The sequence below is a fragment of the Passer domesticus genome, chromosome Z (genome assembly GCF_036417665.1).
Source record: "Passer domesticus isolate bPasDom1 chromosome Z, bPasDom1.hap1, whole genome shotgun sequence".
NCBI lineage: Eukaryota > Metazoa > Chordata > Aves > Passeriformes > Passeridae > Passer > Passer domesticus.
Window position 1 is genome coordinate 63,384,947 of NC_087512.1, and position 66,613 is coordinate 63,451,559.

General features: G+C 38.1%; 1 protein-coding gene across 2 annotated transcripts; it reads left to right on the plus strand.

Moving 5' to 3' along the window:
- Positions 1-21,021: 21,021 nt before the first annotated feature.
- PTAR1 (protein prenyltransferase alpha subunit repeat containing 1) lies at positions 21,022-56,690 on the plus strand. 2 transcript variants are annotated; one of them, XM_064402999.1, is made up of 7 exons: positions 21,022-21,153; positions 24,721-24,890; positions 31,591-31,657; positions 36,548-36,652; positions 40,377-40,590; positions 46,760-47,076; positions 47,629-56,690. In XM_064402999.1, the coding sequence occupies exons 1-7, from the start codon at positions 21,068-21,070 to the stop codon at positions 47,975-47,977; spliced, it is 1,308 nt and encodes a 435-aa protein (XP_064259069.1). In that variant the 5' UTR covers positions 21,022-21,067; the 3' UTR covers positions 47,978-56,690. The 2 variants fall into 2 exon arrangements, with proteins under 2 accessions (XP_064259069.1, XP_064259070.1); XM_064403000.1 differs by having other exon boundaries at positions 47,632-56,690.
- Positions 56,691-66,613: the final 9,923 nt, after the last annotated feature.

Here is a 66,613-nt window from a genome sequence, read left to right on the forward strand (position 1 = left end):
AATATATTTGAGATTCAAATTTTATAATGTACTGTAAAACTCCCCAGAACACTAGATTTAATATTCTTATCCTTTCCTTTGCCACAGTAAGTATTGTTGTTCAAATACCAGTTCAGCTGTAGGCAAAGCAGCTGCTAGCTCACTGGAGGCAGACTGTAACCCATTTCTTGTTCCTTTGCACCCCTCTTTTCTCCACAACTGAAAAGTGCACGTAAGAGGCCATAAGTCAAATCCTAGTCTGATCCAATCAGGCATAAAAGTCAGCAAACCCCCATGAAATCAAGGCAGGAAGAATAACATGCAGAAGAAGCCAAATCTTTTAGGCAGGAGCACTAATCTGTCTGAAAAACAGCCTTGCACAGTTTTTCCTTTTCAAACAGTTTGTACAAGCTGTGAGAGTTATTTACCATTCCTGTCCCTGCTTGTCTTCAGGGCAAAGATTTGTTGGTACAAAAAACCTCTGCCCCTCTCTACCTTCACCAGCTGGGATAGTGGACCTCCAGCCATCCCACTCTATCCATCTGATTTCTTGGCAAACCTCCCTTCTCCTTAGGAATGGTATCCCAAAGACCAAGTTCTGATTTGCACTTGACAAGCATATCTTTGTTAAAAAAATTGTAGCATGTTCACAACTAAGGGAAAATTGCATTTGAAACCAATGACTACATGCACAGCTTCAGACATATCTTGGGTTTTGAAAGCTTTCATGCTAACCCCAGAACAATTGTCACCATTTATTATGGTGATTTCTGACATGCCCCTGGGGATGCTTTCATAATCAGAAAGAGAAGAAGAAGAACCACAAAAGTAAAAGTTCTGCCAGAAAAGTAGACTAAAGCAGACAGATGGTTTATATTAATTGAAAGGGCATCCAGATTTGTGATTTTCTTTTTCCTTAACAGCAATATCAACAAACAAATTCAGAAAGCTCATACTATTTCTTTAATTAGCTGTTCAAACGCTTAGTCTCTTTGTATTCCTTAGGTGAGCATCAGCACCATCAGCTTCATCTCCCATACAGACAAGGTAAGTGGAGATAGGTGGAGATCTCACCCTGCTCTGAAGACTTTTTAGTGACAAATTATGCACAAAACCAAAAGCCATACTGGAGACTCTGCCACGCAGTATTAATGAAACATCGTGCTACTGATGTATTTTGGCTGTCCTAGCACAGGGCATGCAGAATGCAGAGATCTCCTGGGACTGCACGTGGTGAAAGCCACACACAGTGCAACGTGTGTTTGTGCAGCCTGTGTGTTGAAACACCCAGACAGATCTGCCCCAGCTTCCCTTGCCCCACCTCAGAGACACCATCACAAGTACATCCTGAGTGATGAACCATAGGAAAAGGTCCTTCAGCAAAGCAATCATTACAGTAAATTGTGTGCTTATTCCCATGTATTCTCCAGTGGCAAAAAAAATTATGTCAAAGAAGCTCATCTATGTATTTTTGTTCCTCCTATACTAGTCCACTCTGTAACTAGGTCCCCAAGAGGCTTTCTTATTCTTGATGCTCAAGTTTCCACTCAAAACCTAAAATTTGTGGCCACTAGACTATTATCTCCAGGCTTGAGAGCCATCTGTCTTTCTTGCTGGGTGGCTTCCACAGTTGTATACTATAATTAGGATCACTTACGTATTTATTTCTGACAAAGAACAGCCGCTTCTCATGGTTTACTCTGCCTCTTCAGACAGTGATTGAGACAATTCTGATTCCTGTGTCCCAAAAAGAAGTGGAATTCTTACAAAATAAATAGGAGAAGATTTAGTAGACAGGATTTTATCCACACAGCAGGTCATGACATTGGCAAAATTTTTCATTGGAAAGTTACTACTAGGTCATGAGAAACCCTCTGAAAATATTAGGGCAGCCTCTGTAAAAATGTTATTAAAAAACTGAAGCTGTCAGCTTAGCAGTAGACATAAAGTACATCAATGAACCAAAGAAGAAAGAGGGAGCAAACCCTATATTTTTCATACATGAAACTTTGTCTATGCAGGGAATGTCAAGCAGGGTCCTACAGCCCAAACCAGTGAAACAAACCAAAAGATGCAGCCTCATCAAACACCTCTTTGCTGGAGTCACAAAGCGCTCTCCGTGAAACAGCCCCACGTGACCAAAAAGTGTCTGAGAGTTTGGAGCTGAAACTGCTCCTGCATCAGCTGAGCATGGGAATGCTGTGGGCCCAAGACCCACCAGAGGGAATTCCTCCTCCTGAGTTTCCTCACCAAAACCTGAATTATCAACATGCACAAAAAGCCAGGTCCATGTTGAACCCTTAGCTGTAAGAACACCTCACCCTTGTAAATAATGGCTCCAGCAAAACAAAGGCAAACAGGCTACACCACTCCTTTTTCGTGGTAGTCATCAGAAGAGAGATTCCAGCCCTAATGCACCAATTGACACAGCTGTTCAGAATATCACGTATCAGTATTTTGAAAGTGTTATTTGTCATTATTGCTAGATGCCAAAGGAATTATTAACCTAGATGCCTGCAGCAAGGTTATGGCGACCCATATCACAGTCTCAGTTCACATTCCTGTAGTCTGGGATTTCAGATGAGTTCTATTAGCAGATAATTCCTATATATTTGGTAAGTGTTTATTTGTTTCTAATTGTACTTGAAGCTCCAGCTAACAGACCATAACTACAACACCTTTAAAAGCTCAGGCATGACCTGGTAAACCATCAGAACAATAAAAAGGCCTTTACAGATGTATCACACTTTACACTGAAAAAAATATGTTTAAGGCTTGCTACTTTGTTCTACTTTCCCCAGCAAATAAAAACCTATTCTTCAGTTGTTTTAAAAAGATTTTACTGAAGTAACAACTATTTTCCTTCAACACCTCTTGAATTAGGGCAAAAGATATGAGGAAACCAAACAGGAGGGGTGTAAATCTTTCACTATAGATGTGATATAATCTGCACTTTTCATACTGTGTAAAAGCAATGTGGCTTAATAATATTAGCATATCCTTTTGAGAGAAAAGCTTTTGTTTTTAAACTTTCTAGAGTAAAAAGTAACAGAAGGATGGGGATTTGTTATCCCCAAGATTCCCAGATCGCAAAAACTCAGTTTATGTAGAAAATGTGTTTTGCTGCCTACTCACCTCCTACACCGGCATGGATTCTTTGTTTTATGTGCCATTGGCATAAATATTTTAGTTCTTGATGAAATGTGAAACAGGAGGAGTCCAGTGAAACAAAACAGAATGGGGAGAATGGACACGGAGATGTCTTTGAGACCTTCCTTCTGCCTACATCCTTTCTTGGAAGAGCTGTTCCTCCAGCATAACCAGGACTCAGGGATGGACAGACATAAAAACTTCTCTGCTAGTTGCAAGAGTAAGGAACAGAGAAACAAGAACTGTTCTAGCCTGAAGCATGTTTTGTGTCATCTTACCTCGGTTTAGACTGGCTAAAATGCAATTACTACTTCCTAGTTTTGTAGAAATGGTTCTAACAGCTCATGTTAATTAGCACAAGAGAGCAAAATAAATGTTAAGAGAGATTATCAGCACTTTTTTCTACAGTGGATTTTCTTTAGTGAAAACTACAAACTTCAGCTAGGAGTGGATAATGCTGTCAGACATATGGTGGGATTTTTGGAGCTGTCCTGTGCAGAGCCAGGAGCTGGACTTTGATGTTCCTGGTGGGTCCATTCCAACTCAGGATCTTTTATGATTCTATGAGTATTTGCTTGGAACATTTTTTCCACTCTTCTAACTCAAGGAAAAAAAAAAATACACAACATATAGGCCTAAAATGAACAATTTGTCCAAGATTCTTAAATCAAATGGAGAACTTGTCCATATGAGACTAGCTTGGATAAAATAGTAATTTCCTAACAGTGTTGTCATTATGTATATAGAGGAAGAGACAAAGCTAAATTTTACTTAAAGAAAGCTTACAATTTTAGCAGTCCACTTTCTTTTTGCACTTACTTGGTCTCATTTAAAAATTCTGTTCTCAAACACCTCTTCAATAACTACACTGACTTTTTCTTAGCTGAAACACAAAAATTCTTTGAGTTCATTGTGGAATCACTGAAAATTTACAGTCAAATGTAGGTTTTCTCTTGTGTTTTTCCTTTTAAGTCTCTACACGTTTGGGACATGGGAAGAAGAAGGGAAGCAAAAAGAGTGAGAGGTCAGTATAAGTACTACAAATTCTAAATTATGACAATAGTAAACTGATTTTTTACTTTAAAACATCCAAACAATACTTTGAATATTTTTTTTAAATTTCTCCATTACTAAAATGAAAATCAAGGCACAATTATTATTCTCTCACAGCAACAGGTAAAGTCAACACCAGGATTCTGTTCTGAGATGCATTGGAAAGCAATGCCTAGGAGAAAGAGTGAGCATAATTAGAACAATGTGTATCTAGCACAAAATACCTCAAAGTCTGAGACGACCACACTAGCACCATGCATGTAAGAGACAACTCCTGCAAACACTGTTTTATTAGGTACAGCAGACCTCCCAGATGAATATCACAGTATGAAATACAGCAATACAGCTTTTTGATTGGTTGTTTAGGTTTTTTAGGCTGTGGGAAGCTTAACACAGTTATCACAGATGCTTGTGTTTTTATATACCCAAGGTAGAACAGAACAGCATGTATTGCAGCACACTAAAAAAGCCTTAAATGTGAGTAGTACTGCCACAAGCAACTGTAACAATTGTACTGTCTGTTCCTTGGGAATATGTATATACACTTTTCAGCAAGTAATGCTCTGGTGCTCTATGCATAATATAAGAATGTCCTGCTGTGCCCTTGGTTTTGCCCACCAGACTCACATGGCATCTGCTGCCTGACACAGAGGAGCTCTAGCAATCCTCATCCCACATATTTTGCACCATTTTTTGATGTCAGTGACAGACTTTGAGTTCTGGACAGGTAGATCAGAGTAGAAGGTGTGGATCTGAACAATGCACACGTGGGTCTCATTTTTCACTCGTTAAGTACCCTGTTACCAGCTTCGCCTTCTCCTCACCAGGAGGTTGCTCTATCCCAACACATACGATTTTAGGAAGCTACTTCAGCTGTCAGTTGCCTTTTCATTTTAGTCACAGAATCATTTAGGTTGGAAAAAACTTTTTAAATCAACCTATTATTATAATTTTGTTCTTTGTCAAGTTACAGAGGACAGGAGTGGTCAGTACACAGCTAAAGTCTAGAAAAGTATGCTGTATGATAACAACAAATACATTTATTTTCATGGCAGTGATAAACTACCCTTATAGCAGCCTTGTTGATCAGAAAAGGATTAAGAAACTAAATATTTTACTGTGTTTACTAGATGAAAAATAATAAATATTTCAGGAAATTCAATGAAAATCAATCTCTTTAAGTATTCATTACTATAATTCATCAGCTTTAATCATTGCTTAATTTTTATACCTATTACATACTAATTTATAATACCAGCTTGTACCATGAGTGATTTAACTGTCATTAACAGAACAGTAACTTAAAGAGCAATAAACCAATATTCTGACAAGAATATTCAGATGTGATTGAGCTCTACATGAAATTAAACCTATGATGTAACAATGATTGGAAATTTTCAACTACAGTATATTTAGGAACTTTATTAGGGAGTCTAAGAAAATTATATCCTAATCCTGTGCAATATTTTCTCAAAAGTAGCATTCTATCTTTATGACTCAACTTGATTTTCAACAAAGACATAAAAAAAGATGAACCTGTAAACAAAATTCACACATCTGCTAAAACCAAATACACCAACACGGAGAAGACTGAATTTTATATTATTTTACAGTCTTTCCAAAACCTCTGCTGACTTCTGTTTCTTTTTGTTCAAACTTTTCCACTGAAATCTGTCTAGTTGATGAATATGGTTAGTAACTTAATTTCACCATTAAAATCCATAGTTACATACAGAAGGAACGCCTGCCCCAGAAGATGTATAGTCATAAATGGGTCTAATCAGATACTGAAAACAGATCCCAAGTGCTGTCCTAAATTATTTTAGCCAGGAATTTGTTACTTCTTTTTTAGACTTTATGTGCCTGAAAACTTTCTTTTGACACCCTAACCTATTATGTAATCCTCTACAAGTTAGCTTCCATTCTTCTAAATTCTTTATTTTTAAAACTATTTCAAGAAAGAGCTCACATGCTTAACAGTTTGTGTATTTTTTCTGCTAAATTACCTGGTCTAACTAGTACATTCTGTCTCCTGTCTATCCTTGTGAGGGCAAGAGGAGGGGCAGGCACTGATCTCTTCTCTGTGGTGACAGAGCCCAAGGGAATGCCCTGAGTCAGGCGAGGTTTAGGTTGAACATTAGGAAATGTTTTTTTCACCCAGAGGGTGGCTGGGCACTGGAACAGGCTTTCCAGGGAAGTGGTCACAGCACCAAGCCTGATGAGAGTTTGAAAATCATTTGGACAATATTCTCAGGCACTGGGTGTGACTCTTGGAGTATCCTGTACAGGACCAGGAATCGGACTCAATGATCCTGATGGGCCCCTTTCAACTCAGCATATTCTGTGATTCAATGATCTATTAGAGAGACATTGATTTTAAGGGAAAAAATAAAACCATAACTAAAACTCTTCAGATATCTTAGCTTTTTGTCCCAACTCATGTTGAAATCAAATGGCTAAGTAAGAGTTAGGCAGGTAGTAACTTTCAGGTGTACCTGATCAGCTATGCTCATTTCTCCTGATGCTCTGTGTCGCTGCTGAGCAAAGAGTATGTAAGACCTGGCTCTTATTAATCTTTTTGTAAGAGAATAATTTACAGGAAAGAAAACATCACCTGTACTCCTGGTGTGTTTGATTTGTCACTGTTAATAGCAGTTTTGTTACTAGGATGCTCCCACAGAATTAGATGCCTATCCTGTATTTGACATACACAATAGGCTTGATGCAGACTCACCCTTACACTCGCACTTTCTCTTTTCCTATACTGTTTGCCAAACAGACTTTAACCAGTTTAAACATAACAAAATTATCAGAGAAGTAGGATATAGCCCTGAAAATATAGTCTTTACCACAATATGAGCCTAATACAAATGTAACGAAACAAGAACCATTTATGAAAGCAGGAAAGGCTTATTACATAAGTCTCCAAAACAGCCTCTGCAAAACCTAAAATCTGAGTACAGATGCAGCTTTGCTTCTAGGTCCAACACAATTTTTGTTTTCTCTTGTTTTCTCCCCTTCCTGGATACACCTCCAAATGGATCCAGGAAAGGAAAACAGAAATATAAAACTCTTACTTGTAGATAAGAGTTTATTTTCTAGGTATGCCTTGGGAAATACATGACAGTTCAAATTCCTTAGTTCCCTAAGATGGTAACTTCTTCTTAATAAAAACCTGGAGGTATACAACAGTTCAGTATTTCTCTGTGTTGGCTTACCTAGACTTATTTTTGTCTACAGCTGGGTATTATAGAGCTATAGTTGCAAAGTATTTCTAAATTTTTTGTTGAGACTCCATGAATTTGTCAACAGAAGCTATTTACACAGCTTAACTTGACTGCTCGATGATCTATGAAAATGAATGGATAATTCAAATACTATCAGTTTTCCTTGTTCACTAAAACTGCAAAAGGAGCATGCAAGTAAATAAGGAAGCAGTAAAAGGCGTTCCATCTATTATTGTGTGCATTGTAAGGTTTTTCTCCCCAGTAACAAATTATTTTAATTACTGGGCTAGATCTAAAACACAGAAAATACCATGTGAAAGTCATATGCCATACACAGATTTACTAAATATGACTACCACTCTGACTAATTCAACTATAAGAAATCCCAAACAAATGAATAATTTTTAATTAAAGTAATACTTTTTAATACTTTTTTATTTTAAATATAAGATGTTTAAAATTAAATGTTACACTGGGTTTTTCTACGTTCATACACAATGGAAGCAAATATTTAATATATGGAATATTTGATGGTAACTGGACAGACAATTGGGGGAAGAACAATTTAAAATGTTCTACTTAAATGTTGCACTGTTCTTGTGGAAACTTAAGCCATGTTTGGAAAAGCTCCAGTGACTTGACACAGCCACATTTAGAGCTCTCAAGGTTTCATATGAATGCATAACTACATGATGGCTTCATATACAGAGAACTGCAATGAAAACAAAAAGAAGAAAAGAACATTTGGAGTTCTTTCATGTCTCCAGACATATATTAAAAAAATAGGTTCTACCTTATTATTAATGGCAGAATAAGCTATTTTCTTTGAGGTTTCAATTACAGGGAAAGAGACCAAATAATGAATAGCACAATAATTTTTTAATACTAAAATGCTCAATAAAACCTGCAATTTATAACTCAGAATGGTCAGTGCTTGGGCCAGTGTCCCAAAATAAAACCTACAAATAGTAACTCAGAGTGGACAGTTTCAGGGATGGGGGCTATACTTATTCTAATTCCATATAATTGAGCTTAACCATCTGTTTATTAAAACCACTAAAAACACCGAGAAAATACCTTCCCAAAAAGTCATGAGAACATTCCATTTGCTGGGGACCAGATGAGAATTATCTTACTGTTTACCACCTTGACTCAACACTCTCAATTTGATTCTGAGATGAGACAGTGGAAAAAAAGGGAAAAATTATCTGGCTTTGGTAACACATCTGGTTTCATGATGTTATACTGACTACAGCTGTAAAGAAAAAACCCAACAAACCAAACACTGGAAAAATTAAAGAAGAAAAATCAAGACTACATGATTTCAGAAAAATGCATTTTGAAAATTCTTTCCTAATAAGTCAAGAATTGTGCCTGCCTGTAGCTGGAGAAACATTACAAGATATGTTCTTGCTGGCCTTTACAGCTGGATGCGGTAATGCATACACCAGACTCAGGTATCCATTTAGGCAATGATCCATTTAAGTAACAGAGACAGATTTTGTATTTTCTACAGTTTTCTGAAGTTTTCTAATGACCACGACATTCAAGTTTGACCACCTTCAAATTAACAAGAACATGAAGTTTTGTCAACAGTCAAATAAGAACAACTGCTATGTATGCAGATTCTCATTTAATAAGAAACACTTTATCTCTGTTGGCTTCAGTGAAATTACTTATAAAGCATTTGAACACACACTGTCAATATGTCAGAATAGTTTAAAGACATAGCTTTCAATACTCATATCAGATATGTATCCCTCAAATTTAACTTGGTAATCTAAATGTAATATAAATGTCAAACAAATCTGAAATGGATTTGGTGTTTAACTGTGGTATGAACTTATTCAACTCCTCAGTTCAGCTCCCTACCCTTGAAATTCTGAAAAGAGATTTACAAGAAAGGCTGAAAATTGATAAATGTGGACAGCTATAATGCTTATATGGGTCAGAGAAATGGGTGTAGTTACAGGAAGAGTGACTCTGGAATATTACTGAGGACAAGCTTTTACTCTTAATTAGAGTAAAACTCTTTGTTTTAGGTGGCACTAACACATATTGTCCACCACCTCTTTTACTAGAGTGAACTGCTTTATTCAACAGTATGCAACAGCCTGCATGTTTTCAACTCTGTCAGCCTTTTTTAAAGTCCTGTATTTTAAATTACAAAATAGGAGGACAAACAAGAAAAATAAATCACACCTTTATATGTAAAATGCAGCACTAAGTCATTAGTCACTGCATGTACTAAGTCATCTCTGTCAAGTGTTGCACCAGAGCACCTGATGGCTTACATCCAGTTGTGGAGTTTGGCTATCCTCAGCTATATTTGCAACTAATAATCAAAGGAGGAGAAAACCAAAAAAGGAGTAAAATACATACACAGGCTCTCCCTTTGCTAGCTACACTGTGTCCTCTAGCATCTGAGCTTTCATTTAAGCAGCACTTCTACATTCCACCTATGCTTTTCTAGGATAAATATCTGGGGAAATCAGTTTGGAAGTCAACATCCTTTTACTGCTTTATTTCCAGTCCTGGAAGGCAAACTTGACATACTGACAATCAAGAGCAGAATAAAAAGCAATTCTGAACTACGTTGTGTTGAAGTTACTTACAATATTCCCATTTTCTCTGCTATGAATATATTACACCATACAGATCTGTAATGTTTTTTACCTGAAATAATAAAAAGTAAAGGCATGAATATTTTAAAGTGACCTGGATGACAGCCTGAGAAAACAGCTACAGAGTGTAAAAGACATTCTGTCAGTTTCCTGAACATCAGTCACTATTAGTTTGAGATTCCAGACTTACTGCATTCCATCTGTTATGAAGAAATATTTAAATAGTAAACAATTAATGACAGAAAGCTGATATGAATCAAACACTTTTATAGAAATTTTTTAGAGGTTCACAGTATTTCTGCATTCAGAAGGGAAGGTTGTTGCTGAAGACTTAATAGTACAAATCTGTCACAAAATATTGTTCCTTTTCATTTCCACAGCCAAAAAATGGCATAAAAATCTGCAAAGCAAATTAAGCAGTACCATCTTCAGCATGCATTATCTCATTTACTATTTAAATAATTTGCAACAGGCCCTCCTCTCGACTTCTTTATATACAGAGAAAGCTTTTTATTTGAAACACACAGATTACATTTTAACCATATTTGCATTTTATAGTGTTATACATATTTTCAGGCCATATGCGTTTTTTTCCTACATACTCCCTCCATCAGTGTGGCTTTAAATCAGGGACTAAAGGCCTGTGTTGACCGGGGAAAATCCTAAAAATTAAGTCCTTCAAACATCATATTGAAGGGGCTATTCCAGTTCATCATGATACAAATTATTATTTCAGAGGTCCAGTTCAGAGTTCTGTACACACACAGAGATAAATGCTCATTATGGCACCAGAAATAAGACATTAAATCCTCATTCCATTACTGTGGACTTCTAGAAATCTTAAATATAATTTCCTTATATTAGATAATGATAACAGGCTGAAAAAGGTGAGCTTGATAAGTAATGAATCAAGTCTGCAAGGAAGCAAAGAAAACCTCTCACAATTATCTTCTGGCACAGCGATACCAAATCTGGTGGAATTTTTATGGAAAATGCTGGGTTTTTTTTAATCACCCTTTCTGAAAAGATCTATACATTCTTCACAAAGAATGTCAGAGCAAAAGGCTGATAGAAACCTCATGAGGTTCAACCAGAAGTGCACAGTCCCGTGTGAATGAACATCCCCTGGCACCAGCACATTCTGGAGACTGCCCAGCTAGGAAGCAGCTTCAGAGAAAGCACTTGGGGCCCCCCAGACACCAAACTGACATGGGCCAGCAGTCTGGCCTTGTGGCAAAAATCCCCACCAAGAGCATCCTGGGCTGCATGAGGAGCAGCGCTGCTGGTGGGGGGACAGAAGTGATCCTGCCCCTTTACTCAGCTCTGTGGGTGATGCCACACCCAGCTGCTGGTCCAGTCCTGGGCTCCCCAGTCACTGGAGTCATGGACATACTGGAGAGAGTCCAGCAAGGGCTGCAGAGATCATGAAGCGCTGCTCCTTTGAGGAGAGTCTGAGAGAGCTGGGGCTCTTCAGCCTGGAGCTTCAAGAAGGCTTAGGGGGATCTTACTGAGGTGAAGGGAGTGCACTCCTGAAAGAGTGCACACAGAGGAGGGAGCCAGACTCTTTCCAGACAAGCCCAATGACAGGGCCAGAGGTGATAGGCACACACTGAAACACAGACAATTCCCTACAAAGAGCAGGAAACCCCTTTATCACTGTGAGTGTGACTCAGCATTGACACTGGGTGCTCAGGGAGGTTCTGGAGTCAATTTTCAAAAGTTATCTGAACATGGTCGTGGGCACCTGACTCTGGGTGGCCCTGATTGAGCAGGAGGTTGGACCAGATGGCAAACAGAGGTCTTGTCCAAGTTCAACCAACCTGTGATTCTTTACCACTGAGCAGCCAACTGTCAGTCTGTGAGCTCAAAAATAAAAGTTTCTGTACTCAAGAAAGCAGGGGGAGTTTATTTTATTACTTCCTGCAATGCTAGAAAATAAATATTCCACTGGAAGGTTCCAGTGCAGCAGTACCACAACAGCCCCTAAAATTACATTACCCACCTCTCTGCCATATATTGCTCTTTTATTGCCTTCTCACACTAGAGTGGCTGCTGTGAGCTTACTGTTTCTGGGCCAGCCCTCCACAACCACATGTGGCTTTCTATTACACATTGTGCTTCTCCCTTCTAATGACTCAGTGCAATAATATACACCAAGTTTCATTGTTACTTAAAGTGAAGACCATCAGGTAAAGGGGCAGATTCAGGTCCACTCATTATGGGATTCATCACTGTTAACTAAGTATTCCCTTACAAACATACAGTTCCTAAACACTTCAGGACTTCAAATACCATCTTCATCACTGCTTCATCCATTTGGTGCAGAGAAAGGTTGAGTAATGTTTTTTGGGTTTTTTTAATACAGGACAGGATGTGGGCAATATGCAAACTACTGCATGTTTTTGTGTTGTTTTGGTTTTAGGACTAGGATTCAAACACTATTCTATCTTCAAAATCCACAGGTAGCACTCTAGACAGCATGAGTGTGTTTCAGCCACAGCATTTCCTTGGCACAGCCGCAGAGAGGGAATCCATCCATCCATCCATCCATCCATCCATCCATCCATCCATCCATCCATCCATCCATCCATCCATCCATCCATCCATCCATCCATCCATCCATCCATCCATCCATCCATCCATCCATCCATCCATCCATCCATCCATCCATCCATCCATCCATCCATCCATCCATCCTCCCACCCCGGGATCCCGGCCGTCCCAGCTGGGTTCTGTCCCCAAAACGCCAGGATAAGGTGTCACCGCGCCCCCTGCTGTCGCCGGCCGGGCTCCGGGACCTGCCTTCCTATCCAATCATTTTCCAGCAGCCACAGCCAAACTCAGGAAGTTAAAAAAAAAATGTGTAAAGTGCAAGCAATTTTCATAATAAAAGCCTTTGCATTTTTAATATTTTTTTTTTCCTTCAGACTACATTAAAATATCGTTTAGTACCTTCTCTGTCACATGGAAGCCTGGAGCGACTGCTGCTCAAAGTAAGCACCGAGGAGTTACTCCAAAACCACAACCTCATAACACGGTTAAACCCCAGTCATAAAAGGTTCGAAAAATTAAGTTCTAGTATAAATCAGTTTTCCACAACTGCAGTAATAACTGCTGTTCTAGCAGAACAGAGCTACCTGTTTAATTTTTTTGATTTTTTTTTGGTTTTTTTTTGTTGTTGTTTGGGTTTTTTTGCATTTAGAAATGGCATTGTATTGCTGTCCTTGATTTAACACAAAAGGAATGAGGCACATTAGAAATCCATGCATTATCTATCTCTGTTCTGGACTTGAGAAACTTCTAATCTCTCCTTTCTGCAATGAGTGCTAAGTGCTTTTTCTAAGAGTCATATAATTAAATCTGAAATGGGGCTTTGCCCTGCATGAGAAGTGAAGTCAAAAGAACTGTGACATTGTCCCAATTAATGATGAAACAAAAGGGCTCCCCCACTACACTTTACCACCACTCACATATTCCTGCCACATTTTCCTAACATTCAGGAACAGGAAGGTGTTTCATAAGGAGTTTAGCCATGGAGAACCACAGTATTAATTGAATAAAGAGACAGTAAGTATGTCAGATCAGTAAGTCTAAGTAAAAATAAAATAATTCCATAATTTTTTGGTTTGAACACTTGTCTTCTGTAAAGAATGACAGTGTTGCTAAGGACTGCTTTTAAGTATTGTTCCATATTTACAGCACTGTTTTTTAATGTATGGAAAGCTTTTCATGTTCAGCAGCAGTGCCTGTGTTTTATATTCATTACATATGTTCAGTACAACACAGAATCTGTCACTTTGGAAGCCTCTTGCACCAACTTCAGGTTCACTAATATCCTTCATATTTACTACATTACTAATCTGTGTTACAGCTTTAACACTCAGATAAACATAAGCAAACCCAAACACAGTAAGTTACATGACATCAAAATAAAATATGGGTTAGGACAAGTGGGTGAACTTTGCATCCATGTGAGTATTAATGGAACTGGGTTTGTGAAGACAAGCAGGGAGAAGGGTTAGGAAGTCCTACACACACCTGATGTTAAAGTCTAGTCTCTTCCTGATTCTATTCTAAAAATGCTCTTGAATCTTAGTTTTTCAGAGAAAACACTTCAGAAATTGTAGAAGACTGACAATTTTAAGTGATTGTACTTCAAATATATAAATGTTTCTAAAAATAATATCATTACATAACACACCTTTGTAGTCAACTGAATAAAAATGACAGCTAGTTTATCTAAAGTTTTCTAGCACAAATGTCAAATGCATAGATGATAATGAATCAAAGTATGTTTTGCTTTAGACTTAGGCTGCTGAACTGGTTTAGTTTCATAAATAAAAAGGTGTCCATTAGAACTGTACCATCTTTCACATAATACCTTAATTCACTGACCTTAGCAGATCCACCAAGTAACTTGGAAGAAAAAGCCCAGAGATAGTCTTGAGGTGGCGTTGTCTTGGAAACTGCAGCCCAGCTGACTACAGTTCCTTGGACAAAGATTTCTGTATGAATGGTTTTGTTAAACAAAACTGAATTGTATTTCTCTCCAGAAGAAGCAGAGAAGTATGGCCAACCTGGAATTATACAGACCTGTTTCTCATTTTGCCTTCATGACATTCTGATGAGCTATCAGATCTGACCCAGAAAAGCCATACCTACTAGATTTGAAAAACCTTATTTTCTGTACACAAAAAAAAACAAGCCAAAAAACCCCCCAAAAAACAACAAAAAAATTATTCACAGAGTGACTGTATCTTTAGTTCTGTTATACAAAGAGGCAAAGCTACCTACTTTCACTGAAGTGAATTTGCCCTCTCAATGGAAAATGCACATTTAAATGTTATGTTTGCTAAATAACCTAAACCTAAAGGACATGAAGATGCAGGTGTCATTAGTTAAAGCTACAAACAGACCACAGATATGTGCAGTTAAATTTCTGAGCTATAATAAATGAGTTGGCACAGTTGCTTCTTCTGTACTTCCTTGTATCAAATACATTGAAAAGAATCTCATTTATATCCTAGTCTTTTGAAATCAGCATCTTTTGAAATCAGCCAAGGCATGGCAAAGAGAAAGGTTAAAAAAAGTACAAGTCATATTTTTGGAAAGCCAGAGTGAGACATCCTCCAGTTTCAGGATAAAGGCTAAAAAACAGTATTATTTTTAATACTATTTTCCAACCCTCGCTGCTACCACCTTTAATTCATATAATGTTTGCAATTGTATCTCATTACACTTGAGAGATGGCAAGTAAGATCTATGCCTCCTCTTCAAGGCAAAAAACCCTTCCTTCTGACACAAAGTATTTTGTGCATTAAAGAATAAAAAAGGTCAAATTTGTTTCCTGATCACTACACTAATACAAGAATAAATAGCAACAAAACTAGCTGAGATGTATGCAGCTGTAGCACATTTCCAGAATTATCATAACTCTTCTTTACCTACTTTAATGGGCACATAGTAGAGTTCCTTCCCAGCAGCCCTTTAAACCTTCTCCAGATCAACAACTGCCCTCTTCTATTAACCACCTCCAAGATATTTTATCTTAATAAGATATATTCAGAATGTCAGTCATCAACAACTCCACAAAAAATATCGCTGAAAGATGAAAACTGTATGAGCAGCTGCAGATACTGAAACCACAAACATATTCCAGGATTCCCTTTATTTTGCTTCCCAGACTTTAAAAGAAAGATGAGACTTCAACCTATGGCTTTACATGTATTTTGCCATCACCTTAACAAAAAATGTGATTTCATAATTTACAGAATGGGGGAACAAACAAGCATCTGATTCTCTTTAGCAATCCATGTTATTATGTGCATAGTATGTGTAGCACCTTAAGCTACAGATACCAGGACTGAGTGTTGTAGGATCGGAAGGCTTCAGAGTTGCTATTCTCAATAGTCTTCTGCTGATTATAAATGTTTTTTCATTATCTATATTGACTAAATCAATTGAGGCCCACATGCACTACCCTTAAACAAAATTGTTCTCTTTTATCAAGTCAATATATTTTTAAAAGTTTCAATCTCAGCCCTGGAAGAGGGAGGAAGGGAGGGAGGGAGGGAGGGAGGGAGGGAGGGAGGACTTAAAAACTCTGTTACTCTTTATATTGCAGGACTGCTGTGAAGAAGAATTAGAATATGTAAATAAACATCAAAAGGAAATTAAGTGGTCACAAAATTTCATTCTCTACCATTCCTACTGTAAATAAAAAGCAATCCTTTCATAGATAAAATCAGTTCTCTTATATATGAGGAACAACTCTTGAGACTGAACTTTGTCCTTCAATGGAAAATGAGAAAGCATTCTCAAAAGTAGTCTGAGGTGGCAATTAGCAGTAAGGACAAACATTGAAGATATTCTAAACTCAACACAAAATATGCTCATTTACAAAAGCAATCATCCCACACTCAGCAACAATAGGAAGGAAAATGAAATAGTCAAATTTATTACTACTCTGAATCTCTCGATGACTGTAAGTAAAATTGTGAAACTACATTTATATAGGGCAAGACTTTCAACATGGGTTTGCTGATATGGAAATTGTAAAGAAATCTCAACACTATCCTAGCTAACATTGGACGGGCAATGTGCATCTAACATTAAAACCAGTTGTTTTTCCTTTCAGAGTGATTTTAATAAAATTAAAATAAATTACTTCTTTAACGGGAAAAAAAAGAGGAAAAATTAGGTGTCAGACTTAAAATAATTCGTTATGCATAATCTGCTGATTTGAGAGCATATGACCAACAATTGCTGCTTAAAACCCATCTCACTCTTCAGACTGTGTAGGTGTACTCAAACCACTTGATATTATACATATAAAAGTAGTGCTGGAACTTCTCCCAGTCACATGCAGCTCTTATGGAAAATGAATATAGAGTTTGTTTCTAAGAAAAATTTTAACATTAGTTAACAACATGTTCGGAACATATTCACAATATTATTTTTTTTTCCTTAAAAAAGTAGAATTTTTATTAATTTAACATATTTTCAATTCAAGAGAATGAGGAATTCAGTGTCTATGAGATTATTTCTTCTTGGCACCTCAACTGCATTTTCTTTCTAAATAAGGAGTGAAGAATTTGGAGAAACACAGACAAACAAGTGACGTCCATTATACCCAAAGCGTAAAGCATGTGAAGTGTTTATCAGAAATGTTTTATTTTTAAAAAAATCAGCATATTTTAGAGAGAGGTTTGCTTCCATATCTTTTATTTTTCATCCATTGGAGGACCATGTTTGCACTGTCTGTCAATGTTGCTGTTTCCACAAGCCCACTGATGCTTACTGACCACAAAATGAACAAAGCCGCACAACACTCCCTACACTGGTAACCAACCTTTATCCTAAAACATAATTTATTGCAGTAAAACAATTACAGTAGGATAATAAATTTTGATGCAATAACAATATACAATGAATTTTTCACATGAACCTTGGAGCTTCCTTGGAGCAAAGCCAGAAGTACCTGACCGTGTTAGAACACTGCTGTAAGAGAGCTGCAGGACAAGCGCCCTGAGGAGCCAGCTCTCCCTACCTTGGTGAGGCCACACATCAAGTCCTGGCCCCAGTTCTGGGCCCCTCACTTCAGGAAGGACATTGAGGGGCTGGAGTGTGTTCAGAGAAGGGCAGTGGAGCTGGGGAAGGCTGTGGAGCATGATTTCTATGAGGAGCAGCTGAGGGAGCTGGGGGTGTTTAGGCTGGAGAAGAGGAGGCTGAAGGGGACGCCTTAGTGCTCTCTACAACTGCCTGAAAGGAGGGTGTAGCCAGGTGTTGGTCTCTTCTCCCAGGCAAAAGGATGAGAAGAAATGGCCTTAAAGCTGCACCCCAGGGAGGGTCAGCCTGGATACCAGGAAGAATTTCTTCACTGGAGTAATGCTGAAATGTTGGAATGGGCTGCCCAGGGAGGTGATGGAGTCACCATTCCTGGAGGAGTTCAAGAAATTACTCCTCCAGGAGATTGCACTTAATGCTATGGTTTATTTGACATGGTGGTGTTTGGTCAGAGGTTGGACGCAGTGACTTTGAACATCTTTTCTAACCACAAAGATTCCATAACTCTGAGTCAATGTTGTGCGTTTAACCAAATACAGCATTAAACAACGACTGAACAGCAGTCACACCACCTACTACTTATTGCATGACAAATAATTGGTTTGTCTACATAGTGTCAGACCTTTCTAGATCATCCCTCATTGTAGACATCAAATGCTGGGTAAGGCAATCTGTCACTCTTGAGAGGTAACCCTGAGAAGCATCCCTGCCTGAGAGACCTCAGTGGGCTCTGGTGACTGCAGACCCTTGTAGTGAGAAGTGACAGCCCTGCAGTCAGACACTCCTTTGGTGTGTGTGCAGGTGTGGAAGTGTAGCAATGCTTCCTTCCACCCACTTCCAGACCACACAAGGTGCTGTGCTTCTGGCTCAGACCATTAATTCCCAAAAAGATGTGACTTCCCACAAGCTGGCAGGGTTTGCACATAGGGGATGATTTCAGCCAGGCCTGTTTGTCAGCATGGCCTGAATCAAAGCACTGTTAGCTCAGTCACCATGGGTGCACCTGTCTCAAACAGCAACAGCTTTCTGCTTGCTAACCCGAGAAGCAAACACGTGCACAACTAAGTATAAAACTATACGCATCCACCACATCCTCTGATGTGAAAGAGCTATCACTGAAAAATCTGAAGACTCATGCTTTTCATTATATGAAAAAATGTGCTGCAACCTCCTGCATTTGTACCACGGCTGTCAAAATTTCAAGCAACCTTTGTAATAAATAGAAAAGCAAGGACAGTGATGACGCACTTTCACTCGTGTTGGCATGCAACATGATATTAGGCCATGGGAAATCACTAAGAGTGATGTGCCCCTTTCCCCAAGCACTTGTTTCCACCCCCATAAAGGAGAGACAGCTAGTACCAGCTGTGAGACATTTTCACAAAAAAATTAATACTGAAATCAATTGAACTCAGTTGGACTTGTCCATAAATCTCAAACAAATCAACATGTTTGGGGGGCACAGAAACAAGCCAAGATTACATGTTTTGCGAAGGTGGCCGTGAACAAATTAACAACTACATTTCAGACCTGGTGAACTGGATGTAAATTGCAATATTCTAACCTTTTAGGCATTTATTAAGGCAATTTTAACGCACTAGGAGTTTGTTATGTCACTTTAGATAGTTAGAAGGACATATTATTCTGTACCTATGAGAGAAGTCCTCATGCAAATAGTTTCCAATACTTTTGAGACTGCCCTAGATGACATAGAAATTGATTACTCAGGAAAATTTATTTTCTGTGTGTAACAGAGAGATAATTCCTGACTACTTAACTACGGTGTATTTTCTACAGTTTATGCTCCATGTGAAATGTAATGAAAGAGTATTTTCTGAAATAAAATTATTATAATTTCCCCAAAATTACAGCAAGTCAGCATTCTTGGCTGACAATTCAATAATCACTCCCAAAAGCTACTATAAAGCATCATGTGCAGTATTAACACCAATGCCCATTACAAGCTTTGACAATGTATATAATTGCTAAAATGTACAATTAAAATAAATTTTATTATGACATTTAAATAAGAATACAAATTTAATATTCAGTTCTCTTCAAAAGGTATGCATGAAGTCAGTGTATTGTCAGTTGATTACACAGCCCTAAATAACTACTTTTGCAACTTTTAAGTACATTGGTAGTTTTCTATCAATTTTTAGTACTTTAAGACTTTACTTACTTTAAGACTTTACTTTTTACTTTAACGTTGCATTGTTATAGTTGATTTTCACTTGTACCGAACACTAAAACCAAAAAACACCAAAAGCCCAACCCATCACAAGCACAAAAATTAGACTTTTAATCCACAGAGTATTTTTGTCATATTTGATGAAATGAAACATCAGAAACAAGGAAACATTAAATGAAACAACATTTGAAAGTTGTTTCATTCAGATCTAATTCACCAAAACCTGTTAACAGAATTACAACAACAAAAGACCCAACCCAAACCAACTTCATAGCTAGAACTATTTCAGTCACTGTATTCCCAGATTGAACTTCAATTTGCTGCTTTTCACAAATGCGATTCAAACTCATACACAAACAAATTGCACAGGATAAAGTGAGAAAGCAGTTAGTCAGAAAATATATACCGTCCATTACATAACATTAACTTAGTCTTGTCCAGTAAGGCAAATAGGCATAAATTAAAAATTCAGGGTTATGCTGAACTCAGAAACCTAAGCTATTTTGAAAAAACAGCTTGCATTTTTCAGCTAAAAATATCTCCCAATATTCGCCAAGTATTTCAACACCTTTCCTCATATTTGTGTTTTTGCTTATTTCATATGCAGAATGTATCAGTTTGCTTCAACAATTTTGACACCACACATCATAAAAACGGTGTCTATACATTCTACAAAGTGAATTAAACCCTGAACAGCACAGACATGTAACACAAAATTCCCTGAAGCCAGCATTATTTAGTCTAAATTCTTCCACTTAATATATGGGCCATTAAGAAGGCCCCATAAAATGTCCCACAGGCCATTTTATTTTATTTTTAGTATTAGTATTTTTAAGAAAAATATATGAAAGGGTATACTAGGCCTCTTGTGGGAGGGGGAAAGGCAATGATGAAGCAGATGATGATGACATTGCAGGTTTTCAAATTAGAGACAAATCAACTACGTACGGTTAATGCTTTGTAAAAACATTAATTTCTAGTGACAAGCAAATACGTAAGTTAGGTCCAGAATTACAATCGCCTCTTCCCATTCCGCCTTGAAGACAAGCGCTCCCATGTCTTCTGGGAGTCAAGAGAAGCTACACACGCAATGCTTATCTTTTAAAGCCACGCGGCCTAGCGCAGCTCCCGACATGACAAACGCACGGAGCGACAAAGCCGCGGCTGCAGTACCGGGCGCCGCTCCCGCCCGTCCCCGCCGGCCGCGCCCCGGCACCGCCCCGCGCCCGCCGCGGCCGCGCTGCCCCGGAAGCGCTCCCGCCGCCGCCTGCGGGAACATGGCCGAGTCGCCGGAGGAGGTGGCGGTGCTGGTGCAGCGGGTCGTGAAGGACATCCGCAACGCCTTCCAGCGGAACCCACACATGTGAGTGCGGCCGCGGCCGGGCGGCGCGCAGGGAGCGCTGCCCGCGCTCCGGCCCGGGCGCGCTCCGCGGCGCCGGCCCGGGCGGGGTGCGGGTCCCGGCGGGGCGGGCCGGGGCTGGGGCCGGGCCCGGGCCCAAGGTCACGCCGTGAGTGGCCGCGGGCACCAGCCGGGTCTCCTCCGAGCAGGAGGGGCGGCTCCGGGCGGCTGCGGTGGCGCCTGTGGGGCAGGGCGCCGTGTCCCTGTCCTCGGTGCTCTCGTGCCGCCCCGGCTTCTCCTGCCTCGCTCCGGGAGCCGGAGCCCTGGAGAGCGGTGCGGCCCCGTGCGCAGCCCGGCGGGCACAAGCGCCGCGCCGGTAAAACGCACCGCGTCCTGGAAACCAGCGAAGGCTCCGCGGTCTGGAAGCGATAGATACATTTTCAAAGAAAAGTTCTAATGACCTCTCTCTGAACTCGATGTTTGGCAGCGTTAAACTCCTCGCGCAGTCGGGATGGGGCTGAACCTGCCCGCGAGTGGGCCTGGAACAGAGCTCTGGCGCTGGTGGGAGCAAAGCTTAGGATAGAAGCCTCCTGAATTGCACCTTGGCACAACAGAGCAGTGTGGTGAATGCCACCTTCAAATCCATATCTATTGGTAGAAATGCTTTTCATTGTGCGTGGTTTGAGGAAGACAGAATGACTATGAAATTGCAAACCGCAGTAATTGTTATCTTGTGAGAATCAGATTTATCCAGCAATCTGGGGGGCAGATGGTCTGTTTTATTTTTCAGTGTTGTTGACCAGGCTTGACACCCTGTTTTAAGTGCCTCCCACACTTCTGTTTCCCAGAATGTATTTCCCCAGCCTTTAAGACACAAACTAGGGAAGTATTTTTCAACCTATATGCAAGTTCCATGTTGGTTACAGCATATAAGGTAGCACATAAGTAATAACAACTTTCTAATTTAAGTGAGGTGTATTTGTGTCAGCTAGAAACTGCAGTCTCTGAGGTGGTGGCCTATTAATCTGTTCCAGAAAGTGATAAGCTAAACAATTGCATAGGAAATTTTTATGTCGCCTAATTTATCCCTTTGCTTGACAAGAGAAGATTACAGTGAATACCCTCATGTTTCTCTAAATGTAGTAAGCAGTTTGGGTGGGCGGCCAGGTTTTAAAATGCAGCATATGGATGCTGTTTAAAAAAAGGCTGCGTTTTGCCTTGAAGCTTCATTTTTAGGTTGTGAAGCATAATGCGCTGTAAACGGCCAGTATTTATGAATGAATGTTCTGATTTTTTAATAATTCACACTCTTCTGCCAGAATGCTTTATTGGTAGCGAACTTAGAGATTATGTTTTTGAAGAATTTGCTGCTATTGCAATTTCCTTTCATAGATGAAAAGATGAAAGTGGGTTGCAAGAGTTGTGTGTGCTGAGACTGATGCACTGAGACATGCTTCAAGTAAAAACGCACAAGCTGCTGCCACTTTACCCCTTGAAGTAGAAAAAGTGGCAGTCTTGTCTGCTAGATTTCTGAAGTGGTTGAAACTACTTGAAATGGGACTCTTCAGGCCAGTGTAGGCTGTGGGCCGTTTGCTGTGCTGCCTCTGCCTCAGGAGCACCAGGCTGTAGCTGTACTGGCCAGGTCTTTTTGTGTATCTGCATCTTGTCTTCTGCTGCTGGCCAGCTGCAGTTCCTGACAGGTGGCATCCTAAATTCAACGTGTTACAGACCCATGTATTTTACATGGGAACTGCCTAGCTTCACCATGCATGATGTTCCTGTTCATTTAACATACTTTTGTCCCATACTCACCTCTTTTCCAGCATTTATTGACCCTCTTCAAAGGCTGCTTGTACACCTACTTGTCAGCTTTGTGCAAACTGTAGCTATCTGTCATTTTGGCATGTTCAAGGCAGTAGTGTGAAACTTAGCTCATCCAAGTCAGACTTCTTGCATTTGGTAATAAGTCAAGGTGTGGATGTTTGTTTTGTGGGGGGTTTTTTTCCGTTCTTGCTGTTTACCTTTGGTATACTGTTTGTGAGTTACAGTTGATAAGTTCTTGTGGTAATTCACGGAGTTAATTAGCCAAGCAGTGCCTGACTGCATCTTCATTGCTTTTGGAGACTTTCGTGTCCCTGTATGCAAGGCCTGGCAATGTTTTGCCAAGGGCTGGGTTTAGCATTCATAAAAGAAAGATCCAGGGATACGTATAAACTTCAGGCTATTAAGATACTGTGTTGAAAGAAGCAGACTGGAATGTCATTTTAGGTTTAATCTTGCTTCTTGAAGAGCTTAGCTTGTGTTCAGTAGATAATGATCTTGGTTTGATACCCATTTCTTGCTTTTAGTGGGGTGGGAGAATGCTTTTTTCTTCTCTCTTTTCCCAGCTGACTGGGGAAGCAAAAGGGACCTGAGTGTGTGTTTAGAGACAGAGACATGTGATTTGCAAATGTTTTACCTTGAGTTCACTTTTCCTGTATTTTTTCCAGCTTGTGATGTGTGTTGTGATATATGGAAGATCAAATCTGTTTTCTGAATAAACAAATACATTCTTAAACAAGCACGCTATGTCACTTTTGATTACCACGATAATAGTCCAGTGAGGGCACAGAAGTAAATCAGCATGATCAGAGTACCCAGTAATAAATTTTATTTAAGATAATTGAGTTGAGGTTTCTATCTGTAAATACCATGTATCTGTAAGTCTTGTATAAAGAAGACTTAAGATGGAGAATTTGTTTTCTAAGATCAAAAGAAATTTTTTTTATCCTGTGTGAGGATTTCCCTCTTTAGCAACAATTTTTTCTATTGAAAGGGAGTTGGTGGAGAAATGATGCATAATCAAAATAAAATAATGTTGCTTTATGTCTAAACAAGTGTGAATCCTTGATGAGCTGTGTTTATTTCTAAGAAGCTGCCAAAGCTGCTATTCAGCATGGTAGAAAAACCTGACAAAAAGCAAAATATGGTATGGCCCATTGAAACCGAACAGTTGAGTCTCTTCTGCTTTGTTTGCTGGTACAAATGCTCATGTTTGTCACTGTTGTTTTAAAGGCTTACATTTCTCGTACAGAGTTGTCATCTAATCAGACTGGCCTCTGTGTCTCAAATCTTCCCCCTGTTGATCATGCTGCCTTGCATAGGACAATGAAAAATGGGACGTGTGGAAGTGAGCATATTCTTCTGTGTGATGCTTAGTGTCAGAGCACCTGGTCACGCTGCTGCAGGGCACACCTGGGTAGCTTTTGGTCTGTCAGGTGCCTGTACTACTTAGCATGTTCTGTTTCTCTTAATGAAGCAGCAGTTACATCTCTGTCACGTCTTTATTATAAAATCAGGGGTGCTTGTCTTGATTCAGCTGAGTTAAATTGCTTACATGATAGTCTAAAAGCAGAAAAAATGGGGCCTTCAACATTTAGGATCTTTGTGAAAATCAAAACTATTCAGATTACAGATTTCAGCAAAGATGAGGAAAAAAGATGATGGAGTGTTTGGTTGGGAAGCATTGCCAACCATTGCATTTCTGTATTGAGAAAAATAATTGTCACCTACTGGAAATAAGCTTAATTACATTTCTCTCTGTTTTTTAAGAGATGAAATTGGATTAATACCCTGCCCTGAAGCCAGATATAACCGGAGCCCTATTGTCCTGGTGGAAAACAAGCTTGGTGTGGAGAGCTGGTGTGTGAAGTTTCTTTTGCCATATGTCCACAATAAACTTCTCCTCTACAGACAGAGAAAACAGTGGCTGAACAAGGATGGTAAGTTCTGAGTTGGAGAAGAGTATATATGTGATCTTCAGTGCACATTTTTTATTTATTGGAAAATTATTTAGATTGGAAAAGAGCTTTAAGATCTGAATCCAGCCATAAACCTGACACTGCCAAGTCCAACATTAAACCATGTTCCTAAGTGCTGTGTTTACATGTCTTCCAAAATACCTCTAGGGATGGTGACTCTACCACTTCCTAGACAGCCTGTTTCAATTTTGATAACGCTTTCTGTGATGAAACTTTTCCTCATATCCAACCTAAACCTCTCCTGGTGCAGCCTGAGACCATTTTCTCTCATCCTGTTGTTTGTTACCTGTGAAGAGAGACTGATACTCATGTGGCTACAATCTCCTTTTACATAGTTTTAGAGAACAGTAATGTTCTCCCAAGCCCCTTTTTCTCCAGGCTAATCACCTCCAGCTCCTTCAGCTCCTCTTTACAGGACTTGTGCTCCAGTTGCCCTTCTCTGGGCTCACTCCGGCACCTTGATGTCTCGGTGAGTACACAGAGATGGTCACTGATGTGATCCTGCTGGCCACACTGTTATGATCCAAGCCAGGATTCCCTTGGCCTTCTTGGCCACCTGGGGGACATTGCTGGCTCATGTTCAGCTGGTTCTGGCCAGCAGCCCTGGGTCCTTTTCCACCAAGCATCTTTCCCGCAAGCCTGTGGTGCTGCATGGCATTGTTGTGACCCAGGGGCAGGACCGGTCAGAACCTCATGCAAGTGGCCTTGGCTCATTGATCCAGCTTGTCCAGGTCCCCCTGCAGAGCCTTTCTACCCTCCATAGATCACTCCCACCCGCAGTGGTGTAATCCCCAAACTGACTGAGGGTACACTCAATGCCCTTGCCTGGGTCATTTACCCTTCCTAATGCCAGTTTAACCTGTTGTGGAAAAAATGGTGGTTACTGAGGAGAGCAAGCTTTGGATTGTGCATCTTAACATAAGTAATTTGAAAATAAAATTTCTTTCTCTCTTGCCCAAACTGGAAAGGTTAGAGACAGACAACTTCAGTGAGATATTTGAGGAAGTGATGTTAGTTGGTACAGAAGGAATTTTCTCCTGTTTTCCTGAGTCAAAAGGAAAATGAGGTGACATATATATCTACTGTAAGAAATGAGTGCAGTATGTTTCAGATGCAGAGGTACCAGAAATCATTAGTCCCTACAACTTGGTAATTGTGAAGTTTTATTTCATCTCTTAGTTTTGTTTTGGTTTTTAGTTTAACTTGCATGAAAAATTATTTTATATACGTTCTTTAAAAAAATTAAAAATAAAGAATTATGAACAGGTGTGACATAAGAGGTACTTGATGGCTTATGCAGTGTCCTGATCAGAGTAAGAATGAAAAAGAATAACTAGTTTATTGTTGCAGTACCTTCTAACTAGGAGTTGGAATAAAGAATGTTCTTGTGCTGGGCTTCTCTGTCTTATTTCTGGTGTTTTTTTTTTTTTTTCTTTTAGAGACTTTTTCTAGTATCTTTTATCTGCTATGGTATTTTTCATATCCCTCAGAAAGAGGGATTTCTGTTCTGTTGAAGAGCACTCTGTGACCACTCACAGAGTTCAGATCTTTAGTATCTCATATGCAACTGGGTTTCAGTTGTGGACTGTTATTTTAAGTTTTTTTCTGTTTACTTGTAGCTAACCTGTCCATAAAGCACTGACTGTGTCCATTTTGCTTCAACATGTGTGGGATTGTCTTCCCCTCCTGAAGCATACCAAACAGACACCATTTATTCAGTTGTGTTGATTGCAGCTATAGCAGAGCCAATCTCCCTGGCTGCTTTATGAAATAGAGAGTTAAAGAATTATTTTTAAATAGCAGGATGTTAGCAGACATCTGGTGCATACTCTAGCACCTAGTCATAACTAACATGGTGTACTTCTTGGTGTTACTGCTAGGTAAGTTTTTGGAGTAAGTCTGTGTAGATCAGGAGATGATGTGTGGCCAGTAGCATTTCTCCTTTGATATCTACTTTTCCTCAGTGTTTTATTGCTGTATTCTGTTTCACTTCGTGGGTGAAGCCAGCTGTGCACTGATGTTCATTAAAGTGCAGTGTGTGGCACAGTCAGGTGGTGTTGGTCTGTAAATGTGCACTTGAGCTTGTTTTGCCTTTGGAGATTATACGGAGAAAGAAGATTGAGGTCTTCAGTGGATCTTGGAGTGGGAGCATTCTTAAGGCAGAGAGTATTGCCTGCTTTTGTCTGCCTGATGGTGGGGGTCTAGATTTGCTAAACATGCTTTGATTTCTTATTACAAACGTATGGATGTATAATGTAACCGTGTTGGAAAGAGTAGCATGAAATGGCAGACAAGGCAGATCATGACAAGGAGGAACCCATTCTCCTGGCAACAGTCTTCCAGTGCTAGCTGTACACCTTGAGTCATGTTAAAGTAACAGTGCACTGGCTTGATCCTTAGAATTAATTACCCTTCAGAAAAGTAGCTTAAAAAAGTTGAAGTGTTGCTAGGTATGACTGACCCATTAATAGTATTTTATTTTTGTCTGACAGATTGTTTGTGTCATTGTGTTTCCCATACTTCTCCTAGAGGGTTGATGTCATGTCATTATGTGGGCTTCAAAAATTTTACATTGCCCTTTATTTTTTTTATTTTTACATAATTGATTTTCTTGAATTTTTTTTCTCATTACAGACATATTTAAAAGACTCTTCCTAGGGGATGTGTATTGCTAACATAAGTAACTTCCATTTCTTCTTGGTCTTAGTGGTTTATGGTTGGATCTGTTAAGACCAGGATGGTTTTGATCACTGCCACCAACCAGCTGCTGATTTATTCAGTTCTCTTAGAGACAGGTGATTGTGACCTTCCAAATTTGAAATTTGTAATGCAGATGATTACAAAAGTCAATAAACTGAGCTTTAATACACAGAATATAATTAATGTTGACTGACACATAACTAAATATAAACTTTAACATTTTAAAAGTTGAACCTACTAGCACAGGCAATCTTTGCAACACCAGTGGTTGTCATTGCAGTGCCTTTGGAGGTTGTATGTAGGAGTTTGTGATGTATACCGTTATTTTGCTACAGATCTTCATCAGGGAGACTTCATTTTGGTCTCAAGTGTTATTGTAATGTCTAAATAATGACATTTCCACACAGAGAAAAACTTCTTGTTTCAAGCCAAACTACAAACATCGAGATCTGTGTCATGTTTTTGGGTGTCTGAAGACAGCTCGTAGCCATTACGTGTGTGCTAGCTCCCTGCTCCAGTCACACCAGTGCAGGTGCTTTGCTGTGATGCAGTCACACCTGCCTGTGCCACAGGGATGGTGTCTGCAGGCTTCTGCTTCTCTCACAGGTGAAACCTTACACAACCCTTCCTCTCAAAATGCAGCTCAGAAAACTCTGTCAGTGAATACTGCAGTAGCATGTATTTTAAAGCAGTGCCTGCAATTTGTTTGGCTGTCTTTTGAAAATGAAACTCGATTCTGTTTTGTCTCTTCATTTACAAAAGCCAGTTTCAAATGTGTGAGAAGAGGTCCTACAGCATTTTCATGTCTGCTGAGGTTTTCTGTAACCACTGTAGAACACAGTCAGGACCTTCATGTTAAAACCCAATTTGTAAGGGAGTTTAGTATGTTTTACCATAATTGGGTTTCACATTTGCCTCAAAAGGTTTGAGCAGACACTGAACTGCAGTGGTGGAGAGAATTAAGTCTCTAAGTCTTTCCCAGGTGGGCTTAGAGACTCGTCTCTAAGGTGTCATAAATATGTATATTCTATCAAGAGATGTTATGGTTTTCTCCTAAGTATTCTCAAGGATTTTGCTCCAGATTACTTTTGTAGATGAAAGTGCATGCCTGGAATCAGGTTAGTTGTTTTGTTTTGCATCTAGTAAAGAAATAGATTTGTTTATTTCTTCTTCAGAACTCAATTGGTATGTTCTGTTGAAGCTTGTTGTAATCAGTGATTGCAGAAGTAGTCTCTACTCACCTCTTCTGTTTTGAGTCGCTGTAAGCCATTTAAAATAGAACCGAGGAGAACAACAGGGTGCTGGTTCAAGTGTCTGCTTTCAGATGTGGTGTCTGGTATTTTTTTCTGACAGGATCCTGGAAGAAAGAAGTGCTTTGTGGTCATTCATTGATAGGTTAGTGACGCAGGTGTTTAGTTACAGTTTCTTTTGGATACTTGGAATCCAGAATCACGACTGCTCCCCCTGCTATTATTTGAGTTTAGAAATCTAAATTTTACAATATGTTTTTATTCTTTCTCCACTATCTTTTAAATTTATGCATGCATACTATTTATGCTATGTCAAGATGGTTTTCTGAAATTTTTACAGACTACTCACAGAATATCTAAAAAACTGGATGCAGCCATATTTAAAGGTGTGCTAAAATGATATTGTTTTATTTGTCCTTTTGCAGTTAGGGAGACTTTAATATGCAAAAGGATGTGTTCATTGTGAGCACCTATAATGCAGCAGTTTGCTTGAAATGTATCTAGTAGAAAGTAATTTTAAATTGTAAATAAAAGGTGTTGCGTTTTGTTACTGACAAAGGGTGGATAGTTGGCAGGTACTATCATTGTATGCCAGATCTATCATAAGACTTCCTAATAAATAGTGGCTCAGAGGTTAATAAACCGTGCCATTTTTCTATTGAAAAGTGCCTTAGAGGTTACTAAATTTTATCATTTTGCGTCTCTGGCTCAGAATCCACACTTCATAAATCTTCATCTGTTAATTACATCAAAGAATATTGGCATGGAAGAACTGGGTTCCATTTGGAGATTTTCCTTTTATCTGCATCTTTTCTTTGATAATATTCAGGATGAAGTGAACCTTTGTGATGGGAAAATGGACAAAATGCGAACAAGTTCTGTTTAAGTTGGACTTGATTGATGCTGTTGACAGACCTTTGAGATTACCAGAATGGTCATATTAACTGGAAATCATGACTAAACAAGCTGTGTTGTTCTAAATAGACTTTGAAAGGCCTTTCTGAGAAGTATTAAAAAAACTGAAATAGGCTATAATAAACTTTTGTTTGATGTGCATATAACATGTGCAGTGGTAGTACCTAACAGTTGCTAAAACCATTGTTGAGGTAAAATGGAAAATGTACATAAAACAATCATCGCTCACAATTTTAACTATACCTCCTTATAAAAAACCTGATTTCTGAATGTAAAATTGAAACAGTAGCCACAAAACACTTAGCAGATGTTTAATTTTATGTATGTTTGATTTTGTGTGTGTGAGTAATCCTGGTTATTTGAATTGGGATAGTCAGCTGCATAAAATTAAAATGTATGTTGAAATACTTTGCTGGTTCAGGAATTGGGTAAACAAATAATATTTGTACATTCAGGCAGCAAATCAGGAAGAAGCTTTGTGCGTATGAAAAATATTTATTCCTTGGCAGCAAAGAGAGGTTTATTTTGTGAAAATAGAAAAGTTAAGTTCATTCCTTGAGACACTTTTCAAAACATTACAGCTTAGTGCTAAGTCAGCAGTACACCAAAGAATTCTCTACCATGTCCCCCATCATCTCTTGCATTATATGGTGCCTTAGCATGTTCCTCATAAGGAAGACCATAATGGAAAACACAGAATTTATTTGTTGGACATAAATGATCAATCAGACACACGGTAATATATGAAGGTATTTCACTTTTAGGCCTGTTTCAAAGATACATGAAGCCATGTCCCTTTGCGCTTGGAATTAATTTATTTATCATTACTGTGGAATTTCTTAACAGTTAATTTTGCAGTCATATTGACTGCACTGACCAGAGATCTCTTTCCATGAGATACCATCCTTTTCTTTTTCCTTCAAAGAATGAAGTACCTCTTATTTGCTGGAAATCACCTGAGTACGATCTAATTAGTATGTTAAATTCAGGGTAATTAGGAGGGAATGTAGCCAAATTTAATTTACAGTAAAAGTCACATTCAGTGACTATACAACCTTTTATTTTTTTATTATTATTTATTACATTTATTTTTTAGTATGTCAGTTGTTATGACATACTAAAAAATAAATGTAATGCATAAATCTACAGTATATAGTGCTTAAATGCAGGGATGCAAGCAAATGTTTTGGTTTTTGCTTTGCGTTTTATATTGAATTATTCTTAGAATTTCAGTCTGAGGTGCTTGACAACGTATTCAAAGTGTTTTCTATATGGTTTGGTATGTAGCTCCTTTGTAATCCCCATTCGTAGCTGTGGTGTTTCATTTTTTAGCTACAGGTTTTTTAGTAGTGTGTGTATTTTTTGAAACAGTATGATACATGGCAGCCATCTGCAGCTCAGACTTGTTCTAAAATAGTAGGATATATTTTTACTTCTCTGTAGTATTTAAAACTCTTTGGATTTTCTTTGAAGAAGTCTTTGCTTCTCTTATATAGTATGTGTGGTTAAAATCACTGAATTCTCAAGGATTTTATATTATGATTTTTCCTTGCTCAAAGCATACTTAGTTCATTATTTAAATAATTAAAAGGGAGGATATGGCAGATCTTGCTCCCTCTTAAATTAACAATTAATTAATGCTCTGTCATTTCTGGAATACGAGCAATATTTTACAGAGGTACAGCAGCTCGTAGCAAAGAGACTTTGAGGAAGGAGAGAGAGTAAGGAATTGCAGAGAGATCAGTGCTGTGTGCAAATCATTACTAATCTTAATGTCTCTTACTCCATCATTTCAGAGTTGATAGATATCACGTGTACCCTGCTACTGCTGAATCCAGACTTCACCACTGCTTGGAATGTGAGGTATGTTGCACTCAGAAAATGCTATTCAAAGACGTCGGCCTTGTATGAGTCAGCTGAAAGCTTTGTTTCAGGTGGTTGTTAGTGATGCAGCAAGAACTTGTCAACTAAGAAGTGCTGAAGGAATGTTAAAAATGTCTTCTTTCCTATATGTTGCAGATAGTTTGACTGCCCTTTTCAGCTTTTTGTTGGGTTGGTTTGTTTGGGAGTTTTTGTTTGTTTGGGGTTTTGGTTGGTTTTGTTTGTTTGTTTGTTTTTATTGAGGGCTGATGATTACAATGCTGCATATGAAGGCATGTTAGCATCACATTTTCAGGGTGTATAAGACCCACTGAACCACCATTCCTCTTTCCTCCTGCAGTTAATGAGGGTGGTGCTCAGCTGATGTCTGCTGTGTCTATTCACTATTCTCATTTTTACCTCTCTTTGAGTTCTTTTGAGATTCCAACTCAGTTTGCTGCCACTACCAGTGCAGGCTATCAAAGCTCAGTAGATACACTGCAAGAGAGGAGGAGAAGGTGTTTACCCTCTATTTCAAACACATTTCCCCCCTCCCCTCTACTTGTACCTTTTGGGTTTAGCATAGCTTCGTCACTGGTCAACCTTCAGAACTTGTCCAGGAGTCATAATGGAGGAGGAGCAGGAATTTACCTCCTTGCTCTTCAGGTGGTACAGAAACAGCAATTCCTTACAAATTTGTAATCTTACGGCTGTTTTGTAAAGTTCAGAGTTGGAGGAATATTCTCTTTCTGCTGCCAGGGTAAGACTGGAGACAGTCTATAAAAGCTATAGTTTCAGGAGGGCTGGAGGGCTGACAAAACTAAGATAGTGTCTAGGAGTGCATTAATGGAAGATAGGACTTCTGTAGTTACGGTGCAGTTTTGCAGGTGGTGCATTAACAAAGTGACCTAGAAAGATGATGGCTGCATCTAGCTGTCAGCCCTAAAACAAATTCAGCTTTCTTTTTTTCTTTTTTCACTGCTGATATAGTTCTGAAGTGTTCTGTATCTTTCTATCTCTCAGGTCTGAAAAAGGGGGATGAATGTGATGGCAAAGGGTTTAGTGTCATGAAAATGTATAACTTGAGTAGCTTTGAAGTGTTAAAAAGGAATTAGGATCTTGTATAAGTACTAGAGCTGCTACAGTAATCTCATTTTAGGGTACTTATAATTGATTTTTCGTTTATGTTTTGTGAAATTTTTTTTATTGCACATACATTCATCCTTATCAGTCAGGCTTTTGTGTGCCTGACAGCTGAAAGAGTTAGCTTTTATGTACATGAGAAGAGTAGTTCAAAGTTGTAAGTGGAATTAAACATGCTAAGGAATATGGATGAGGATTGTTTTCTCTTTTATAATGTTTATGATTTACCAAAACATACAAATTACTACAGAAGTGGGCCTTACTCCCCAAATTGTTGACTAGTGATCTACCAGTCAGTCTGTCTTTGAAGCTCTGTTTGGCATCCAGAGAGATCTTGTTACTCAAGCCAGTCAATATCTGTGGAGGTTACCAGCGAGCCCATTCTAGCAAAGGAACTGCTTTGCTAAATCTGACCTTCATTGTTCTAGGCTTCTGCTGGGAGTTTGCTCTTTTGAAGGGGAGGCGCTTTAGTTATATATATGTTGATATGTATTTCAGCTTTTCTTTGAAATTACAGCTCAAGCTAGCCAGATGTGTGGCGTAATATCACAGAGTAGAGGACTGACTGTGTTCTGTACAGATGCTGGTGATAAATGCTTATCCTGAGGTAGTCCACGCTCAGAACTAATTGCATGAGACTTGCACTCTGCTTGTAGAACATGATGGATCTGTTGTGGGATGATTGGTTTTTTGTTGCTCAGACAGTGTTTGTCATGACAGGTTCATCTTGCATTCTCTATACACTAATTCACTGCTTTATTTTGAAGGGGGAAAAAAGCATTATACACTCTTAAGTAGCCTAAAAAAATAAAAAGTGTTCTAGTTGTTTACTGAATAGCAGCCCTGCACACAGTGTGTTTCTTGTAATTTATTGACTTTTTCACTGTAGGCTGGGATAATCCCTTTTCAATATGTTAAATTCTACTGAAAGCTTCAGAGATAGTGGTTGACTTAGTAGCACTGAACTTGAATATACAGGGAGAGAAAAGGAAATCACTTTCTAGGAAAGGATACAGGACTTGGCAGAGCCAAGTCAGAAGACTTGAGTGGTGTTGTGGAAGACAGGTGGGCATTTCAGCTCAGGTGACAATCATAGAAAGTTGTATCTGATTAATAAAGCACAGGAGAACACAGAACTTTAGGCATGTTATCTAGGTCAACTAGGACTAGATGGTCTGCCTTGGCTTTGTAGCTATTCTGAACAGCTGCAATGTACCTACTACATACATCTGTTGTTTATTTATTTATTTAAATTAGAAGTGACTCAAAAGTTACAGAAGAGCAGGGACTATAACCTCAACCCTGAGACCCTGAGCCAGAGGTAGTTATATGGCAGAGAAAGTCTTGCTAAAGAGTAGATGTGTCACTTCCTAGGAACTGAGAGAGAAACCCCTGTTATACTGACTGGCATAAGAGATTTCTCCAGTTGTTAATCCTAAATTCAGTTAGCTTGTGTTTTTAGAAGTTGAAAAGTCTTGCAAGTTAAAATGACCAAAATTTTTATGGAAGTGATTGTAAAGTAATTTTTATAAATGCCTTTGTTCTTCCTGTTATACTTCCTGGCATGTACAATTGATGAAAAGACATTAGGTAACAAGATGCTCTGAAAAGTCACATTTTGCTTTCAGATATAAATGTCTTCAAAGGTGTCAGCATAAGGCAAGTAAAAATGATTCCAGATTATCTTCTATTGGAGCTATAATCCTTAAGGATGAAACATTATCTGTGATCCACATGGCAAGAAAGTAAGCTAGAAATTATATATTCCCAGTTGGATGTTAGCTGAAAGAGCTTAGAAGAGGTTTATGTGGGAGTGCATGGTACTTCAGGTATACTAGTGCTTGCGGTGCTTTGCGAATGGGAGAGTCTCTCATTTGAAAATCATAGCAAATCTAAAAAGAGCTTTTCTGCTACAGCAGTGAAGATGGATCTTGACTGTACTGTTCCTCAACTTTGCAAAAAGAGGAAGTTTAAGAGTGTATAAATGTGAGGCTGTTTACTTAGACTGAATATTTTAATACAGCAACACTTTCTTCACTGAAAGCTTAGGTTTTGGGAGGTAGGTGGCCTGGTAATCTAAATCTTTGTTAAATATGTACATGCATTTGTTTTAAGTATCAGACTTATCTAAGCTGTATTTTCATTGTGTGTGTATGGTAAGTAATTTTTACCAAAATGTCACCTTTTGCACTGCAGTAATGAGGCAGTTGTTCCACCTGCCCTAGCGCTGACCCTGAATGCTTATTTTGTCTGCTTTCCAAATTTGAGTGCATTAGAACAGAATGGTCTGGTCAATCTGCCACTTCTCGTCAGTCTATCTGAACTGCCTGTTAAAAACCATCTAAAAGCATCCAATCTGAAGCATGATGGAACTTGGCCGAGATAAAAAACAGGTGCCCCAGTAGCTATCGGAAGCAAAACTTCATATGTTCCCCACTCTGCTTCAATTTTAAATAATATTTGCTCACTGTTAGTGTTGCAGTCATTAGCTTCTGACTGTGGTTATGAGTTTCAATTACAGCAACACAAAGCCAAAGTACCATATGGAGTCAGTTTCCTACTAAAAATTACCAACTTAGACAGAAAATATGTAGTCACAGAAAGGAAATATGTCAATTTTTTTGTGAGACTCGCACATAACTTTAGGGCAACATTATCTTTTCTGCGTCAGACTGCAGAGGAGTTTTGTCTTATTTGATAGCAGATCTTTCCAGAATTTATTTCCTCGCCTCCCAGTGGGGTCTTTTGGTCAGAGAGTTGATAATCTGCTTACTAGTATCATGCCTATCATTATGATGAATCAGAAATTACTAGAAAAAACAAAACCAAACCCATGCCAAAATTGCTTCTGCTTCTTGCACTCTCAGTTTTTAGCTGTGACTTCTGCAGGTTCTGGGAAATGTGTGTTTTTCTTTCTGCAGATTGTAACTTTGGAATTTACTGTGTCTTCACTTCAGAGCTGCTACCTACTAGATTAGAGAGTAGGGCATGAAGACTAATGTCCTTGGAGTAACTGGTGATGGGGGATGCCTACAAACATGCTCGGGGCAGGCAGTAAGAGTTATAACGCTATAAACAAGAGGGTGAGGGGTAAGGAATTCTGTGCAAAGAAGGTGAAAAGGCCAAGTACAGATTTTCATTTTGCTCTGTCTGTGGGAGGTACTCTAGTAAGGGTTGTGTTGTATGAACATAAAGTTTTGTCAGGGCAAATTTTCAATTTTTTTAACCAAAGATTGTTTTACATTTAAGTAAACTGCGGAATTGCAGCCTTTTTGTTGAGTTTGTAAAACATTCTACACACAGAGAATATTTTCCTTTTTAAAATAAATTTAGGGAACCTTGACACTGTATCTTGAATAGTATTTAAAAACTAAAAGTGAGTGTGGAGGAGTGCTATGTGTAAGAGTATTTCCAGATGTACACAGTGATCTAAGGGCTTAATTTCAAGAAGGGGTGTTTGTTCATATATGTAACCCTACAGGTAGCTGGCTCAGTAATTTTGGGATAGTTTTGAGAACTAATGGGTTGTATGTGTTCAGATTAAGATAAAGTTCTTTGTGCACATATATATGGTACATATGTATGTATAGTAGAATGGATTAATGCACTAAAGGGTTTTTAAACTCTTGTAGTTTGACAGTGAAGTTCTGTTATGGTACAAAGGAAATGCCATGCAATTTGTTATTGGGATTTGTGTTCTGTTTTCAGGTTACTACTTTTATTCACCCAGATTTATTTTATCTTTTGTAGGAAAGAATTAATACTGTCTGGCACTTTAAATCCACTTAAAGATTTGCATCTTGGAAAACTGGCGTTAACCAAGTTTCCAAAGAGTCCAGAAACATGGATTCATAGGTTGGTTTCCTTTGCCTTCTATTGACTCCTGAAACAATTTTCCTAGGGGTTTTTTATTTCCTGTTCTTAGGTTAAGGCGAGTCATAGATGCAGGAGGACAACTGGAAATATATCAGATTCTTTGAACCAGTCATTGCAGAATACTGTGCTTTGGCTTTTGAAGCTACCTGTCTATATTCTGCACTTAGAACTGAAGTCATATGTACCTTTTCTGCTGCATACTTTTTATGTAAACTTTGGAGGGGAGATACATTTCCTTAGTTTCCTTATCATGTCTTGCAGCACCTAAAATCCTCAACCTGAAAATACTGATTCCATCAATTGTAACTATTTGAGCACTGTAGGTTTTTCCTTTCCCTCAAATTTACTACTGTATTTTTTGTCTACGTTTCAGAAAGTTAAGGCCAACCTTTATAAATAAAGCTGGGTTCTTTTCCATTTCCATACTGATCTTTTTTGTTTGATGAATTTATTTTTAATTTCTAACTTAAACTAAATCATTCAGTCACATCTACTGGATATGAAAATAACAGATCACATGTTTGGAAAACTTAACTCCAGAGTTACTCAAGTTCACAAAGCTAATCATCTCAGTCATGACTGACCATAAAATACCTGTAGCAGAGCTAAGTGAAGCATAGGTCCATTGCTCAACTTCAAAACTTAAAAACCCAAAAACTTTGTATGTGTGTAATCTTTTTTCATTATAGAAATAAAAAGCTAGGACAACCTTTTATAGACAGCCCTGAAGAGATTTAAATATATCACCTTAGGAAGCAGTTTGCGATGTTTGTGTTTAACATGTCCAGCATTAGGGCAGCTGAAAAGTTGATACTGCATTAGGGACTTCATACTCTATAAAGAACATAAAACTTACTGACTACGTGAGAATTTTTGGAAGTGGAAGTTGTTGGCAAACTCTTGTTTGTCAGTGCATACATGAACTTAAAAGTCTCAAGTTAAACCTAGTAAGCAATGCCTGGAATGTTACAAGGTGTTTCATTGATAAAGCAACAACAATTAATTTCTGCAGCATCAATTTTTAATTTTGATGTCCAACTTCTTTTTGTCATCCTCATGCTACTGACTTGTGCTGCTTGATGGCTTTGAAGCAAAAGCGTGTAGCTATAATGGGAAAAAATCTTGGACTTTGTCATAGTTTACCTTTTTCTACATGGTAGCTAACACCAGAAAAATAGGATTTTTTTTGTGTGTTAATACTTCTGAACCTGATGCCATCTGTATCATTATGATGATCAATATGTTTTTATCAAATAAGTCAGAATGTTAGGTTCTTTATATTTATTTACATTTTAGAAATAATAAAATATTCTGACTATAATTTCCATGCAAATGTAAATTAGGAGTATTTTGATAGTGTCATAATTTGTTTTTCTTTCTCTTACTTGCCTACATCAGAAAAGTGTATTTGAGGATGATTACACAAATGTTTGGCTTGGATTTGAATATGCTGACCATGATTGATACATGTTAGAAAACAAGATTCTCAAAAATACTTCTCTGCATCAACATAATGATTAATTTTAGGTTTCCTATTCCCCCATAGTATTAAATCTCAGACAAAAGATGCAAAAACCTTTAATGGGGCTATGAATAAAATTCAGTAAAACATAACCAAATTGTTTTTTCTTGTGCATGAGAGATACACTCACTGAAAATGTCAAATACCTGTCATTAATTTTTTTCAGATGACCTCCTGCTTTATATTTTGGAGGTTCAGATGTATCTTGTGCATATACAGTCAGTATATCTATTTATTGTGTATTTGTCACTTATTAATCCTTCTTTTGTTTGTTGTCATTCCAGGAATTTTAAGAGCAATAGTAACATGCAAAAGTGAAAGTGACTCCAGATTAATTGGAGTAAAATCAATGCAGGAAATTTTGCATAAAAAACAAATACTACCATATTCAACCGTTTCCAGAAATATATTTTAAATCTTCTGAAGTTGTGATTGCACTGTCTAGAAAGTAGCTCTAATTTAATTTTATGGGTTTTTTGATGCTGTAGCCACAGAGACCATAAAGTCTGCATTTTGTAACTCTCTCCTGGATCTGTAATTTATCAGATTTCCTTGGCTTAAAAAGCATGCTCGTTTCAAGAAACTGACATAATGACAGATTTACAGATTTGGAATAATTGGTATTTATGGCTTTACTCAGATGCTGATGTTAATGAAATAATACATGTCTTTTGTTAAAGGAGTGACATGCTCATTGATTTTTTTTGCCTAGACTATTTTTGAATTTTCCATTTCTTGCATAGCTGTGGACTGAAATAAAAAATTACAAAAGGTGATGTTTGGATCAAAGATATTTTTAAAAATTAAAAGTTAAGTCTTCAAAATTATCACATTTCATAAAATACTGTTACACAACAGTCAGAACATGGTTTGCTTAGCTATACATCTTTATTTAGAACAAATGGTGTATAGGAAGAAAGTGTTCATACACTGCTTGTAACTTTCTGCTGAGAAACACAGTCAGTTTAAAATTGCCTTCTTATAAATTATCTTTATAACTATATCTTATAAATATCGTATAAATTGTCTTCCAATACTTTGTTCTTTTTTGATAACTGAGTGGAAAAGATAACAATGTAGATAAAATCCATGAGTGAACAAGCATATTGTGGATGTCTTCAAATGAGACATAAAGCAGATCAGTTAACAATTTTTTTTAATACATGGTTAACTTACCTTTTTTATATATGTATATATATGTAGATATATAATTTTACACATGGCTTGCAAAATAGAATTCTCTCTTTCAAAAAAGTTAATTTATTACTTTATTTTGTTTATTGATTTCTTTTAACTTGGAGTTAAAAGATATTTTGACACCTTTGAAAGAAGGAATTAATTGGTTTTGGAACCAGTGTGGGCTAGTACAAAACAGGATAACCTCCATGTTGCACACCACAGGATGTCACTCTCTCCAGAGCATTCCACACTGGACCATAGCAATTCCATTGACATGGGGTGCTCTGTGAAAATTTACACATCCATAATCTGGTTTTTTAGAACCCTTTTATGTTGGGGCTGCAGATGCAGCATTGAGGTTGCCTCTGAAAATACTACTAAAATTTTGTCCAAAGTGAAATAAAAAAGGAGAACATCTAGGCATCTGTGGTTATCTCAGACATGTGAAATTAAATACATGTAATTCATCAGTAGAAACATTTGTTTTGCTCATACCTATAGCCCTGGAAACCATAAGCTTTTTGGGCTTTGTTACTGCTGGTGGTGTACAGAAACCAGTTTGAATTGCAGCATGCAGACATAAAAGATACTAAGCAGAATTAATTTTTTATTAAATCACTTCTTTCTGTCTCACTTTGGCCACTTCGTTTTTAGTGCTATGCAAGTCTTTGAAAAAGGAGCACATTAGAAATTTCATGCACACGCTGCTTGCACTCTTTCACAAATTTGCTGTTTCCTTCTGTTTCATTTTTATGATGCTGTAAGTAGCCATGGTCACTTAGAGTAAGCAGACTGATGCAGCTGTGTTGGGAGTGTGATGGTGTTGTTGTAGTTTATAGCATGGCAAGCATTCAGATGTTTTTTTACCACTCACTCATTACCTAGCTACAGTATAGTTCAGAGAACAGAAATACTGGAAAGGTTTGATTGATGCACATGAAAAACCATCTTTTTCTCTTAAAACTGCTCTCTGACCATTAACACTTTACGTCGTTTAACCAGACGATGGGTGCTGCAACAACTAATTCAGGAAAACTCCTTGCCCAGTCTTGCAACAAAAGGAAACTTGGGAGCAGCACCTGTGGAGAGGATTCATCGACTAGTGCAGGAGGAAATGAATGTCTGCTCTGAAGCTGCTGGGAGATATCCAAGCAACTACAATGCCTGGTCCCATCGCATCTGGGTTTTACAGCATTTGGCAAAGCTCACTGTCAAGGTATAATACAATAGTGAATAAATTCTTAAATTTTCTTCTCAAAAAAACCCAAATACTGGTTTTCAAAGCCGATTGTGTAACATGAATTAAGAGTATCAAGTGAAGTTGTAGCTAAGAATGTTTTAAGAAAAGGGGAAAAATCTTGCAGTGAGTATGTTTTGCATTTTTCTTGTTCATGTAAGCCGGTTATTCTCAGCAGAAATAACATTTTTCTTGCCTGTATACAGAGTTCTGTTTCTCTGTTAGTACTTGGTGCTAATGTATATTTGGGAAGTGTGTAGATGGGACTATATGAGTCGAAGTCAGGAATGGACAACTCTTAAGTAATTCTTCCAGCACTAGTCTTGAAATTCCTAGTAGAGGAGAAAGATAATACATAACAGATGTTGTTTTGATAAAGTAATATCAGTGTTTCGATGCCCTTACTCAGCTTACCTGTGGTTTCAGAATTTTGAAGGACCAAGTAGAGACAACAGGAATTTTGGAGAAAGCATAGTAGTGCTTGTGACTAATTCTTTCAGTTCTAGCAGTATTTTCTGATAGCATTTACACTGGGAGCTGATTAAACTGTTTCAGGGACAGCAGGGACACTTTATGCAGTGTTGAATGTTTTGCATCTATAACATCAAGACCTGCAGCAAATTAAATTAGTTAATGTGACACGGTCTAGGAAGTTTTGTAATACCATGTTTTCTCAGTGATTAGGTGAATTCTTTGTATTGGGTTGATACAGTGACACATTGCTCACTTTTAACAGCAGCTTCTGCATTTTGCCTCATAGGGCTTAAGGGAGGAATTTACTGAACATTGTTGAGTTAATATAGCCATTATTTTTATGTCCGTTGCAGAGACAGGGCAGAATTTGGACTTGTCTGCCTAGCAACGGTATGAAAATATGAAAAGGTAGTTTTCAGAAAACTCAGAATTGCAGGATTCATAGATTGGAGGTTAGAAGTTAGAGTTAGAAGTGTATATTAACAGAAAACAGGAACTTTAATGTCTTCAAGAGCTTATTAAAAAGTGAATGGAGTTAGCACTGTTAAAGAAAATTCAAGTCATTTTATGCCTTAAAACAACTTCTAAACAGATCTGTGTCCATTATACTGATAGCAGTAGTCTGAGGATCAGGATTACACCTTGAGTGCTTTTTGCACTCACTATTCCTTACTGATTTAATTAAAGAAAAATAATTACATTGTAATAGAAATAACTCTTTGTGGAACTGGAATTATTCTGGTGAGTTTATTCATTGTCAGGTTGTGTTCTTTTTGTGACAAATCACAACCGTGCCAGTGAAGGAAGTATTTTAAATTTGTTTGACCATTCCAAAGTCTGTTTATCTTGCCTGCCATCCCACTGATCCCATCCCCATCTGATCTACTTTTTTTAGAATGAAAACTGTGGAAGTGACACTTTTGTCTAGAGTTGTCCATCTGGTTTCTGTTACCTTTGGCAAAATTTCAGTGGTGCTGTTATTCCTCCACAGATGTGTTAAACCTGTTGGGAAGTATCTGTGGTGGCTCTAGGTTTTTTTCAGGACACCACCAATGCATCTCGTCAGAAGCCTAGTAGAAGTTGTTTGGGATACAGGAAAATTAGGAAAAAGTGTGGAACATAAAAGACAGTGAGCAACTTGTGATAAAATTTGTCTAGGTAACTTTAAGAGGCAGAATTTGCAAGAATATTTGCAAGATATGATGCAGACAAAAAAGCAAATAAGAAGGAGAACAAGGAGAAAGCAGGCATTGCAAATTTTCATAAAAATGTGCAGGATCATAGAATCACAGAATGGTTTGGCTTGGGAGGAATCTCCATCTCATTCCAACCACTCTGCAACGTGTAAGGATGCCACTCATTAGATCAGGCTGCTCGGGACCCCATCCAGCCCAGTCTTGAATACTTCAGTGGAGGGGGCAGTGCAGCAGTCCCAAGACAGAGCGCTGAGGGGCTCATCGCCAGTCTCTGTCTGGACATAGAGCTGTTGACCTCTCCTGTCTGGCTGCATCCATCCAGCCAGTTCCTTACCCACTGAATGGACCTTCCGTCAAGTCCATCTGTCTCAAATTTGGAGATAAGGATGTCATGTAGAACCCATATTGAATGCCTTCCACAGATTGATGACATCTATTAGTCTTCTCTGGTTGTCTCGTTGACTACTGCTGTCACTCTGTCATAGAAGGCTGCCAGATTGGTCAGGCATGATTGCTGGCTGCCTTGTGTCACCTCCTTGTCTCATAGGTGCCTTAGTATTTCTTCTGGAAGGATCTGCGCCATGATCTTGCCAGCCACAGAGGTGGGGTTTCCTGGTCTCCAGTTCCCTGGGTCTTCCTTTCTCCCCTTTTTGAAAATAGGGGCAGTGTTTCCCTTTTTCCAGTCAGTGGGGACTTCCCCTAGCTGCCATGACTTCAGATACGGTGGACAGTGGTTTGGCAACATGAGCCGGTTGTCTCAGGACTCTGTAATGTGGATCTTCAGATGCCATAGACTTGTGGCTGTTCAGCTTTCTCTAGTGGTTGTGAACCTGCTTTTTGCTTATGCTGGGAGGGAGTTTGCTTCCCCACACAAGAATGTAGTGGATCAGGAAATAGAGAGAAGTGGGAGGGAGGCCTGACTACCAGTGAAGACAGACAACAAATGCAGTACTTCATCCTTTTCCATATCAGTTGCCACCAATTCTTGTTTATTAGGGAGCATTCACTCTCCTTGGTCTTTTTTTGTGACATGTCTACTTACACAGTCCCTCTTGTTATTCTTTGCACCTCTTGCCAAGGCCTGTCTGGCTTTGCCTTGGCTTTTCTGTTCTTTAGAGGTTTTTTACTGGCACAGTGTCTCATGTAACACCTTCAGCAATTTCTGTGTTTGAATATCTGAAAAGTATGATAAATTTCAACAAGATGCAAGACTAGAACATGCTGAAAAATTGACAGATAAAACAGTCACCGATTCTATAGCCATTTAGTTCTTGCAAGGTTGCCTGAAATTAAGGTGTACGTATATTAATTGGGGCGGTATTTCTGCTGTAATACAAACTTTGCCTGTAGTTTGAAGTGTACAAGGAAGCAGAGGCCCAGAAACATAAATTGTATGTTGTACTGTCATTTAAATATGACTTCTCAAAACAGGTTTATCATTAACAAAGCTGTTGACCTGCTTTGGAGGATTTCAAGAGGTAGGCTGTGTAATAGGATTTTGGTTATTCTTTTCCCTTTGGTTTGATAATCCTAATGCTGCTGCATACTGAATCTCATCTCAAGCTCTGGGAAAAAGATTTAAAATGCTGGAGAAGAAAGTTTTGGCCCAGTAGGAAAATTTACTCAGAGGATATAGATGGTTCTGCTTTCTTGCATTAAACAGTCAAAATCATTATCTTCTTTCAATATAGAAATTTCAGTTTGTTCTAACTGCAGAATTTAAATGGCATTAGCAAGTTTACATAGTCTTTAAATAGTGTTCATTAATATAAATCAAGAATTTGTCAAGAATAGATTGTTTGAAATTAGTCTAATATTTCTGGTATTGGAGTACTTGCCTTGGAAAGCCCAATTTCAGATTTCTCACATGGCTGTAGAGTTAGTGGGGTTAGATCATGGGCTCCAGATACCTACTAAAAGCTGGGTATAATTGATAATTAGTTAGAGAACTGGGGTAAGAGAGTAGTAGGGGTACAGACTTAGAATTCATACACACCATGCTTCAGTGAAATTATGCAGATAGAAAAATAGGGTGTAGTTCAGCAAGGATTGACAAACTTTTTTGTTTTCTTTAGATCGGAATACTCAATTTCATAATTACAGTATGGAGATTGACTGATCAGACCCTACAATAAAACAAGCAAGCTAACAAGAAGTGGGGTAATTGTCATTGTCACACAACACCTCTCTTGTGTGATGCCCAGAAGACAGCATGTTCATGAGACACAAAGTAGTTTTTCTTGTATCCATCCCCAGTAATGCCTTGGCTTTTTCTTAGATGACTGGCTCTACAAAAGTGCTAGTTTCTGTGAGTGGACATTGCTATATTTATCTAGTTATCCTTAAAAGCTTGTTTCCCCAGTTCTTTTCATTTCCCCAGTGTCCCAGACCAAGGAGGAAGTTCAGGTCTGCAGTTTATGGTTGGAAAAGTGCTCTAAAACAAGCAAACACATGGTCAGAAAGGGTGTAAGAGGGAGTGCAGACCCAGAGGTGGAGACGAAGATCACTGAGCACACATGTCATGTTCTGGGGAAGGCTGCCAGTTCCATGGTAGCCAGCTGACCACCAGAGGTAGAAAAGAGGTTGTCAAGAGTGGGGAGGGAGTTATTTTCATATAGTTTCCTCTTTCTTCACAGAACAGTGGCAAAGGTCTTGTACAAGGGCTTGTACTGGTAGAGATAGAAATGGAGAAAGCTGGCTTTGTATGAAAGAGCCTCTCAGAATTCAGACATCAGCTGGCTTTTTCTTTTACTTCCAGTTGTTAGAAGCACCTTCCACTGGTAATCTGAGGTTCCTAGGTAGGAGGCTGTTTTTTGTAGATCTGAAGAAGTTTTCATGGCAATCTTCTGTGTTGCTTTTTTAAAAGAGGTGTTCTGGTTCAGGTAAGGAGTAAGGCTGGGAGTAATTTTGTTCCCTTTGTACAGAGAGTTAAAATGCGTAATTAAGATGTTCCCCTGTAAATTTGTAGCTTATAAATATTTCCAATAAATGAATTGGATTCTTCCAAGGTCTCAGTTGAGCATAAATGTGTGTAGTACCAATCACAGCTGAATAAAGGCTGATCTGCTTTTTCTGAGCCTTATGTTCTTAGTAGACTTATAAATTTTGAAGTTCAGAAGTTTAAAATACTAAGCTCAATTCTATGAAGAAAGGAAAAGCTGATGTTACGGTTTAAAGTGCAGATCTGAACATGGAGTTTTAGTCCCCTTAAGAACCCTGTGTGTGGACTGTTACTTAATACTGCACTTCAGTTTGCTGATCTCCAAAAGGATGGTGATGCATCTTTTGGCAAGATTTAGAAAAACATGATGACTATCTTGGGTAGAAGACACTGTTTGCATTGTATTTGCTCCAATTTCTTTTAGAACAGATGCCCCTAAAAAGCTATATAGCTAGCCTTGTGTGTTCCTGTGGTTTTCTTTGTGGGAGGCTGTGGCTTTTGTGCTGCAGTATCTGAAAGAAGGACTTCTACTTATGAAAGTTGTTTTGCATCAGCTGGTCCTGTTAAGTGGTGTAGGTGGCTTAGGAGAAGAGGGTAAAAGCAAGAGTATAACATAAGATTATTAAGATTACTTCCAAAAGTAGAAGTAAATGAAAATGGTAGTTTTGATCTCTTTGGAAATCTCTTTGGAGTTTAAGCTCCAGTGGAGAAGCAGTGTGAGGAAAGAAGTTAAGGCCTGTGAAAAAAGAACAAACCACTGGCTCTAATAGAGAAAGCAAAGCATAGTAAAAGATTTGTTTGGGAGCCAAACTTGCATTTCTCCCCAGCAATGAATTTTGAAAGTTTAAAAGCACTCAGAATTAAGAGACAATTCACAGGAGCCAGAAGTGTTCAAAACAGAGCTACAGTTGGCAATTTAAGTATTTACCAGAATTGTTGTGAAAGCCTTTCTTGAGGTTCTTCAGTATTAAAATCAAGAAACCTGATTATGGACAAGTACTTTTGTATTTCACCAGCTCTAGGGCTTTAAACATAATGTTATGGTTGACATTCTCTCATGGAAAATCAGGGGCAAATTAAGTTTGGGTTTTTTTCCTTTTAAGCAACTCATCTACCTTCTGACACACACAATCCACTGGGTAGATTTCTAGATTCACTGGTAAAATTCTTAAAGCTAATAGCAGTGTAGTTTGTGCCTCCTCTAAATAGTATTTATTGCTAACCGTTTTGAGATTCTTAAACCACTGCTTATTTCAGAAGTGGTTTGGATTTTTTTCCCACTCAGCTTGTGGGTAGGTTTCTGAAAAACCTGTCTTTTCTCAGTTTGGAAGAAGTATTAATTGGTTTTCTGCAGGGATGTCAAGACACTTTTCAACACATAGTAGAAAGGGCTCAGTGATAGTTCTTTTTTCTGTGTATTCTTAAACTTTACCACAGTGGCTGAAATCCCCAAAGAAGAGATTACCTTAATGCAGAAGCCATAGTGGTAAGTTCCTCCATTATACTGGTTGGTAACTGTCCCTGCATTTTGTTTCAGGTTCTCCTCGATGAACTTTCATCCACTAAATACTGGGTATCCATGCACGTCTCAGACCATAGTGGATTTCATTACCGCCAGTTTTTACTCAGTTCCTTGCTACGTAGAACGGTGACTGACAAAAACATTCTGGTACAAAATCAAGCGGTAAATGAACAAAACCCTAGCGTTCAGAAGGAGGAAGAGAGTGAAGGGACAGAAGCTGCCTGTGCAGAGGAGCAAAGTGCGGATCTCGCCCGCCGTTTAGACGAAGAGATGGAACTCTGCAGTGAACTGATTGATAGTTACCCAGGGCATGAAACATTGTGGTGTCACAGGTAAGAGGACTTGGTCAAAATAATTTCCTTCTGGTTTGTGAATGATTTTTCACATGGTATTTCCAAAGAAATTGTTCTGGTTTTAGGAAGTACCACTCAATAAAAGGTTTTTAAGCTACTATGTATTAAGCATTTGGAAAATGTTCAAGAGCATAATCAGAGCTATTGTGTGGGAAATTTGATTTGGCTTAAATATTTTGTGGTGTAAGCTCCACTTGACCTTGTAATTTGTGCAAGAGACACAAGATGCTGGTAATTAGCCTTCTCACACTTTAAATGTTTAAACACCAAAAAATGAACAAAATGTCAACAGAAGATTGGGTGCAGAAAATGTTTGTTTTACTAGCTGGGTGCAAGTTCCTGAGTAAGTAACAAGAGATTTGCCAAAGTGACATGGAGCCCTTTCTAGTACAGTGTGTGCAGAGACAGCAGATTTTGTATCTATGAGGGAAATCTGGTGGGATGGTAAATGAATTGAAACAGTTCAGCAGCAGCAGAAGGTTATTTTCAATGCATGACTTTTTTTTTTTCTTCTTTTCTTTTCCTTTGAAGAAGGTGTGTATTCTACCTTCAGCAGCACTTAAGCAACAAACTTCCTCTCGTGAGTGGAGTGCTATCATCTGTGGACAGCAGTGATGAAAGTCTGAATAATTCCCACCACAGTCCTGCAAAAAGTCACATGGCACAAGCTATGGATGTTGATGGTTTGAATGAACCCAGCAGCAAACAAGGTTATACCCAAGAAACAAAACGCCTGAAGCGTGCTCCTGTGCAGGACTCTCTTGGTCCAGAAATGGAATTCCGGTTTGTTGATAAAGTATTATCAACTTGTAGGGATGTGGACCAAGCCAGGTTTGCTACGGCCTATAGAAAATGGTTAGTTACTTTTTTAGGTCAGTGAAGGAAACGTCAAAAGCTTTCAGGGTTCTTCTCTTAGTGCAATATTCTCTTTTCAGACACAAATGCATGTCTTGGTTGCAAGTGTTAGCTAACTGTGTTTCTCTCTCTTTTAATCGTCAGTCATAAAGCTAAATTTCAGACATCTGTCACTTTATTAAAGAACTGGCATATGTTTTTAGTAAGCAAATGCAGTTTGTTACTTAATCTCTCAAAGAAATCACTCTTACCAGCTTCCTACCATGACATTTTCATTTTTTTTAACTTCTGCATTAAGGTGGACTCTGAATCATTTGACTTTAAAAAAAAAAAAAAGAGGTAAAAGAAAAAAAATTGAAATGTTTGTGAAACAGAGTGTCTGAGAAAATGGGAGAATCTGTCAGTATCAGCTAAACCTGTTCCCAGTTTGTTCTTGTTTGGCATCATACCTTACGGGATCCAGACTATATTTGATGAGTGCTATTGTTTTTGTATAGCAGTCTTTGGTAGAACACCGGAATACAGTGTTTGTTTCTGAAGGCTTCAGTAACAGTTTTGGAGCTGTGATGCCTTTTACTATTTTAACATGGTTTTTGTTTGCTTATAAATTGTCATGTTAACTTGATAGGAAAGTCTGTAAGGTTGAAGTCTTGATAAGCAGATACAGGAAAATGTGGCAGAAAATAGTTCAAACACATGTTCACCCACAGCCATGGCTGTATTTGTGAATCATTTTCTTAAAACAGACTACATTAATTTCTTACTTGGTGTTTATTTATTTATTTTATCTCAACAATCTAGATTTAATCACATTTGATACACATTTCTGAATGTCTTTTTTACACTACAGATTCTCACCCTGCCAAATCACACATTGATAACTTGAGCTTAATCAACACCCTACAAGTCCAATATTGGATGGAGTAAAAAGTAGCTCTTCCAACTGATGATTGAGACTATACAGTTAAAAAAATGAGTGACAGCAAGGAGGAGTTAACCCTTCCCTTCTGTTTTTTGAAGAGCTTCAGTCTTTGTTGTTTTGGTTTTCTATTTTTACTCTTGAAGAAGAGCCCAACTCCAACCATACATCTCTGTTTACGTGACTGTAAATTTTAAGGGAGTTTGAAATCAATTCTGAATGGTGTATTTTGTCATTTCCTTAGAATTTGCTGTAAAAGGGATTTTTTACACTAGTAGAATTGTGCTGGTACACAGACCCAGGGAAAGTATTCTATAACTGTAGAAGTCCATACAATTGCAACATTGCCTCTCTTAAATGCAGACTATTCTCTGGGGGGATTAGATTTTCAAGTTCGTGTCCTTGCCATAATTGCTTTATTTATCTTCTGCCCCATATGCCTCTTGACCGTAAGTTTCATGATGCTGTTTTTGTTGGGCAGAGAGATAAACAATGAGGGAGGAAGAAGCACAGGTGGCCTGCTCAAAAGATGTCACTTTGAATCAAAAAAGCACTCAAAATGTGAAGTTCCTGCACTTCTATATAGTTTGATGAATGGAGTTTGCTCTTGCATTTCAAAATGAAAACAGACCACCTCCAGTCTTTGAGAGTATGTTCATGATTCATTTCAGGCACAAAAGTAGCAAAAAATGTCATTTCTAAATGTACACTATACTGTTTACAGTACATAAATAAGACTGATCCAGGCTTGAGCATCTCCATGTCAAAGCTTTGTTTCAGAGGGCATCTACACCTACCTCTCCATATGTATGCACGTATTATATGCATACGTTAGCTTTGAGGTGCTGTAGGATGCTGTGGTGGATTGGTTGATGGTTTTAGTTGCAGAAAACAATTGTTGTCTGAAGGAGGTGTGGGATTGGCTTGAGAGCCCGGTTTTGTCATAAGATGTTGCCTCAATGATCACTGACAAATGGGTAGGTTCAAGTGCAAACAGGAGTCTGAACTTAAGAACTTAACTTGAGCAAGAGCTTTTACACATCCCAGGAGACCTGATATTTAGTGAAGGTGGATGATGTGTTAAATTATGTGTAGTAGCCTGGGTCAGCTTGATTAACATTAATGACTCGTATGAACCTGGAAAGTCTGAAATCAAGGGGGTAGTGTATTAAAGATCAGGTTCTTGGTCTTAGATTACTTTGTAATGTATTTGTGTGTTCTGTTTACCTTGGCAAAATGTACATGTTTATGAGAAAAATATTAGTGATAGGAGAAATCTCGGAAGTGGGAGCATGATAAGAAACATTTCTTGAACTGTGGAAGGGAAGACATTAGCTCTTCTTGCACTGGAAAGACTGGCTTTCAGAAGAAAATACTAATATTAGAATCCGACTTGAAACTCATTATATAGTTCTTCCACGCTATAATCTGGAGTCTTAGCATTCTCACAGCTGTACTGTGGAAGTTCTGTTCTTTTGTACTTGACATCATAAACATTTAAGCAGGTGCCCTTATATACATGTGTATAGTTCCTATTCATGTCAGCACAAGTGATGCATTCTTGTAGGATGACAAGATTTGGTCCTGTGTAACTGAATGGAGTTGCATTGAATTTTAGTACTTGAAAATGTTCTGAGAACTCTGATTAGAGATGATGCTGATATTCTTACTGCTTTTGTAAAACAGTGATGGCTGTAGTTTACCCATGAGTGTGGGTTTTTAAAGTCTGCACCCGATGGAAATATTCCCCTGCACTCTATTTTTTAAATCCAGTTGGAATAGTTACATTTAGAAATGTTTGCAGACCTGAAAACCGAAATAGTGAAATTGAAACAAGTCCTATCTTTCTGTTTGAAGGAAATGCAAAAAGCAAGTTGTTAAATTTGAGCTTTAATTTTTTAACAGTAACAATATAAATTATATAAAGGAAAATAATATCTAAATTGCTTCGAACTGTCCTGAAGCCTCATGCATGAAACTATTGAAGAGGTACTTCTAACATACTGCATTAAGCTCAAAACTGATGTGAAGTTCTGGAACTATGATCTTTGCAGCATACCTGTCAACCACTTGGTGTTACTGCAGAGTCCCATTTGGGCACTGCTTGAAAAATAGAAAGTGGCTTTAGGCCATTGGTAGTTAATGAGCATGGCTACTTTGCATAAGGCATTTCAGCTGTTTTGTGTTTCAGAGATCAGAGACTAATAATTTAATCAGTGAGCATTCCTGCAGAGAAAATGTCCAGCAGAAGCTGCAGAATTCAAAGCTCTCTCTCTGAAGTTTCTTCAAATATAAAATCAAACTTTGTACATCTTTAAACATCTTAATGTAAAGTACAGCATCTTTCCTGATTTTGTCTTCTGCTGTAGTATGTGTCATTTGAATTGATTCTTTTTGTTCACTGGATTAGTCTTTATGGAAATTTGTTTGTACTGGAAACAAAGGGTTTCGAGGAACAAATGTAATTTGAAACTACAGAATTTAGAACAGAAGGAACCACATTTTAACGTGGTAAATTCTCAGCTGCTAAATACAGTTACTGTTATTTCACTGGCATTTTTTTTGTCTTGTGTGTAACAGTCACTGGAGAAACATGCAGCATTAAAGACAGCTACAATAACGAACTTGTATGAAGTCATTGGAATGCATTGTTACAGCTGCTCTGATTAATATTCTTAATGTACTCATGTGTGCATATTTGTGTTTTATTGACCGCTTACATATTCTTTATACAAAGTCCATGTGTCATTTAAATAGGGGATAAAGCAACTTGTCAGTTTATGCTATTTGATTAATTACCTTGTATGTAATATGCTTTAAGACAAATAAGCAAAGTGATAATATAGTGAGAAACCTTAGATTTTTGTCTTATAATGAAAATTTCTGGCATTTCTAGTTTTATTCTAGTGCTGCTTAATTAGAATGTGTAGCTAGACTTTATGGATGGGAATGATTTTTTTCCTAAGTAGATAGTTAATGAATTTTTAAAACAGTACTGTATAATATTGATGAACAGAAAGAAAGAGTTTTGGAAGGTTTGTCTGCATAACCAGACTCAAAAAGCATACTTTTTCCAAGAACATATAATACACTGAGCAAAATATGAGTACCAGAGAATAATTTAGGTTGTGAGTCATTAGAGATTTGATGATTAAATTTTTGGACAAGTTGTTGTTTGCTTAGTTTTGTTTTGCCTTCTATAAGGGAAGAGTGCTTTTTGTTTGTTTTGGTTTTTTTTAATCTAGTAGGAGGTGAACCATTGCACTTACAATATGGGGAGAAAAACTCATAACTGCTGAATTGTGTCTCATAGAGCAATTTTGGAAAAAGCAATGAACTGACACTGAAACGTAGATGTCACTTCAAATGCAACTTTGCACTCATTGGGTGATGAGAGATATGTGTAATTAGATCTTACTATTTCATTAGTGTCAGGTACAAAAAATAGGGTGTAACTCACCAACTCTCAAATGCACTTAACATTCAAGTTAGTTTCGAAGGAAGTTCAGTGTCCCTGTCTATGATAATTTTCCTTGTGTAGTCAGAGGTATGTTTCTTTTCAGCCTCTTCTCTATTCTTCCAACCAGCAAAGAAGAATGTAGCAAAGCATTGGTGAGGTGGCCTAATTCCATGTTTGAGTAACTCTTGACTACCTCCCAAAAAGTACTTTGACTGATGACCATTAGTGGAGTTCATCAGGCTCAGTTATTTCAGAACCTCATGCTAGGCCTATGTCCTCTTTCAGATGTGAAAAACAAGAACTTTGTCAATGAATCTATCAAGTTTTCCAGGGACAGTTTGAAGAGAACAGAAAAAATACTGTAGTTAAAGTTGGAAAAACTAGAATTAGCATAAATTTTCATTTGTCTTTTCCTCTGAAGAAGCAACTCTGTTGCTCAAAAATGGAGGAATTATGCTTCCAGGGAATTCCATATATTATGCTTTTGAACTGCAGATCTGACACTTCCTAGTGGCTTTTGCTTAGCTTGTAATGTTACTTCTCAGGGCATAGTCTATTATAGTGAATTAGGGTGCATTTTTACAGTTTATAATTATTGATTAAAAAGAAAAAAGAGCTAAACATGTAACTGGCTTTTAATTACTATTTTTTTGTCTAGCATAGTATTTTATAATCTACCCACATGCCAACACTGTACCCAGTAATATACAGTAGACCTCACCATCTCATCTGCTTCATACTGTTATTCTGTTGAATTGCTGTTGCAGTCTTGCAAGAAGCTCCTGACAGTGTTGGATTTATTCTCTGAGTTTCCTAGTAAATTCAGTAAAGTAGTTATATCTCAAAGTATGTTGTAATGATGGGGAAGCTTTTTACAGCATCTGTGTTGATGCACCATAGGTCTTAGATTCAGTATTTAAAAACCTTTTATTAGGATTCTAAATCTTTTTTGATAGCTGTCAAACTCTTACATGCAACAGAATTATTCTGGAAAACAGAATTCTTAAGTGAAGTCTGGTTTGTTAAATATCTTTATCTGCACCATCTGGAACCTGCTGTACATCCTACTGTATAGACAGAGGTGGGGAGAACCCACAGTGAGGTGCATGTTCTCTTCATGAGATATTTTCTGAATGGCATATAATTATGGTTAAACAAAGACGGATGAGGTACACCTGTCTGTTCATTGTGAATAAAGTTATTAAATTGGTACATCATTAATATGGTAAGATTTGCTGAATGGCTGCATGTAATGAGTAGGTAAAAGGAATGTGTTTTTTTAATCTGCTGTTAAAAAAATTACATAAATGATAAGAGGTACCAGAATTTGTTTTTAGAAAGCAAAATGTACCTACTGTGTTCATTCCCTTTTGTATCAGTTTTTCTTTTTTGAAGTAGCTACATTTAAAACTGAAAGGTGTACTTGGGAACACACTTAACTTCATATAATCTTGTTACTTTCATATAATCAATAGAGGTCTTATTAAATGTTTTGAAGTAGCATTAAGATCCAAGGTAGTGACAGCACTACAGTGTTCAAGTGAGCCAATAAACTCTAATTTTGTAATATCATTGTGTTCATCAAAGTACTATTCTATGTAGGGAAATGTTTATTTTATCAAGATTTGTGCAAAAATATTTAATTCTCATAGCTTTTTAATTAGGGGGATATACAACTAGTTTTGAACATAATATTTTGCAATATTTTTTCTATGAAAATTTCTCAGATGCACAGTTGTGACCATTGTAAATTTTATGTAGATTTTCAAGATGAATTAGATAAATCATAAATTTTGTAGCAGAAAGAGTAAAATTATGACAGGACAGTAAGACACTGAAAAGTAATCTGCTAAATGACCAGTGTTCTACAGGATAGTGAATGTAAAGCATTGTTTGTTTTTCACTGGCCTTACTTTGTCATAGGATGAATTCCTGTCAGATGGGGATTATTGTCTTTTTTTTTTTTTTGGGGTAATCAGTAGAGAATTTATCTGTGAATAAATTATCTATATTTATTCTCCCACAGTAAGTGTGCATGTATGTGTGAATGGATGGATGGCGGAACTGTATTTATGTCCTGTGAACACTGCAAAAATCATCCACCTTTGGCTACCTGCTGACAGACCCCTCCATGGATGATCAGTCCCGAGTCTGAGTCTGAGTTCAGCAGGGTCAGTGCCAGGTTGTCTGGTGAAAGCAGTGAGATCTATTGCTTCCCCTCTCTGTCTTAATCTGCCTGATTATTGTTATACTTGGGCAAATGCCTGCACACACCAACCAAATCATTAGTGGTGGTGTTATTCCAAGTGCTTGTAGAGAGTATTTGAGATTGTGAAAGAGTTTGTCAGGTCTTGCAAGTGGGGAAAATTTGGGGGTGCTCAGTCAATACCCAGGGGATACTTTTCATGAGTTCTCAAGAAAGGAAATGCACATGTATGTTTTGCATGAGTGCTTTAGCATCATAGGAGACTTAAGAAAAGTATAACTAATGACTTAAATTGGTGTTTAAAAACAAACAAGTAGTCTTTTTGGTACTTTGTTTTCAGTATTTTTCTCACGTTATTTTGTTAAAATAAATCACATAAAATATTCTCAGAATTACTCTTAATTTTGAGTGTCTTCTGATTTTGAATTATTTGATTTGAGACCTTTCCTTAAATGAAGCAATTTTACTGGGAAATGCTAGCACCTTTCCTATTTCCTCTTAGACAATGTGATTCATTCCAAGTGTCCTGAAATGAGCACCTGAAATTACAGGGCATTACTGAAAGTATTGTTTATTATCCTAAATGCAAAGCTTAAAAAAGCTTCTCTCATATACTTAGTTTTCTTTTTTTTTTTCTTTCATTTTTTCTTACTAGCTGCTAGACAGAAAGAGTAAGTATGAGCAGTCTTGGTTTACTTAATTTGGGTGTTCATTATTTCAGAAAGAAGTAAGTAATAAACCCACCAGAGTCCTTGTATAGAAGTAATTTACAGGATCTGGTTATTTGTTTGTGATCTGAATGCTTTATTTTTACATCTATTGAAATCAGTTTTGAAATTCCTACCAACTTCATTGACTTCAGATCAGGCCATGCTGTGGAGAAAGTACCAGCCTCTACCTGATAGCCATGCCGTATTTAGTGTGATGAATTATAAGGGACTTGTTTGTCTGTCACAAATGGTTGTATTTATGGCTTCAATTAAAAAACCAGTTTGTGTAGTATATACTCATTAGCACTGTGGAAAAGGAACCATTATGGTTATGGAATGTTAGTGGTTTAACAGGGCAGCTAGAGAAATACTAGGGGTACTACAGGGTATCAGTAGCTAAGGAAGCTTCCTTTTCCCCTCTGTTTTTTTCTTCCCCTCTGTTCTCTCCTTTCCTTCTCTCTCCCAGTTTCCTCCACCTCCTGCCCCAGCTCAAAACTCCCCATTCTCCCCCCTGCCTCCACGATTTTTCATCTTTGCTAGTGGCAAAAAGTTTCATACAATGTGCCTGTGTGCAAACCAGGATAACATTTTAGTTTTGGAAGTATTGCGTAATAGCAGATAGATATCAGTGCTTGAGGTTTGTGCAAGATATTTAGGGATGACTGGTGAGCTTTTAAGTGCTGGGTGATAACTGATGCAATATTGAACAGGAATGTCTTAATGAACAGTGGATGGCCTGAGTGTTGCTGTTCTCCAGGCGTGCTCTCTGCATTTATGGTCAACAATAAATTGCACATTTGTCATCCTTCCATCTCCACAAATGCTTATCACTAGTTAATAGCTAATCTGCTTTGTAAAATGCATCTACATAATGTTGATTTGAGATGTTCTACAATTATTTGTTGTTATCTAGAATTAGATAACTTCCACCATGACTTTAGTCCTCCTTCAGTGGAGCCTGGCCAAGTATAGATTTTCATTGTTATAAACTGGTTTTGCTGTGAAGGATATTTGAAAATCCACCATATAAAACATGCGTTTTCCTGATGTCTAGTTAGAAACATAGAAGGGCATCTTAGCACTGTTTTCCATTTGTGTACACTGAGTTTTACCTTGTTTATCTCAAGTATTTTGTATTGCATGTTAATTAAATTTTTGCATATCCTAGCAGTACAAAATTACTTACAAAATAAAAAAGAGCACCCTTACAATTCTAACTATTCTATGCAGATGTCTTCCAAAATTTACAGGTACAATTTTGATGGTTGGTTAACAGATTTTTTTCACTTATTTATCAGCAGATTTGTTTTTATATGTGTTAGTGACGAAATGGACTAAGCACCGCTGTAAGCTATTGTATTTCTGTAGAAAATGGAAAATAGTGTAATATTGTTTTTGTTAAATGTTGGCAGTTTATAAATAAACTTTTCATCTCCTAAAAAACCTTTGTTTTGTGACAACACTGAACTCCATTTTCATTCATTGTGCAACAGACACCCCTTGTAATTACTGCTAATCTCTGCTAATCTTCCTTTGACAGGAGCTTCATCTTCTCTTGTGAATTAAGTGATGATAGCAAACTTACTTTTGGTTCTTTTAAACACTGACACTTAGGCCTTTTTCAGAAGCTTTCCTAGGCCTTTGTTTAATAAAAGGAGAGAGATGAACAGGAGTTAGTTCTTTCTAAGATTCTTCTTTCTGGCAATATACAGCTGATAGAGTTGCAGAACTTGGACAGCTGGTTGCTGCTTATGTTTTTCCAACTTTTTAAAATTTCAGCATGATGTTCTGTGATGTGCTTGCCTTTTTTAAAATCTGGAAGCAACCAGAAGAACTTGTGTCAGTCTTTCTAGGTTCCATACAATTTCTGTGCTGTTATAATTGAAGGGAAATCATTTCCCAGATATTAAAAGCAGGTAATTGACCTCTTGTGTTAAGAGGTCAATTGATTCTTGGATTCATATTAAAGGTAGATGTAATATCCATGTAGTACTATACATGGTACTTTAATTCCAGTTGACTGCCTTTAGAACAGAAATTCTGCTGTATGAATTTTATAAGACTACCTGAAGAACAGCTGTCCCTAGTCTGCCCCCTGATCTGAAGTGGATGAAAAGATATTTGAGGTATGCTTATTATTTTTGTAAACTTTATAATTATGCACATACAAATACATTAACAGCTGGATCCATAGTGTCGATCTGCAGTTAAGCTCTTCAAATAGTATTTTACTTCATATATATATATATATATATATACATATACACACACACACATATATGTATATATATGATTTCATTTATTAAAGCTTGTTAATTTTCGTGCAAAATGGACTTAGATCTTTAGATCTCTTTAATAGACTTGAGTGAATGCTGCAGTAAATTTGCTTCTATTCCTTGTATTTCAGGGCAATCAGTAGCTCTATAAAGAGCTTTCATTCCAGTTGTAATCCAAATAATTCCAAGGTTCATTTAAATAATGTATGTAATGACTAAATATTAATATAAAAGAATGTTGAACTATCAGAATGTGTGGTTTGGATTGGGTTTTTATTTCATTAAGCAGTGACACTGGGATATTTCAAGGTAATGACATATGAAAAAGCTCTTTAAACTTAGAGGATTTTGTATTTCATGTATATTGTAAAGTGTGACTGGAACTGTAGGTCCAGTGTTTCTCAAATTTACTTAAGGGTTTCTAGGATTGTCTTGTCATCTTGGTATCTTGTTTAGATATATAGGGAAAGAAGTTAAAAATATGTCTTCGTGGTCATTCTCTTCTGCTTGCACTTCGTAATAATTATTTGTTCTCTGACACAGGGCTTCAAGCCTTCTACTGTTTTCTGGTTCCAGTAAGTCTAAATCTTCCAGAGCTACTAATATCTCTTTAGAACTCCTTTGCTGGATACTGGAAGGTGGTGTCTGCTTTTCCAGAAGTGTGGAATATCTGGCTGTTAACTCTAGTCTGTTTGGGATTTTGCACCTGTGAACTCAAACCATGGATTCACCACTTCCTTTGTAACCAAACATTTGAAGCATTTAGAGAACTAGTTTTTTGCAGTGTCTGGTAAAGAGGTAAAAAAAGAAGTGGAAACGTTATGTCAAGAAGTATCAGTGGATAGTGGTAAGTTTTGGGGGCACAGAATGGAAAAAAGCACAACAGAAGCAGGTTTTTTTTGTTTTTCTCTGAGTCTTGCTATTACCTGAATGAGCTATGTCTGACAAGCTAGGAAACCAGTTCCTGGGGGAAGGTGACAGCCTTTGGAGGGTGTCATGATTTGACACTGGCTCAACACCAGCCTTGCTGGCGAGAGTGGCTTGCTCACCCTCTCCTGCTACAGCTGGGCAGCAGAGAGGCTGTGGGCATGGATCCCCATGAGCTGTGGGTGGATCTCTGCATCCCCCATGGATCCCCATGAGCTGTGGGTGGATCTCTGCATCCCCCATGGATCCCCATGAGCTGTGGGTGGATCTCTGCATCCCCCATGGATCCCCATGAGCTGTGGGTGGATCTCTGTGCCCCTGCATCCCCCATGGATCCCATGGGCTGCAGGGGCACAGCTGCCTCGCCATGGTCTCACCACAGCCTGCAGAGGAATCTCGGCTCTGGCCCCTGGAGCACCTCCTGCCCCTCCTTCTCCACTGACCCTGGTGTCTCCATGTTGTTTCCCTCACATGTTCTCACCTCCTCCTCTTCTCTGACTAGAAGTAAAACGGTGTGCACTTTGTTCTGATTTTCTTCTTAAATAAGTCATCACAGAGGCGTTACCAACCTCTCTCATTGGCCCAGCCTTGGCCAGCAGCATGTCCATTGTCAGAGCCATCCGGGCCTGGCACTGCTGGACATGGTGGAAGCTTCCAGCAGCTTCTCATGGGAGCCATCTTTGTGCCCCGCCACCCCTACCAAAAAGCAGGCCATGCAAAACCAATACAAAGGACAAGTGTTTTTCAGATTCTGGAGTGTTCACAAGGGAAGTGGGAAGTTTTCTATTTAATATGAGACAGCTGGTGGGTTTTTTTTTCCTTTTAATCTTGAATATGTTCTCAACTCTGGCAAACCCTCTAGTATGATTTTTTTTTGTTATGCTGAGGTATCCTTTGCTGTCTTATTATAGCTCAAAAGATGAGCATACCAGAGATTTTTAGCTGTGGAACCTGTGAAGTTTTAAAGGACTTGCTTCCTTTAACCATATAAGGTTGCTTGTTTAAACAGAGGTATTAATCTGCCTGACACCTCAGTCTGGGAAAAGTGACATAATAGCAGTTGCACGTAGTGGTTTCCATGGCAGTTAGTGATTACCAAGTGGAGTCAAACAGAAGACAGGAAGAGAAAGATCAGTCTGGGCATTATCATTATCTACTCTAAAACTAAAAGCTTTTAACACATACAGGCATGAAGCAAAGAAAAACTAAAAGGTAACCAAGTTCTGTAGTATCACGCCAGGTTAGCATGTGTGGGTATGCATCTTTAGCTATATGGGACTTGACTGCTTTAAGCCAGTGAGTTTTCAACACTTCAAACAAGTTGGTGAAGCCATGAAAATTTAGTAGCCACTGATAATCTATTGATCTTAATTTTTTTCCTCATTGAGGTGTCTTCACTATTGAAGGACAATAGGGCTTTTTCTTAGGAAAAGGGGAAGAAGAATCTCTTTGTGCATAACTCCTGTCTTTACAAGGTGCTGTCTGGCTGTGTTTTATGAGTAACAAGTCCCCTTTGTACCCCTTGCTGTCTACCACTGTCCACTACCTCCCCATCCCCACTCCTGGTAATCCTTCATGTGCCATACAAGTACACCAATCGCCTTGGACACCCTAGACCCTCAGACCTGCATCCTCATTAGTTGCAGCTTTTCCAGTTTGCCTTTGGTTTTTTTAATAACCGGTCATTTAGGTTTGTTTCTTGTCTTTGCTTCTGTTAGTTCATCTGTTAGTGTCACTCTTTGCTGTGTTTGTGGCTCCCCCTTTATTTGTTATGCCCTTTGGTATTGGAAAAGTCCCTAATCAGATATCTCTAAGGGAGCAGAGGCTCTCTCCCTTTACATACCCTTGCACAAACAGGTTTGCCTGTTTCCAGGAAAACTGAAAACCTTGCTTTAGTGTAGGTATTTTTTTATCCCATGACAGCTTTTTTCTTTATTTTCTAAAAGCCTTTTCACTTTGACTGGAAAAGTAAAAGCTTTCCAGAAGTCCTCAAATTGAATAGCTTTATTGGTTCCTATAGTCCCGTGAAACAGGCTATTCAGTTGGGTAGTGCTTGAATTAAATTAATACAGAAATTAAAATTTGCTTTCCATCTGCTCATGAGATTCAAGCAATAGTTCCAGTTTTCCCTGTAAGATAGTGTCATGACAAAACAAAGGGAAAACTGCAACTATTGCTTGAACTGAGTAATTGGAAGAGAGGGTGGCAGGGCTGAGAATTAGTTTCTAAGTGACCATAATGAGGTGTTTCAATATGAAATACAAAGAGCTAAATCCCCTTCTGTCTAAAAGGACTTTGGGTTGTCTTGGTCAGCAGTTGGTCTTCAACTGATGAAGAGAACATACTTGCATTAATTAAGTGGGTCCACTGGGTTAAAAATAGGGATGCAGACTTAAATGCTTATTGATACACAGTGGGTCAAAACTGGCTGCTGCACTGAGTCATAATTAGGAAAATGAAAATTGATTGGGAAAATGTAAATTCTTTGCTATCCCTGCTAGCAGAACTAACCACTGCAAACTTACTGGCTTATGGGTTAAACTGTCAGATCACACTGGAACACAAAGTAGCACTGGAAAAACCTGTTGATGAGTCTGGACATTGAGGGGAGAGAAGGGAAGATGCCTATTTCCATTCCTCTCTGATAAGGGGTTTCCATAAGAGAAGCAGAAATATAGAATATATGTTTCTTTAAACTTGGAGGGCAAAGAAGGGGATGAGAAACTACTGAATGTACACAGAAAGTAGTATGGGCTCACACCCTGAAGGAGAGTAGCCACAGAGCATGAGTGACCTGCTTTACCACTGCATGGAATGGGCAGATGGACCTGCTTGTCTGGAAACCTCAAGTCTGATGTCCTTTGTGAAGGATAAAAGCTACTTTATGGCTTCTTGTGAGTCTGTCTATATCAGTGAAGTTGAGCCTTCCTACATCTGGTTGGTGTATACGGTAAATAGTTTGAAAGATATTATCATACTTCTTTTTATCTCCATTATTTATTTTCTGAGTCAGTGAATATATTTGGGGTTTTTGTTTTGTGGTGCTAAAGGTTTGATAGGAAGAATAAGGAGTTTGTCCCCACTCAGGCCAGGAACACAACTGTGTTTGAATATGATACATTAATTAACATTATTAAACATGCTTATAACATTATTAAATATGCTAAGCAGCATGGTGTGGCACAAAACAGGAGTGATTTGTTTTGCTTTGATGAATATGTAGGAGCAGGACAGGATTTAGCTGTGCTTTTGTGTTTAGCTCGTGACTGCTGTGACTTGTTCTGGAGGGGTTTAAGTCATGTCACGTGTGGTGAAAGTGCTCGTTAGTTCTACTAAAGCAGACGATTTCCCTTTCTGCACTGCTTGGTGCACCATGGGTCCTCCAAAAAACAAGGAACAGTTGGTGTGCATGTATTTACCAACATGCTAATTGGTTAATGCATTGTCATATATGAATCCGGTTGTGGAGGGTCAGGGACGTGGCTCTCTGGTCTGGCTCTTGGCCTCCATAGGATAATGGTCATGCACTCAAGGGAGAGAAGTTTAGTCTGCATGGAATTTTTTTATTGCACTTTGAACACTTTTACTTATGTGTTTTTCAACAATGCTGGTATATATATGCACGTACATATGTGTATTTTGTGATTGCAATTTCTAAATTCCACAAAACCAGTAGCTGGAAAGAATTTGCTTAATGAATAGTAGACCTAATATTTACTAATACTGCAATGTTGTATCTGCAGCAAAGAATCTGTGGCATTTTTGTGATATACCACATATGAGCCACAGTATTTGGTCTTACTGTTGATAACTTTTGAGTGAACATATTTCATACAAAAAAGAAAAAAATCACAGGTTAACTGTTTATACTCCTGCCTCCTACAATTCATTTTAAAAGCTGCTACTGAAACTAATTTCTGCACATGTGTTTTCACTGAAGCCATTGCTCAGGAAGGTCTCTAACATTACAGTTTCTGACCGTTTCCCTTTTCATGCCATTAGTGACTTCGTAACAATTAAAATGCAAATGGTTTTCAATTAGTGCTGTTTTGAGATGCATTAAGTATCTATGAAGCATGATCTTCAGTACAGATCAATATAAAGAAATAGAACTATAAATAAATCCAGGCTACATTTTAATAAAAGTTAATACAAAAAAAAGCGCACTTCCTTCACTCTGTTAACATACTTCAATTTATTCTAATTGTGATATGTAGTAAAACCATGGCAACAAAAATATCTCAAGAGACAAATCATAAAATATCAGACTACCTTCCTCTAAAATTAGGCTGAAGAAAAATTAAGGGATTGCTTGTAATCATAGTAGTTTGCTACATCTTTACAGCATAACTAGCAGACTATTTAAAGGAACTGTGCTGTCAACAATTTAAATTTGTCTGCACTCCCACAACTCTCCTAAGACTGATAAATATGTAGACCTAGGATTCTGTTTTCCTTCTTTGAAGACAAAATAGTTGTATGTGAACACACCTGTATACGTACTTCGAGCAAGGCTGAAATTTCCTTGGCAAGATAATCAATCCCATTTCTCTGGCAAAAGCTGCCTTTTGCCTTAACTTGGTTCATATGCTCAGGCTGAAATATTTCTCACCTAACCATCCACTGACACCTTTCAATCATGTACTCTGCCCAGTCTTTTCATCTCTCAAAATGACAGTCATTATTCAACCTGACCCAGCAATCTTACTTAGCAAGAGTAAAAGATGTTAGTGCATGAAATATACCTTCCTTCAAATTCACTTTGCACCTCATTTTTTGCTGCCATCTATCATATAGTGACCAATGTTAGCTCTCCAATAAGTAAAGCTTTTCAAAATGGAGGGTGTAAAAGAGTCTTTCTATAGTGAACATAACAGATATATCTGAACTTGGTCTAAAAAAGCCAGCCTTCTGGGCTAATTTGACAAAGAGGAGGCTGTATTTTCAGCCTAAAGTCACATTTAACATACAGAAGTCCATTTATTGCTATACTTCATCATCACCTTAAAAAACAGACTTCAGATATATTAATAGCTCCTATTATTTGAAAGTAAATACAAGTGTATACGCAAGACTAGACAGATCATTGTTTTAATTTAGTCTGTTCCTCTTGTTTCTTCAGAGCATATGAAGGTTATTTCAATTTTCCACAAGGCTTTATTATCCAGTTTTACTCATAATTCAAACCACACAAATATCCATGGCTGCTATGACAGCATCTTTTGTGTTGGCTCTGCTACACCTTGTTTATTTCACTTGCTTTTTATTTGAGTAGAAATGCTTGGCATTTTTTATTCTTATTCATTTGCTCCCTTGGTCTGAATACAACCTGCTAGCTGAATGATTTTCTCATTAATTTGGAGTAAATTAAGCTGGGTTGGGTTTTTTGTTCTGGTTTTTTTTTTTTGTATTCATTGAGCTTTGACCAAGACACTGACTACATCAGACTTGTGCTGCGTTCCTACAGCATTCTCATCAGCAAGGTATCACAGTATTATGAGACTGACACATGAAAAGGGATCACGTACAGTTACTGTCCACTAGAAAATAAAGTTTTTTAAAAAAAATTAGTTTTACTGGCACTCTTTCAAATGATTTTGAAAGGAGCACTTCCCTACTGCCAGGCAGTGTGGTGAGGCTTAGGGCACAAATTATTCAAACAGCAGGTCTGACATAATGGATATATTTTTGCATAATATAGCTGTGACATTTAGGTGCTTCAAAGAGCAAGTGGTACAAGATTGCACCTGATACCTGTCACAAACATCATCTTGAAATAACAAGACTTGTAGCACTTTCTGAAAGTCCCATATACAAGCGATGCTGGATTCTCTGTTAGCAGAAGGGAGCTTATCCTTAGCTGGGTGTATCTCCTTTTGCTCTCTCTTGGACCTCTTGGGGTCAATACTGGAAGTGCCTCAACTGAGGCTGAAAACTTGCTGAAATCCAAAATCAGAAGGACAGTAGTGCCAAATCATTGCTATAAATGTGAAATTACAGGCAGAAGGCCCTGTGTTCCAGGCAAGACAGGGTTAATTTCTGCAGTAACCAGGAGGGGCATGGACCAGGATCTATAGGATATTCTATACTACCTGATGCTGTGCACAGGGGCAGGAGGAAGGCATCTCTTCCAGTCAGGTAGTGGGACGCAAGTGGTAAAGGGTGTCTGTATGGTGAGCACATGTGAATCCTTCAGTTGCTTTTACTGTTCATTTATTATCTCATTGCTGCTTCCGGTAAATTGTTCCTATCTCAACCTGTGATCCTAGCCTTTTGTACCTCCAGTTCTGTCTAGCCTTCTGCAGAGATGAGGGGAAGAGAGGGGGCAGGGAAATGAATGGGTGGTGCATGGTTTGTAATGTTTCAGTGCCAACACTAAACTGGGGAATACCTTCCTAAACTATGACACTGTGGGTTAAAAAACTGAACCTGAGCCTACTTCTGGATTGGTTTTTGCCAAGCAGTTGGGCTAATCCTATGATTGATTTGTATGGCACTGCATTCAGAAGTACCTGACTCCAGGAACCAGCCCACCAGTGAGCACATCATTTGGCTTGTTGCTGAAGAAATCCTTACCAGAAAAAAAAAAATCTAGTCACTTCATTAACCATAGAATTAACTTGGATTTTTTTCATATTCTGTAAAGCAAGCACCCCAACCTTTTGGGAACAGTGACTAATTTTTGAAACAGCACTAGAAGGCTTAAAGTGGTGTTGAATCCCAATTGATTAGAGGCTATATTACTCATGTGCCATAAAATATAATCAAAGATAAGACAGAAGCAGCATTTACAGAAAAAGGTGTTTGATTTCTTCCAAAACTACCTTAAAGACTACACCTACCTAAGTGATAAACAAAAGCATCCTTCTTGTGCATGTGGAGATTACAGGAGTGCTTAGAGGTTATGTTAAGTTATCATTCCCTGACATGGAAAATCCCTGCCTGTGGAACCTAAGTGTTTTTTGTGCTGCTAAGGAGTTACAGACAGATTGGATAAATGCACAGTGAAATTTTATATGGGAAGTCAGAATAGTTGACAAAATTGGATTTTTATGCTTGAAAACCATAGATCTGATCCCATGCTATTGACTTAGTTATTTCAGACTAAGAAGCTAGTAAAGAAGATAAGATGGTTGAATCTGGAAGATATTAATAAAACTGCCTTCCTTTAGTTCATTGGTCCAGTACCACAATTTGAAAACATTTTGATTTCTGAAACCCACTGTTTCAGTGCCAGCAAGCACCCCTGAAACACCCTACTCTTTTCTAGCAACAGGCAATGCACACACCACTACAGTGAGTGATTAATGCTTTTTGAGATATGAAAGCTGTAATCCTAAGCTTTTGGGCAGTAGAAAGCATTAATTTCTGGGTCTTGAGCTATATGACCTTAAAAATATCAAGCTTGCACTTATCTTTTAACCTGTGAGAGCTGTTTTGCTTTTGGCCCAAGTCTGAAAATAACATCACACACACCTAAGATCATTGCAATGTCCAGTTCCTGAAAACGCATAGAAGCTGACTAGATTAGTAGAGTAATGCAGGAAAAATGTTTCTGAACTGTTGGGGCCAAAGCTTTTTTCTAGGCTAATGGGTATATAAATAGCAACACCCCCTTCCTCTTCCCTCCCTACCCCCCTCCCCCACCCCCCCATACAATGAAAAAATTAGTTCAGTGTAAATAGAACTTTTTATGTAGCAAGGTTGTCTGAACATGTCAGAAGCTGGCTGATACATATTTGTCACTGATTATCACAGCTACTTACAAAACTGTCACCCTTAGAAGGTTATAATTTAATGTCCAGCAGACAGTATTGATTTATCTGCAGCGCTACTTGATTTTATAAAAGTTGCAGATTAGTCTTGGTGCTTTTCCTACAGATTTTTCAGTTGGTTTTAATTTTCTGTATTGAAATTTCACTAAATGAGGATGATAATGAAAAAAGAGCCTGAAGGTCAATGCTAATGCAGCATTAGGAATACTAATACTGTTTCATTCTAGCAGTGTCTGTCACTTGAGGTTCACAGACAACTTATGTGCTAGGAGACCTGCCATCATGGGCTGTGAAACACATGCGGTAATTGGAGCTCTGTGAGAAAAATGCGTTTAGGACATGAAACTTCTCTAGGATATAATTTAGCAGTCATTGAGACTGCTATTGT

Coding starts and splice junctions, on each gene's coding strand:
- PTAR1 (XM_064402999.1), top strand. CDS start 21,068: ATGGCCGAGTCGCCGGAGGAGGTGGCGGTGCTGGTGCAGCGGGTCGTG. Junction 31,658..36,547: donor ACCACTGCTTGGAATGTGAG/GTATGTTGCACT, acceptor TATCTTTTGTAG/GAAAGAATTAATACTGTCTG. Junction 36,653..40,376: donor CCAGAAACATGGATTCATAG/GTTGGTTTCCTT, acceptor TCGTTTAACCAG/ACGATGGGTGCTGCAACAAC.